Source organism: Myxocyprinus asiaticus, chromosome 30 (assembly GCF_019703515.2).
Source record: "Myxocyprinus asiaticus isolate MX2 ecotype Aquarium Trade chromosome 30, UBuf_Myxa_2, whole genome shotgun sequence".
NCBI lineage: Eukaryota > Metazoa > Chordata > Actinopteri > Cypriniformes > Catostomidae > Myxocyprinus > Myxocyprinus asiaticus.
The window spans coordinates 2,038,500-2,110,588 of record NC_059373.1 but is presented as its reverse complement, the minus strand read 5'-3'; the positions used below and the strand labels follow the sequence as shown (position 1 = coordinate 2,110,588).

Below are 72,089 nucleotides of genomic sequence, written 5' to 3'. Positions count from 1 at the left end.
TAGCTTGTTGCTTGAAAACTTAAAGTTGCTTCCTAACACTTCCCTAACATCAGTTTAGAAAAGCTGATTTTTCCTCAAGAGTCTTTTGCACAGCCAGACTTTTGAATATTGGGATAAAGTCAGGTCCACATTGTAGCTTATTATGGTCAAGAACTGTCCACTTGAGGGGCGTTCACACTAAAAGCAACCATAAGTCATTTAATTTTTGTCTGAATCTTTAGCAATGTGACAAAGTTGAGCAGAGTTTAACTTTATTTGAATGAGACATTGTATCCTGTTTCAGTTGAATACTGTGTCTAAATGTAACCGTATTTAGCACACTTTTGTGCATAAAGCTCATTTTTTAAAGGTTCTTTTGGGACAACTTAGGGGGGTTAACTCTTCATCTGCAGTAAGATAATAGACAAAACATGACTTAATTTGGAGACAAAAGTTATTACTGCTAGCGGAACCTGTAGAACATTAGAGCCGCTGTTTCAGAATGATTTTATGCCTGTTTGTTCATTAAGCTTTGATATCTATGCAACAAGAAACATCCACTACTAATTTTCATGTATTTTGCACCCTCTCCAGGGCACCTGTGGCATTTTTTGAGTACTAGATACATGCTTTGAGTACATGATCTTGGATGTAATTTTTTTTCATTAAATGTTGTGTTTATCAAATCGCATTTCAAATCGCAATCACAGTATGATTTTTTGACAAAATCATGTAGCCCTGCAAAGGCAAAATTGAGTTATGAAATGGTGTCTCAGACTATAATCTGTCCTGTGACAGACGAGTTTGACTCAACTATACTCAATAATACAACTATATGCATTTTTCCATAGTTTCAGTGTTGGCGTAAAGTTGTCACTGCGTTTTGGTTTTAAAGCTCTGTGCACCTTGAGCCAATCAGATTGGAGCTTGCCTTTTGGAGAAAGCTCTAGTTTTACACCAAAAGACAGGTCGCTGGACCCCGATCTGACACACAGAAAATAGTGTCTTCACGGCAAACTTAACTTCAGCTTGGCATCAGCCATCTTGCCATTATCGTATAACACACAAATCCATTAAAAAACAGGGAAACTGAGGGAGTCATTACTGGCATTTGTGGCATCAAGCACAAAGACTTCAACGATTCAGAAAATCTTCAAAGCTGCATAGACGCTGCAAGTATCTGTGAGGAACTCGGCTTAAACCCTACGAGAAACTCCCACCCCACCATGCGCTGGTTTGATGTTCACGTTTGTTTAATTGAACGGGCAATATGAACAAAGAGGAGATCAATTGCTGATTTTAATAAGACATTGTTCACGGCTCCCATCATATTTAATTTGATGATGGAGGGGGGGGTGGGGGGGCTGGGGGGTTGTGTAAAGAAGACAGAGTGTGTTCCATAATGAGCCATTATGCTCGGCCCTCCTGGGCAGAAACTAATTGGCACAGGATTAGCATTGAAGAAACAGGGCAACCTCGAGCTCTTCTCTCGTCTCTCTGTGTATCAATGACCAGTTAAGTGCCCAGAACACACTGGAAGCCCAATTTAGAGCTAAGCAGCCCTTATTTCTCAAAATTCATTTACACAGGAAATTGGGGTTTTCTTGGGTTTGGAATCAGTCCGAGTAATAATCTCTCATGGCCAATGGCAAGAATATAACCTGCATATTCAAGACAGAATATGACTACTGTTGCATACGACAGCAATAACACCATGGATACACTGTTCTACTTTTAAATTTACTGTAAAAATTTTTTTTAAAAAGCCAGCTGTTGTTGCCCAGATTTTTACTGTAAAAAACATGGTTACGACGTTTTAGGCATCACAGAGGCACTTCTGAGAATATATATATATATATATATATATACTGTATATATATATATTAAGTATATAGAAAAATATAGAAAATATTTTTTTTAATTATTTTAAAGATAAATGTATTGTTAAATATATTATAGAATTTTTACTGTAAAATATAATGTCATTCTTAAATTCTTAAACCAAATGAACAGGATTTAACTGTAGCATATTTGTATTTCTGTATATGTATATTTTACATTATTTTTACATTAAAATGACAATGACATTTACAGTATTTTACAGTAAAACTACATCTATTGTCTTGTTAAATGTAATGCAAATTTTCACCATATAAGATAATGTAACGCAAAGTTAAAAGAAAAAAATCCAGCTGTGGTTGCCTGATATTGACTGTAAAAATAAATAAATAAATAAATAAATAAATACATGACAACGTTTAAGAAATCATACAAGGGACTTCTGGAAATGTCCTTTTACTGTTAATCATCATAATGATTAAAGTGACTCATATTGTTTTATTTAAAAATATATAATAACAATTTTAACAACATTTAATTTCAAAAGTGCATGTATTGTCTTGTTAAATATATTACATAATTTTCACTGTAAAATATAATGTAATTCTTATTATTAACTTACAAAAAACATTTTTACTGTATTTATTTACAGATAAAATGTATCAATCAACAGGTTTTTAACTGTAGCATATTTGTATTTCTGTATATATATTTTTACATAATTTTCCATTAAAATGACAATGACATTTACAATATATTATAGTAAAATTACATAAATTGTCTTGTCTAAAAATTTGACAAACTGTCACCTAAAAATGAAAACGCTCTCATAATATACTCACCCTCATACCATTCCAGATGTGTATGACTTTCTTTCTTCTGCAGAACACAAATGAAGATTTTTAGAAGAATATTTCAGCTCTGTTGGTCCTTATAATCCAAGTGAATGGTGACCAGACTTTTGAAGGCCCAAAAGTTTAAAATTAATCCATGTTTCTCCAGTGGTTTAATCCACATCTTCTGAAGCGATATGATAGGTGTGGGTGAGAAACAGATCAATATTTACAGTTTTTCTCAGTCGCTCTGGTACATTTCTCAGATCACAATTGAAATTCTCAAAACTACTTGTTGAACTCCACATCATCTAGTCACTTGTGCACATCATAAAAGCAATTTCTCATTCTTTTGAACAAATTGTCAATGCTTTGGTACATTCATGCAATTGATTATGTACAATTGTTTGCTGTTTCCTACATTATCGATTGCTTATGTCATGTTGATCAAAATGTATTATACTGGTTCTCTGTTGAATAGTCTTACCCCCCAATACATCTAGGCATTAGTTCATTGCATAAGTCATTAAATGCAAAAAGGGCTGAACCAGTTGTCATAATCTGTCAAGCATATTTTCTATACATTATAGACTTTTTTTGTAAATGTGTCCTGAATTGATGAATTGCTCTCATGTGAATCTTGACTTTCACTAATGAAGGGGAATGTATGGAGCATTAGATCAACCAATGAACAACCAGTTATCTAAAATAGCTCAGAGGTGCATCTCATGAATGCATCGCATTTTAATTTTCTGTATCGCAATAACAGTTTGTTGACAGACCGACAGTAAAAGCTTAAATGTGAGTCCTGTCCAGTCTCTTGCAATCAATATCCCACATACAGTAATGTGTAACTTTGTACGTTGAAATTGCAATATGCCATACAGAAAAAGTGCAGCCTTGTGCATTTTCAATCATTGTCATCAAAACCGTAGCCATAGTTTACATCAGGAAATACTGACAGAGTACACTGTTATATTGACAACATGGCTAAGAATTTTGACTATTTTGTTGACACAAGGCACAAGGACTTGTCATTCTGATGGCACTGATATGTTCACTGACATAAAAATTTACTTTTGAGAGATGAACTAAGGATTTTGAGCAAGTTACAGGCAGTTTGTACGATTTGTTTTTCGAGAAATGCACTTACTGTTTTCCAAATGTAAGGATGATTCGAGAAATGTACCAAAGCGACTGATAAAAACTGTAAGTCCTTTTTTTACTTTCAGTCTCCACCTTTGACAAGCCCCAACCAGTAGGTGGCTGAATGTGAGCACCAGAATGTGGAAATGAAAGTGAAAGTGTAGATATACAGTTAAAAAAGCACTTAAATATTGATCTGTTTCTCACCCACACCTATCATATCACTTTAGAAGATATGGATTTAGCCACTGGAGTCATATGGATTACTTTTATACTGCCTTTTGGGCCTTCATCATGCTGGGAATTCTGAGAATGTCCTTTTACTGTTAATGACTAAAATTATTAAGATGACTCGTGCTTTTCATTTCCAAAAATGTTAACAATATTTTATTTTAAAAGTTAATGTATTGTCATGTTAAATATAATATAGAATTTTCATTATAAAATATAATGTAATTCTTAAATATTGTTAACTTACGAAAACATTTGTACTGCATTTTACAGTTAAAATTAACCAATCAACAGGTTTTAAAGGTGCTATATGTAATATTTTACTGTACTAAATCATAAAATGACCATAATATGTCATTAGAGAATTAGGAAACATGCTAAGTTGAAATACTGGCTTGTCCGATAAAGGGCCGGAATTTCTGTTTATGTTTTGGCCTGTGTGATCCCGCCCACTGCGCACTCACCAATAGTATTTAGACACCGCCGGGTTGCCAGATTTGAACAAGTTTTCAGGCAAACAACACTGCGTGCTGCAGCCGTGGAAGCCAGCAAACGAACCTCGCCATCCGTCTAAAAACCACCATGACCTGTGGTGTAGTATAACAAGGATAAATATTGGAGATGCCTTTGGAAGATGGAGTCAGCTTAAAGCCCAGAAATCCTTTAAAACATTCTGGCAAACCGCATGAGCTTCCAGTCTGGGGCGGGGAAGACAACTCCCCAATATTTTGAATTTGGACTGCAGTACCCATTTCCAACACTTGTTGTCAATCTTACATATAGCACCTTTAACTGTAGCAATTAATTTACAAATGTACTTTTTTTTTTTTTTTTTCAAATGACAATGACATTTACAGTATTCAAAATTAAAATTACATCTATTGCGTAGTTAATTGCAATACAAATTTTCAGATTTTTACATTATTTTTCCGTGTTGAATGATGGACTAAAAGTATGAATTAAATATTTTCCCGCCTTTTTTGCCACGTTTATTGACAGGACAGTTGAACAAATGGACCAAAAAAGGACAGGAATCTGAATATGTCAAGTCAGATTCGAAAGGATGCCTTCCACATAAGCTCCACGGCTCAATGTGTCAGCCCACTAGGCTATGGCTCCAATGGAGGTAAAAAGAAGACACTGGTATGTCATAAATCCATATTTGTTCTATTTTGTTAATTGCATTTGTTCATAGTATTAATAAGTGAGTATGCAAGCAATGAAACAGGTATCAGCCAAACTAATCACAACACCACATGCTGACCCTGAAACCACACCTTAACAAATTAATCAAAACATACACACACTCTGTTGGAGATTCAGTTTAAACACTACAGTGATTTCTACCGTCTCTGAAAAACACAGTTAATAAACGTCGAATGGCTATGATGTGTCATATTGAGTAGGCACAGCAGATCTCTCCAAACAGATGTTCGTGGAGGACCGAACTTCATTTAAGTAGGAAGAAATATGTTTTTAATTATCCAACCACCTGGGGGTTGATGGACCCTGCAAGCTTTGCATGAAACAGATGTAGCCATTCTCCTTAATTAAGTTTGATTTCCATTTGACAAATTAAAAAGAATATTCCCCGCACTGCATCAAGGTATTGCAGTAAGCATTTGCCAATGTTGTCGAGTCATTTTACGGAAGTTTGTAAACAGTTAATTTATCATTCTCCTAAAGCACACGAGATCATTAACTCGTAATGTGAGCGAGAAAACCAGCGTTAATACTAATTTCCCATATGGGGTAAAGATCTGCCCGGCGAGTATAAAATAACAAACATGTTGTGCGTTTGATATCTGAATTGTTAACTAAGAGAAGCGATTGGCCAAGGTGAGATTAATCACAAAAAGAGCTTTCTATTTCAGATCTCTGAGGATCAGGCGAATACAAAACACAAGCCAGTTAAGGGCATGAACTTACCCGAAACCCTGTTATTAAGTACATGATGTGGGTTTAATGCACTGGTGACAGTTCAGAGCAGTATATTAGCATACTGCACAGTATACACTGAACACAAGGCCATCCAGGTATTCCATCCATACATAGAATTAGACATGTCCAAAATATTTTCAAAATAGCATACTACCACAATATTGTCTCTATTTCTACAGAAGCCTATATACTGTGTATATTGTGCATAGTATGCAAATGCATAGAAAACATGAATTACCTTCCACATTGGCCAAAATGTGAAGTTTACAACCAGTGAACACTGTGTGGAATGCACTTTACCTTCCATTTCCAGTATATGAATGAACCGGAATTATCAGCCACGATTTTAACACCTCCTTTTTGACTCATTATTTCATCAGACAACCAAAAGTTCAGACATTTATAAAAGTAAACGTACAAGCTGTGCAGTCATGTGGCAACAATGTTGCATACTACAGTTTGAAATGCATACTGCATACTGTTTCACATACTGCTTTTTTAAAATCGTAGGCTCTGTGCAATATATTGGTGTTTCGGGCAATTTCAAGTCACAGGGGCTGATTTTTATTAAAACTAACAGATTTAAACTTGTTTTTCTTCTTCTTTTATATGAAGGTCTCACTAAAACTGACTTGGAAACATTTCACCAGGCATTAGGAACTTTTCAAATGTCTTTTATGTCTAGATTTGACTGTTTTAGTCTCGTCCCAGACCCAGACTTTCAATACTAAACTATGATGATCCATTATAAAAATACTAATTAATACATGTTTAAAACTATGATCATCTAAACAAAGATGGAAATAAATGTTAGCCATTTCAATTTTTATTGTGTGAAAATGATTTGTTATACATTTTTCACACATCTCAGCTGTCCCACAGTTGTAGTGTCATTTCCACCAAACACTAAACCATTTAGCCCCTAATGGAAGTTTGTCAAAAGTTAGTGTACTTGTTAACCAAGTGGACAAAGGTGTCAGTGAAGGGCATGCTTGAGACAAAATATGAGACAAAACAAAGAAAGATCAAGAGAAATATCACATATTTTTATTGGGCGTAATCTTCCAATCAAGCTGTATTTTTGCAAAATCATGCAAAAAGTGTGAAAATATGATTTAATTGTATGTATTTAGTATCTGTTTAGTATAGTCCTACTTGAGAGCTGGATTCGAACATGCGATCCCCAACATGGGAGTCGGACGCCCTAGAAAGGAGGCTAGAAAAGCCATGGCCAAGCCTTGGTCGCTAGTGCATCAATTAAAGGAAGCTAGTTTTTAAAGTTAATAACGTTTTAATTACCTATTTAATTTTTACACAAACCTATCGGTTTGCTTCAGAAGACATTAACTGACTGACTGGAGTGTGGTTTAATCTTATGCTCCCTAAATATGACTTTTGGACCATCAAACAGCCAGCCGCCTGATGGCACCTGTTTACATGCATTGTATGGACAAACTGAGCTGAAATCTGCTTATAAAAATCTTCATTTCGGTTCTGCTGAAGAAGGAAAGTCATACACATCTGGGAAGGCTGAAAGGTAAGTAAATCATGAGAGAATTTTCATTTTGGGGTAAACTAACCCTTAAAGGCCAGGCGAGTGGGGTTTTAAACACTGCACAGCTATCACGTACCAGCTAGCTACCGTTACATATGCATAACATTTCAGCTATGAAATTGGCCTTAGCAAGACAAAGGAGTTGGCCTTTTTTTTTTTTTTTTTCTCAAGCAATCAAAATGTAATTTCCATCAACATTTCCAGCACAGAATTCTATCCTGATGCATGTACATAAACTGTTTTAACAGGATTTTACTTTCTGGAAGTTCACAGGGTTGATAGTGAAGTGAAGGTGCAGAAGTTCATCTCTCATCCCCTTCAAAACTGTAATCACACCATTTTCAACCATCACTCAACTCTGAAATCTTCCTATTTCTCTGGCAGTTTAAAACAGCCGATCGTTGACCTATCAGAGGCAAACGAGACCCACGCCATCTGCACCGCACCATAACGGTACCATAATATCCATCACTGAATGCACCTTTCTCTGTAAACTGCACCTTATCATCTCTCGAAACTGCAGAAATATCCCGTCTGGAGTGTACAGGCTTCACAAAGCATGCTAAAAATATGCAAATAATGGCTCTTAAGAGCTTGCACAGTGGTTGGTTCCCGAGTCAAATGCTAGCGATTATTAATTTGGAAGGTTTTTAATCTCAATCACATGGAAAAGGCCTTTTCTGTGGTCAGGAATGTTGATTGGATTTTGGAACACACACACAAAAAAACACACATTTCACATTAGCAAAATAATAACCCAATGACATGGGTCGATTCATTTTCTTTTCACATATTAGATCAACCATGTGAGAAATTGGCAAGAAACTGTTCAAGTGTATTTCACGACTGCTCAGCGCTGATAATGAGTCCGGCCGCTAATCCGTGAGTCCGTTCGGGTGTCCGAAGTTCAAATGCACAGACGCTTGGGTCACGTACCCTGATCTGCTCCAGAACATTACACACTAGAGTTTACGCTTTGTCTTAAGATCACCTGGTCTCCCAGCCACGTCAAGCTGGTTTTTGCTGGTCTGTTTTAATGGTTTAAGGGGGGGGTTGGGGCACTAGATCAGGCTGGGAGACCAGCATAAACCATATTAAAACACCTAAGACCAGCAAACCATTGTAGGCTGGTTTAAGTTGGTCAAGCACGGTCACCTAGTCTGACCAAAATTGGTCAGGCTGGGAGAACAGCATAAACCATTTTAAACTACCTAAGACAAGTTAACAATTGTAGGCTGGTTTAAGTTGGTCTTGCATGGTCTCCCAGCCTGGCCAAGCTAGTTTGGCTGGTTTGTTTCAAAGGATTTAGAGGGATTTTGGGGACTCATCACCTGGTCAGGCTGGGAGACCAGCTTAAACCACCTAAGACCAGTTTAGGCTAGTTTAAGATGATCTAGCTGGTCTCCCATCCTGGCCATGCTTGTTTGGTTAGTCAGTTTTGATGGTCTAAGGTGGTTTTGGGGCATGTGGTCAGGCTGGGAGACCAGCTTAAACCCTGTTAAAACACATAAGACCAGCAAACCATTGTAGTCTGGTTTTAGTTGGTCTAGCATGGTCTCCCAGTCTGGCCAAGCTAGTTTGGCTGGTTTGTTTCTACGGATTTAGAGGGATTTGGGGACTCATCACCTGGTCAGGCTGGAAGACCAGCTTAAACCAATTTAGGCTAGTTTAATATGGTCTAGCATAGTCTCCCAGTCTGCCCCATCTTGTTTGGCTGGTCTGTTTTAATGGATTTAGAGTCATTTTGGGGAGTTGTGATCTGCTTAGGCTGGGAGACCAGCTAAAACCAGCTAAGACCAATTTAGTTGATCTAGCTGGTCTGCCAGTCAGGCCAAGCTGGTACAGCTGGTCTGTTTTGATGGTTTGAATGGATTTTGGGGACTTTTTATCTGGTCGGGCTGGAGACCATCTTAATCCAGCTAAAATCACCTTAGGCTAGTTCAAGCTGCTCTAGCTGGTCTTCCTGTCTGGCCAGGCTGGTTTATCTGGTCTGTTTTGATGGTTTTAAAGGGGTTTAGGGCACTTGACAGCTAGTCAGTCTGGAAGACCTGCTCTTAAACCACCTCAGACTATCAAACCACTTTAGACTGGTTTAAGACTTTTTTTATCAGGGAAAGAGGAAAACGTATTGTGGAAGTGATGCTCTGTCATGCAACGAGCAGCTGAGAAAATTTAGCAAAGCCTATAGACGTCTGTCTGCCACATGTACGTAAACGAACAATTAAAAATAGCGCAGACGTAACACAAGAACGCATCCTGTGTTAACGGCCCCAAAGTGATTTTCCATGTGTGAGTGAATTTAAATGGGAACTATATAATCTATAATGTAAGATAATCATATAGTATTCTGTTTTATGTATTTTGAAAAGTGGCAAGCATTGATGTCACAGCAAAACACACTCGGGTACGCAGCTGTTAAGCGGGAACTCTCCTGTCCAATATCCCAGCAGTCCTTAGTGGCTGAACACAAGTCCCCAGAGACAAACAGTCATTCATCATGAGCTGTCAGGACGCTCGGAGCGCCGGTGTCACGCTGCTGTTGATTTAACAGGAGATCGGCTGACATGCGGAGGCCTCCTCTGCCCGTACAGAACAACTAGCCAGATTTACAACACACAACCCGCCTCTAGATCACACATTATCTCCTGTTATTAGTATGTCGTATGTTACAGACTATCACTTTCACCCAGAACAGAGCAAGAAATATCTGATCTGTATAATAACTATCTTTTAGCGCACTAACACACCAGTGAAAACTCTGACTTTGCCAAATGCATTCTGAGGGTGTGGTCAGTTTGAAAACAGGAATATCTGAAACACAGTTAGTAATTAAGCGATAATATCATAACTGAGTCTTCTTGTGTATTCTATATATACTTTTTTCTTTTCAATATTTATCTATTTTTTTATTCCATTTTAATTATTTTTCAAAAGTCTTGTTGCTGTTTTTGTATTGTTGTACACTGGAAGCTCCTGTCACCAAGACAAATTCCTTGTATGTGTAAGCATACTTGGCAATAAAGCTCATTCTGATTCTGATTCTGATTCTTCTTTGCATAATAATAATTATTAATAACTACATACTGTAGGTAAAGTTTGTCAAGACATGTTGATGGATGAAATGTGACAACACACACACTCACACATGTAGCTCTTTCATAGCTCAGAAGACTTAACTGAGTTCTTACAGTCGTTCTGTTTCATCTAAACATCAATTTTGTCTCAAATGTTTCTTCTAAAGTTCCGTAGGAGAAATAAAAATAGATGCAAATGTGTCAATTGTTGACATACAGTTAAGTATAGAGCTGTGCCAGGGTGTGCAACTGCCACCCAAAACATAAGCTTGCACACCTACATTTTGTGATGCTTTATAGTATGTATGCTGCAACTTTAATGCATATAATCAATTAAAATGACTATAATAATATCCAATGTGTTACAGATGCTGTCTCAGATTACACACGCACTCTCGCAACAGACGCCGGGCGCGTGACTGAGGAAACAAGCACACACTTTAAATTAAGAAAGTTTATGCTACTGAGTTCGGATTTATGCCTCATTATTCATAATGGCATGTGTCCATACAAGCAAAATAAGTTAATTGTTGTTATTTTCTTCCCCAGTTACAATATATTATGCATATTATGGAATATTTGGAGAATACACTTGAAAAAGTAGGCTATACTGTACTGCGCTTTTACTGCATTTTCTTGGTTCAGTAAATGTTCCCCTGATGATATGCAAATCTATTACGCATAATCAGCGGTCTACTTACCATCTGTTTGCATCATGTCAGAAATAATATTATCCTTTTATTTATATTGGCTTAATAATGAACGTAACAACAGTATTATTTTTCTTTTCTTTTTTTATTATGAACCAAAACTCCCTGTCTCCATAAATACAAAGAATGTTTAAAAAAAATACAAATGTTTTGCATGTGCATGCTTCTATTCAACACAATGCATAACTGATTTATTTCTTATCAACAATTAAGTTTTTACACCAATTAATGTAACTTAAACCTGGTGTATTTTTATACATTTTCTGTATTGTGCAAATTGTACCACAACTTATATTTGTATGTTTAGCATATTTTGGAAAATAATGATGAATCATTTTTTTTTTTTTTGGACTACTGTGTAACACATTTTTATTTTATTTATTTATTGTTCCTGGGTAGTAAGTGTTATTCTATAAAAGTATAGAAAATGGCTGTTATTCCCCAAAAACTTTGCTTTTGTGACCAGGACAGTGATATTTTGAAATTTACCTATTTCCAATGAGAAAGCGGGCGTATTTGTGTCTTTTCGTTCACATAAAGTCAGAAAAAACAACATACAGTATGAATCCAAATGAACATGTATTTATACTAAAGTAATATTCAAAGCCGTGCTGGTCCATAATGGTAACAAGTACCCGTCTCTTCCCCTGGCTCACTCGGTGCACCTCAAAGAGGATTACAACAGCATCAAGACCTTGCTGGACGCCTTGAAGTATGATGAGTACGGCTGGGAGGTCATAGGAGACTTCAGAATGGTGGCATTACCAAGTTTCCCTGCTATCTTTGCCTTTGGGACAGCAGGGACACCAAGGTGCACTACCACAGGCGGGACTGGCCACAGCGGACCGAGTTCTCTGTGGGGAGAAACAACGTCAAGTGGGAGCCACTGGTGGACCCCTGGAAGGTGCTGATGCCACCACTGCACATCAAATTGGGCCTTACGAAACAACTTGTCAGAGCTCTAGATAAGGAGTCGGCAGCCTTCAAGTACCTTCACGTACGGTGTACGGTGAACGGTGTCTTTGATTTTTTCTGACTTTATGTGAATGAAAAGACACAAATACGCCCGTTTTCTCATTGAAAATAGGTACATTTCAAAATATCACTGTCCTGGTCACAAAAGCAAAGTCTGTGGGGAATAATAGCCATTTTCTATACTTTTGAGGCATAAGCAATTAGGAAATAACACTTACTACCCAGGAACAAAAATTGTGTTACATAGTGTTATTAAGTCTCATTTTCTGATATGCAGGGCTACTTACTCCATTGATTGATTGATTGATTGATTGATTGATTGATTATATATATATATATATATATATATATATATATATATATATATATATATATATATATATATATATAATTTAAACATCACAGAGCTTAAAAAATATGTAGCCAAAAAGAAGTTGAACCAATAGTTGTTAATGGTCTTTTTATTATATTTCACTAAATTGTGCTTTAGTTCTTGCACACCCAGTTTTCTCTTGGCACACCCAAAGTCTTGTTTCTGGCTACGCCTCTGGTTGAGATCTCTGACTTTTGATTGCAGACTTTGGTGTCTTGGCAAATCTGAGCACAGTCTGAGACACTGTTGAGACACGTGAGATTTATGCATAAGTGTACATTTATTCTCAATTTGATCTTATTTCTATACAGGAGAAACTATTGAGATGTTAAAAAGATCTCTTTTGTGGTTTTTCTCTCCTATGTGCATATACTGAAAGGCTGTTCAGCATCCACCAAATTCGTCTGAATGCTGAAAGAGCAAAATCCATGGAAAGCAAGGAAGCAATGACAAAAATCTATCACCACCAACCGCAACATGAACTTGGATTTTACACCCGAGGTGCCTTAAATCATAAAATCATTTTATCTGCTGTGGAGTTGAGACAGAAAGAGAGAGACTGAAAGTTTCCTGTGCGTTCCGGAGTGAAGACCGCACATCTCTTCCAGGAATCTCACAGATTAATTCCGTCTTTCAGTTCCCCAAACAAACGCAGCACCACCACTGAAGATTTCTAATCATACACTCTGTATATTCTCCTTCTCTCTGATTACTCAATTAAGCCCATTGTTTACCTAATCGCTCGGCTAATTATCTTCCCGTGTCAGGCAACGGGTCTAATGGGCGCGCAGGACATGTCAGATGCTGAGAGACACGGTTCACAGGGTGACAAGATGATGAGAATGCGTGGTAGCGGCCATACTGTGGAATGTTTTCTGGAGATATGCATCTTCTCCACAGCTATTCCCAAACATATTGTACAGAGGCAGAGCACGCTGTGACCCAAATAGCAAACTCAATAATCTTCCGAAACAGACCCGGCAAGTGCTGCAAAAAAAAAAAACTTCTCTCACTAAAAATACTGCAGGGAATGTTGCACTAAAGCTGCAGGCGCAAAAAACAACAACAAGACGAAAGAGAAGTGAGATAATTGAATTCGGTTCTTCAACAAATACAGTTCTTGGCGTTAAATCGTAAAACAGCTCATAATTGATACAATTTTCCTCCCAAACAAAGAGTTTATCTGCAAATACTGCATAACAGTTGAGAACTAGATTTTTAAGTGTTTTAAAGAAAATGGACCAATTTTGAGGTATCTTACATGTCTGTAGTAAAAACAGTGCAGTGCCAAACTTATATACTTAAGGTTAGGGGGTTGTTCAGATCACTAACCCTAAGTGTGTGCAATATTATAAGTGAAGCTTGTCTTGGCAGACACAGTTTATTATTTTTTAAAGGTACACTGTGTTCCAATGTTCTGGACAGCAATGCACAACAATCTGTTTGACTAGTTATGAGTTAAAGGGCCTGTAAACTTTCATCTTCATGCTGGTTGAGTTGGATAATTAGGAAGATAATGAGGTCAAATGTTAAGAGAACAGTCCGTCAGCCACTCAGGGGCTTCCTCAGCTCTCCAGTGACTTGCTGTCGGCCGATACACTTGAGAGGCTGATTTTACTATTAGAGTGTTTTCACTCTTTATTCGATTATGTTCGATTCCACCTCCCATTTCTGCTTGTACGTTAATAAGAGACCAGGAGCATGCATAAAAATTGAAATATGAATAATGACTGAATGAATAATTCAGTCGTTTCTGGAGACTCTCATCATGTGGCTTGTTGAACGTGTTACCACAGAGACATACTGTAGCACGTCCACGGCATCCACGTACAACTTACCACATGCCCCAACAAGAGCGAACCACATTATCGCGACCACAAGGAGGTTACTCCATGTGACTCTATTTAGGGTGAGTATATAATTATTTAATTACATTTTTTTGGATGAACTATTCCGCTAAATGTTGATAAAAATATCATGCACCGTTTTACAGACAATCAGAGAAATGGAAACAAGTAAACTTTTGGTATTCTTCAGCTCACAGAGCCTTAATGATAATCAAATGAGGGCCAAGAGAAGAAAAATAAATAAATAAAATGCAGATAATTAAGTAAAGTAAGACACACACAAACACACACACAGAAGTGAGTTAAAACCAGCTGCTGGGCTCAGGGATGGGCTGGAGGCAGTTCTCCTCAGGTACCCCAGGCAGACGCGCACAGCCGCGCTAATTGCAATAATGAGCGCTGCACAGACGCTAATTAAAGCCGCGTGTTGGATGGTGGTCGGCAGTGCAGGCGAGCACTGACAAACTCTGACAGCGCATGCTGGCATACACTAACAAAGACATAATATCAGGTCCCAAATAAATACAGCAGGAAAGTAAATATTTCCGTGCAATCCCCATGCTGACCATATGGCATGGCGGTAATTACAAGGCCTCATTTCTCTATTTCTCGCCATTCTTTGAGCAAAGCAGTACATGCTTATCAGGGTGGGTTTAATTGAACCGCTTATGCAATTGCTTTAATTATATACGATAGCCGTAGCATTTGCAACATGTGGAGTTCCTCATCCATTCTGTTTCGCTTGTCATGCTAGCGTTATGCTTGTGTGTAAATGCGACATAGAGTATATTACCGTATCTTGACATGTTTATATATTGTGGATAAAAATATTCCAGTAGCCAATTAACCTCTTTTCTCTCTGCCTGTTGGGGTTTCTAATTTGGCAGATGTAAACATAATTAGCTGATAGCTAGTGACAATACAATTACTAACCAATTCAGGTCAAAATGTTGTTATGCTTCGAAAATGAGAATGGTATGTTGAGGAATTACAGGATTACTGTTCCAATCAAAATGCTGAATTGATTGTACAACTTGAAGTCTTGTTTTTTCCCAGGAAATCATTGTGCTAGCAAATCATAGCTCATTTACATTTAGTAGTGTTTGCTAAGACAAGCATCTCTATAACTATATAGCACAACAGTCTGGTTCCCGGAAGTAAAAATCCCATTAAAAAATGTTCCAAAAGGGGACTGATTATTTACGATAACTTATGAACCTTTTAAAGACAGATCTACCATGAGCTCCGAGGTTAATAATCGATGATATATGCTTTTGTTGAAGCCATCAGTCTGCATTATTTCAATTCATTTTAAAGGAAGAAATACACTACCCATGATCCTGAACACTTCAAACTAGTTATATATTTGTATATATCTACATACATTTAAATGTTTGTCTCAGATATCGAAGTCAGTGTTTGGCCTTATTGTTTTCATAGAAATAACACAAAGGAATCATGTAAATTGTCCTCTATGGATGAAGCGGTATGCAATTATCATGACTTGCTCCACTGGTGACCGTCGCACAGGTCTTCCTGTCCCAGCAGGTTTCGCTTTAGATGAGGTCTACCAACAGAAACCATTTAAGGACACTGGCAATTAAAGGGTTCAAGTAGCATTTAATTCCATATAGGAAAGGGGGCGATTCCTCATTAATTAAAGCTTCATTAGGGTGCAGGGAATCAGAATTAATATCAAATGCACATTCAGCAGATAAGAACCTTACCAAATCACCCACACGGGTTATTTGTAATCTATTTTTGGGGTGTTACATTTTCACAGTAGTGAATATAATCTGTCATAACAGGATTAATTAGTTTATTTGGCCTGCTATTGATGCGTGTAAGACTGAAAACTGGAACTTTCCAATAAGTCCTGAGTTGCAAAATGTGAGTTCAGAAGTACAACCTGTGAAACAAAGTGACAATGTTGACCTTCCAAAGTTGACAATTTTAGGCTGTTTAGGAAAACGCTTCTGGGTAATTCTGTCAACTCAATCAGAGGCTTAAACTGGCTCGAAATTTTTGTTTTTGATAAATATATATATATATATATATATATATTACTGGTGAAAGAAATGCATAAATGATGGTCAAAGCCAAACTATTAAATGCCATGAATCAACTTTTTCTGAGCAATGCATTATTTCATAGGGGGGATCAAAATGACAATTTTTGCCTATGATTTTGGAACCAAAAAAATAACCATAGAAAGGTGACAGCGTCGTGATTTTATTTCTAAACAAAGATAAATAGATCTATTACTAAAATCAGTTGACTTCAGTACCACTAGTTGCATTATATGCCAATGGTGTGAGTCCAAAAATAAAAGAAAGCACTTTTTTGTGTTGTTTTTCCGAAGTTAGAGTGCTTATAACTCCAGACATATTAAAGATATCTTAATATCCTTTTAGATTCTGGTTCAAAACAAACTTTCCTTTTTGTATCTTGATTTTTAAGGCCTTATATGGTGAAATCCCGGAGATATGAGGCTCTCAATATTGCTCCATGCGTAAATTGTTCAATTTTACCCATTTTCAATGGTCGAAAACGAAATGTGGGTCACATTGTATGAAGATAAGGTTAAGGATTGTGTTTTCCAGACTCTCACACTCCATCCATCCATCCGTCCATTTGTTTTCTCCCTGTTCTGACCATCTTTGGCTTTGACACGTTAGACAGTAGCACCGTTAATTGAGTTAATCACGCTCTCCAAACTCACACGCACGAGAGACTCTACAACCAACAGCTGAGCTCTCGCTCACACAAAGAAGTGGGACACATGACGAAAGAAAGAAAATATAGTCTTTGAAGTTGGAGACATTGGTGAGAACTCTTCTGAAACATCAGCAAAGTTTCCATTTGCTCTCCATTTAATCTCTGAGAAACAACTGAGATATTGAATCTACTTTGTGATTTTTCTCTCCTTTGGGAATAGGAAAGAGGGAGAGCAAGAGCTACAGGCAGATCTTATCTGAGAAGATTCCTGTTCATTGCTGACTTCAGGGAAGAACATTTGGAAAGACTTACAGAAATTACCAGTGTTTTATTTTGTATGTTTTTCTGGAGGTAAAAGCTTCATGTGAAAGCACAGCAGGGGTTCCAGCTTCAGTCAGCTCAACTAGTGCTGGAAGACAAGCTCCATGCACTTCTACTCGGCCATGCTCTCGGAAAAACAGAAAAGAGAGAAAACACTTTGCAAAAGACTAACCGGATTAGCCGTCACGCTTTATTTTAGCGTTAAAAATACCATCTTCGCAAAAGAGACGAGCGCAAAAGCCGGACGGCACTGATGAAGATGTAAAAATACAGGCATCATGAGAATTTGTCACAAAGACGACGCATGTGACTTATTTTCCCGAACACTTCAAAAGCTTTTGCCGGGGAATCAGTGCAGCTTTGATCTGGGAGACTGAGGCCGCGTCTGATTGGCTTTGCTGGCGCTCAGTGACAGAGAGGAAGATGGAAAAAGAAAGAGGGGAAAGCAGGTCAGCGGACGGCCGCCTCAAGGGGTTCGTGTTTGTTGGTGGGGTGAGATGACGAGAGGGGATTAGAAATGCCAGACTGACCACAGCAAGTTGAGGTGAACAGATGTCAAGAGTCCCACGACTCCCAGGGGACAGAGATGGAGACTGCACAGGAATCCCCCCACCCACACACACACACACACACACACACACACACACACACACACACACAATGGATGGAGTTACCAGGGAATCATGCCCGGATGCCCTCAGCCCTCTCTGGTTAAGTTTTCAGCTAAAGGATTGATGCTCTTTTAAGTATCTAGGGTCTTTGGTGAGATACAGTCCTATTGTGCCAAACTGCCTCAAAGCATCTCATAGATTGAAATATATACTGCATTTCTCTATACAGCATCACACAAACAAACCTACAGACCTTGACAAATGTCTACAGAAAGCAGTAGATAAGGGCATCTAGAAATCGTGTCAATTATTGTATCCAGTAATCTCAAATGTGTCTCTAGAGTTTCTGAAGAGATCTCAACAATGTTTTAAACTGTGCTCAGATTTGCAAAGATTTGGGAATAGGATAGATGGAGAACAAGAGCTACAGGCAGATCTTATGTGGAGTGTGATGAGGAGGAGGGCGTGGCCGGGCTGTGAGGGTGCATGGCCAGCGCTGAGTCACCTAATCAGCGAAGGAAAGAGATAAAGGGGAGCCGGAGATGCCAGTTCAAGAGAGAGAGAGAAACGCACGGCCGCTGTGTATGCGTCTATGTGTTTTATGTTGTTTTAAGTTGCGTTTTTTTGTCATTAAAGTTTATGTTGATTGTTCAGCTGGTTCCTACCTCTTCCGTGCCCATCCTTTACCCATTACATTGGTGCTGAAACCCGGGATAAGGTGGGCAAGGAGGAGCCAGGAACTGGCTGAACAGTCAACATAAGTTTTAATAACATAAATGAACTCAAATCAACTTAAACACAAACACATAGACACACACAGCGGCCGCATGTGGCTCTCTCTCTCTTGAACTGGCGCCTCCGGCTCGTCTTCATCCCCCTCCCGGCTGATTAGCCCGATTCAGGGCTGGGCGTGTGTCCTCAAGGCCCGGCCCCGCCCTCCTCCTCCTCACATATATATATATATATATATATATATATATATATATATATATATATATATATATATATATATGATGAATATTTGACCTTTTGTCTACCAAAGTCAGGTGGTATAACCAACATACAGGTAGCCTTTTTGTTGTTATGTGTCCAAAAATTCAGTAAGTAAATAAAATGAATTATATACTATTGACCTTTTTTTTTTAAAGCCATATTTTGTTTATCAAGTGGAGTAACCCTAATAAACGTAGTGATTTCCATGACTGAAAATAATTATGTTTGTAAAAATAAAATAAAACATTTAAAAATTGCTATATTTTATTAATAATTAAGTTGTATACGCTCATGTGTTCTCAAGGAGCAAGAAAGTATTTGAATACCTTTTACTTGATGGTTACACCACTTGACATCTTTTAAACAATATTTCTCATTTTCATCATCTCGTACAACCTTATTTGACAATGAAAAATATGACACTTCAGTTGATAAAGGAGTATTCCGAGTTTAAGCTCAATCAGCAGCATTTGTGACAATGTTGATTACCACAAAAATGAATTTCGGCTCGTTCCTCCTTTTCTTTAAAAAATAAAATATAAATAAAATGAGGTTCCAGTGAGGCATTTACAATTAATGTGCAGAAATGTGAAGCTTATAACTTTATAAAAGCACTAACATTAATTCTTCTGTTAAACTCGTGTATTATTTGATTTGTAAAGTTGTTTAAATCACAGTTTTACGGTCATTTTAGGATTTAGTGTTCTCATTACATCGTCATGGCAACAAAGTTGTAAAATTGGCTATAACTACACAAAAAAGGTTAGTAATTAATTTTATCACACTAAAATCATGCTAACACACATATTGTTTATGTCTTGTGTCTATACTTTTGAAACAGTGGGTATTTTAATGTTGACTGATTGGACCCATTAACTTCCATTGTAAATGTCTCGCTGGAACCTCGATTTTTGCTTTTTTAAAGAAAAGTAGGGGCAAATCAAAATAATTCTAGTGGTTCAATGCTCTCAGGTGAGCTCAGTTTGTACTGAACCTGGAATATAATTTAAATTACGATTTACCTGAGAGCCCTATTAAGTCTCTGGTCAAGTCACTTATCCTACAAATGAGCAATAGCAATAGTAATTTTTGCCTGAGCAAACACCACTAATAATGGTACAGATTCACCAAGGAAACATCATAGTAGTATCAAACTCACAGCCTTCTGGTTATTAAACTTCGTGTCCAATAAATCCCACAAAATGCTTCAGCAAAACCCAGAGCTCATCTCCAGTTATTACTGCTCAGATATCAACAGGTAACCCAACCTGTATACAGTACCTGTACATGACAGTCATCTCAAATAGCCACTTCTCATCTCAAATCAAACACGTATTAGAGCAACAAAGCTCTTATGATGATAAATTGTCATATTTTTATTCTTACAAGCACAATCTCTCAATTCATTTACTGTATAAATAATGAGCACGTCTCATGTTTATGCAGTCATCGCTGTTGCTGTCGATGTTATTAATGCTAATTAATTCATTCGAATGCTCTGCCGCTGGTTTGACAATCACAGCGGTAAAGCCTTGTTGATTTGATCTGATTAGATTAGAAAGCCAGTGTTAGCAGGAAGGAGAGAGAGAGAGTGAGAGAGTGTGAACAAGCGAGAACGAGATGTTAATTTGGTCAAATGGTGGCCGGGGCAGAGCATTAATCATTCTGCGAGGTTCATCATTCCAGTAGCCGAGTTCTTCTTTCAGTTACGCGACCTCTTACTCCAACAACAAATCCATCATCCACATGGCTGATTGGGACAACAATACTTGCTATGCTATAAAACCTATCATCGTGAAGTTAGCCGCCATAAATCTTGGCTTGAACAGACAACAAAGCCTGTGGAAACTAAGACGACTCGGCCTTTCCTTACAGGCGACGCAAGATTGATGGCAGTGTTGAGTGTGTACATGCTCGAGTATGTGAAAGTTGTCCAATGTTTGATATGTATTCAAATAGGGGCATTTGTGCTGTTATATTGCTTTACTTGGCGCTTATGAAATATTTCCATCCAAATGCCATGCAACAGTTTGTATATCAGTCTTCAGTGTAATTCATCTGTGGGTTTTGGTATCACGCTATTGTAAACTATTAGAATAATGTAGGAAATACGGAATGCATCATCCACACATTCAGCTGGCCAATCAAAGGCCTGTTGACTGTTTATTTTGGCATCTCAAGTTGAAAGTATATGTTCAAAGGTCTGATGTTAATAGCATTAGTGGGTATTAATACGTTAATTGTGGGTCTAGTGTGACCGGTCTCCCTCCACTCTGTGTGTAGTGGATGAATGATTGATTCTAGACACAATGAATGCTGATCAAACAGGCCTTTTTCTTTATACTGCAGGAATAAAAGCATGTTTTCCTTCATCAAAAACATGAAATGCTGTGGCTTTTTCTCCAATATATTCTCCAACCTCTCTTCGGTCGTATTACCCACAAACTCAAAAACATTTTAAATTATATAGGATTACATATCAAATCAATTTTTGTGCCCCCAAAACAGCACCAACCCGCATCTCAGAATAGTATTCTGACATTATGTTCTTCTCACCACAACAGAGTGGTTATCTGAGTTACTGTAGACTTTGTCAGTTCAAACTAGTCTGGCCATTCTCTGTTGACCTCTCTCAACAAGGCATTTTCGTCCTCAGAATTACCGCTCAGTGGATGTTTCAGTTAATGTTCACATCAACCATCGGAATGGGGAAAAATGTGATCTCAGTGATTTGGACCGTGGCATGATTGTTGGTGTCAGATGGGCTGGTTTGAGTATCTAACAGTCTCTAGAATTTACTCAGAATGATGCCAAAAACCAAAAACTTCCAGCGAGCGGCAGTTCTGTGGATGGAAACACCTTGCTGATGTGAGAGGTCAACAGAGAATGGCCAGACTGGTTTGAACTGACAAAGTCTACGGTAAATCAGATTACCGCTCTGTACAATTGTGGTGAGAAGAATATCATCTCAGAATGCTATTCTGAGATGCGGGTTGGTGCTGTTTTGGCAGCATGAGGGGGACCTATAGAATATTAGGCATGTGGTTTTAATGTTGTGGCTGATCGGTGTGTGTATATATATATATATATATATATACAGTGCATCCGGAAAGTATTCACAGCGCTTCACTTTTTCCACATTTTGTTATGTTACAGCCTTATTCCAAAATTGATTAAATTCATTATTTTCCTCAATTCTACAAACAATACCCCATAATGACAACGTGAAAGAAGTTTGTTTGAAATCTTTGCAAATTTATAAAAAAAAAAAAAAAACACACAACTCACATGTACATAAGTATTCACAGCCTTTGCTCAATACTTTGTTGAAACACCTTTGGCACCAATTACAGCCTCAAGTCTTTGAGTATGATGCTACAAGCTTGGCACACCTACTTTTGGGCAGTTTCTCCCATTCTTCTTTGCAGGACCTCTCAAGCTCCATCAGGTTGGATAGGGAGCGTCGGTGCACAGCCATTTTCAGATCTCTCCAGAGATGTTCAATCGGGTTCAAGTCTGGACTCTGGCTGGGCCACTCAAGGACATTCACAGAGTTGTCCCGGAGCCACTCCTTTGTTATCTTGGCTGTGTGCTTAGGGTCGTTGTCCTGTTGGAAGATGAACCTTCGCCCCAGTCTGAGGTCCAGAGCGCTCTGGAGCAGGTTTTCATCAAGGATGTCTCTGTACATTGCTGCATTCATCTTTCCCTCGATCCTGACTAGTCTCCCAGTTCCTGCCGCTGAAAAACATCCCCACAGCATGATGCTGCCACCACCATGCTTCACTGTAGGGATGGTATTGGCCAAGTGATGAGCGGTGCCTGGTTTCCTCCAGACATGACGCTTGCCATTCAGGCCAAAGAGTTCAATCTTTGTTTCATCAGACCAGAGAATTTTGTTTCTCATGGTCTGAGAGTCCTTCAGGTGGGCTGTCATGTGCCTTTTACTGAGGAGTGGCTTCCATCTGGCCACTCTACCATACAGACCTGATTGGTGGAGTGCTGCAGAGATGGTTGTTCTTCTGGAAGGTTCTCCTCTCTCAACAGAGAAACGCTGGAGCTCTGTCAGAGTGACCATCGGGTTCTTGGTCACCTCCCTAACTAAGGCCCTTCTCCCCCGATCGCTCAGTTTGGCCGGGCGGCCAGCTCTAGGAAGAGTCCTGGTGGTTCCAAACTTCTTCCATTTACGGATGATGGAGGCCACTGTGCTCATTGGGACCTTCAATACTGCAAAACAATTTCTGTACCCTTCCCCAGATCTGTGCCTCGATACAATCCTGTCTCGGAGGTCTACAGACAATTCCTTGGACTTCATGGCTTGGTTTGTGTTCAGACATGCACTGTTAACTGTGGGACCTTATATAGACAGGTGTGTGCCTTTCCAAATCATGTCCAATCAACTGAATCTACCACAGGTGGACTCCAATCAAGTTGCAGAAACAACTCAAGGATGATCAGTGGAAACAGAATGCACCTGAGCTCAATTTTGAGTGTCATGGCAAAGGCTGTGAATACTTATGTACATGTGATTTGTTTTTCCTTTTTTATTTTTAATAAATTTGCAAAGATTTCAAACAAACTTCTTTCACGTTGTCATTATGGGGTATTGTTTGTAGAATTTTGAGGAAAATAATGAATTTAATCAATTTTGGAATAAGGCTGTAACATAACAAAATGTGGAAAAAGTGAAGCGCTGTGAATACTTTCCAGATGCACTGTATATATATATATATATATATAATTACTTTAAAAATGTCATGTGGTGTAACCATCAAGTAAAAGGTATTAAAGTACTTTACCTGTGTTTAAGTTTACACAACTTAATCATTAATTTAAAAAAAGTGCTTTTTTTTATATAATTTTTTACTGTCTCTGTCTGTTCGGTTACACCACATGACTTTTTTTGCTTTAAGCCCCAGAAAAAAATATCAAAATTACTTAGAATTTAGAAAATGTAAAATATGCTCATCATAAAAGAGGGAAGTAATAAATAAAAGTAATTGTTTTTTGTGAATTTAATTTTTTTTTTTTATGTATTTTTGAATAAATGTGATAGATTTAGAAAAAATGAAAATAAAAAATCATGTAATTGACCATTGTGCCAACCTGCCAGCAAAGGGAATTGATTATGCCACATAAACTTCAAACATGCATCACGAAACCTCTCAAAAATAACGCTTGCATTTTGTCAAACAAGTTCACACAATCTTAATTCATGCTAAATTGAAATTAAATGACATTTTTGATAAAGCACAATACATGTTTTTAACCCTTGTGCGTCAATAAAAAAAGTTACTCAGAGGTCTTTAGAGGACAAAAATGTCTGCGTCAAAAAACTGCCATAATATTATAATATATTAATATTATTTTCCACTTTCAATGAGTTTCAATGAATGTTAACTGTTTTAACTAACATCAGTCCTAATCATAACTACCAAATATTCATTCATTTTCAGGAGTTTAACCCTTTAAATGCCAGTTTGTTTACATAATGTCACTGTTGTTTTTTACACACACACACACACACATTTCTCAATACACACATACAAAACACACTCTGACATCCATACCAACACACACACAATTTTATCTGCATCATGTATTCAGTTGTCCTGCAGTGCTCTATAATACAGCAAACAGAGAATAGGGGAAAAGCATGTATTTGCTCCATAGGCTAAACATGAAGAAAATGGCGCCATCTGGTGGAAAATATTAAAAATGTAAATGTTGAAGCCAGGGCTCCAGAATGAAAGCATAATATCATAGAATTCATGAATTTATGCTTTAATGGCACTGGGATCAAATATTGCAGTTTTAATGGGTTTCAATGGGGACATTTTTGTCCTGAAGGTCCTGAAGCTCCTATTTTGTGTACACAGTGTATTATACACATACAGATGTATTATAGGAATTGAGGTTGAAATATCAAAGTTCCCCCAAAAATACACACCTTTGGCAAAATGTATGCAATGAAAAAGACAAAAATGTCCCGAAGGATGCACAAGGGTTAAAATAAAATACATCAATTTCAATCGGACCTTCAAACATTTTCAAAAAAATTTCCAAAGGTTGCTCGTCCACACTGGAACGTCTGAAAACATTCAAATCCCCTTGCTGCAACCCTGTCTCATAGAATGAACGTTACTATAATTTTATTTTTGCAAACTGACTTGTAAGTGCCGCTTTCTACGTTTCTGGTGAAATGAACACTACAGGCGCTACAACAACTGTGCGTTTATTTCACTTTCACACAAATCATGACTACAGTGGCTGATTATAGCTTCATAAACTCTTATTTTTCACACTGTTACTCACACACTGCTATATCTTGATATCAAAACACTTTTCGCGCATCATTTGAAAAACTATACGTTTCAATGCTTCTATGACAAACCCACCTATATTTTCAAACTAATTCCAACATGATTAGCTTCTGCAGTAGCTCACCTGATAGTGTCTTGGACCTTGAACATGGAAAACTGTGGTTTGAGCCCTGCCAAACATTTAAGCTGACACTTGAGAAGAGTGTGTCATAGAAGTGGTATGAAATTACGTGATTGCTTCAGAAAATGTGCTTTTCATGTCGCGTTTACTTTTAGGACACTTTTGGTTAGGTTTCGGTTAAAGTTTTAGGTTAGAGAAGTCTGTTTTACTAATTAAAATCTCCATCTAACATTCACCTTAAAAACCTTGTCTGATTACGATATTATTTCACTTGCTTTTGGCGCTCCCCACTGGACAATTCACTTGGAAACTGCAGAGAAACGTGTAATAATGCATGGAATTTGGCTTTGCAAAAATGTTGCCACGGTCACGTAATTTTCATGAGATCAAGCTGCCTTAATGTGCATGCAAAATAAATAAATTAGAAGCATGGCCCTGAAACACAATTGTCCTTGTGTTCTGCCGCTGGACAACAATTTCGAGTAAACTTCCCGTCGCATTTGAAAGAATGCAATGTGAAGGCTGTACAAAGTAACATTTACCTTTAACAACGCTATCAAAGTGGATAGCAGGCACAACAACTTTGCTACAACATGGGCCACCATCTTGATATACTGCGTCACATGACAGCATCATTTCATCATTTCATCATTTTCAAATATCTCAGTTTTCCCTGTCAACACTACAACGCAAATATGCCATTTTCAAATCTGTCCAATTGGGAGAGCGTGCCAAGTTGCAACGCCTTTTATCATAATGTGCTAAATACTGCCTGTGCATGGTTTTCGCCATGAAAATGGCCATCGAAGCTGGCATGGCAATAAGAAACAAACAAATAAACAAACCAAAACATAAAAGCAATAAGCCGTGCATTACAGTAATTAACCGCATGATTTGATGTATCATTCATATCTCAAACGGTGCATGATGATTCACACAGAAATTAAATACTTAGGGGCTTAGATGTTTGTTTAAATCACTGGTTTTACTTTCCCAAAGGCACTTTTCCTAGAGCTGTGAAAAGGACATTGTGAAACAGGCTTTGTTGCTGTTTTACAGGGGGCAGGGCTTTCTAGCTTAAAGGGGCGAGGCTTATGTTTGCCCCATCTGACAGCGCAGCAGACAAAGGATAATATTTAATTGGCTGCTGAAGTGTTGAGGCTGAGACAGAAGCTGATGATAATGCAGTCTCAGCTATGACAATCCTTTTGTGTAAGAAACTATCTCTCCCATGAGAACTGGGCTATATGTTTCTTCATTTAACGCTTCATTTGTGACTGCTGTCAGGCCAGATCTGTACGTGTGAGCATGTGCCTGGGTCAATTTGTGTGTGAAATTGAGTAGGACACTTGTGTGTTTGTAATAAAGCAAGAAAAACGGTAGATGAACGTATGTTTTTGTGTCTACATGCTCATTTTGTGCGTGTGTGTGTGTGTGTGCACATGCCTTCTTTTTAATATATTTTACTGAGAATTTTCCCCTCGGTCGAACTCTTAACAACACCTACGGGATGGTGAAATCGTAAGATATTGTATGACATGGCTTGTATGAATAGTTACTACTTTTATTTCCAGAGACCAACCAATCAACAAACAGATATATCAATACAATACAGACATCAAATTTTAGCTAGCCTCCTATCCAACACTTTTTAGGTTTAGGGTTTGGGTAAAGGGTTAGATTTCGTAATAAGATTGTTTATTGGTTTGTTTATTTTTATCTATGAGTAAAAGTCACACTTTTTTGTACAAGCCAACTCATGTGATTTATTTTGATTCTGCACATCTCGTACTAATTATTATGACTTGTGAAGAGAACAGGTTGGAAGTTCTCATATCTTGGGATTGCTTTCAGGTTCAGAAATGTGCCCGTTTAAAATGCTGAATGGAGAATGAGATTTTAAAGCTACAGATGTGGTCACTATGAACCTGTGTTGTATGGAAAAGAGCTGCGCAAATACAGTATCATTTAAAATATTCTAATTTTGTGTCCCACGCTTGAAAAACAAAACAAACAAAAAAACCAGCATGTGGGATTGGAACGACATGAGGGTGAGTAAATAATTGCATAATTTGGATTTTTGGATGAACTATTCCTTTAAGTGTGCATGCACACATGTGTTTGGTCATTCAAATCAACACATATCTGTTTGTGCACATGTGTTTGGTTTCTCTCTCACATCTGCCTGAACGTGTGTGTGTGTGTGTGTGTTCAGGGGGAGGGTTCATCACGGTGGGCTGTGTGATTTGAGAGGGTGTTAATGTCTCCCGTCTCTCTCAAATCTATCCAGTCACAAAGACGGACCCCATGTGGGATGGGCCCCTCTCCACTCCCGGCTCCTAAAATGATCTTAATATGAAGATCATTAACTAGAGAGAGGGAGGGAGGGAGAGAGAAAGAGAGAGAGAGAGAGGGATTGAGGGAGAGAGAGAGAGAGAGAGAGGGAGTGAGGGAGAGAGAGAGAGAGAGAGAGAGAGAGAAAGGGAGAGAGAGGGAGGGAGGGAGGGAGGGAGAGGGAGTGAGGGAGAGAGAGAGAGAGATGGAGGGAAAAAGAGAGAGGGAGTGAGGGAGAGAGAGAGAGAGGGAGAGAGAGAGAGAGAGAGAAAGGGAGAGAGAGAGAGAGGGAGGGAGTGAGAGAGAGAGAGAAAGGGAGAGAGAGAGAGAAAGGGAGAGAGAGAGAGAGGGAGGGAGAAAGAGAGAGGGAGGGAGTGAGGGAGAGAGAGAGAGAGGGAGAGAGAAAGAGAGAGGGAGTGAGGGAGAGAGAGAGAGAGAAAGGGAGAGAGAGAGAGAGAGAGAGAAAGGGAGAGCGAGAGAGAGGGAGCGAGCGAGGGAGGGAGGGGAGTCTGTCAGGAACAACCCACACTATCAATCTTGTCATTTACACAATGCAAAATCAAATCAGCAGCAAAGAATAAACTGCTGTAGACAGGCAAGAGCTAACCATAAATAGACCTTCTGAAACTCATTAAAAAGACATTTTACATGCAAAAAAGAAAAACTAAAACAGTTGTGTCATTGTGTTTCTTTTCAAATTTGCTTGCACACATTAATTAATTTCATGTAACTCTGCAGACTATATACAATAGTGACTATCAGTATTTATATGCATGTATAAATCAATATATTAAAGAACACAGTTTGTTTTTTTATTTACATTTTATTTATATATAGTATCTACATGCATGCATACTTTAATATATTTGCACACAATATTTTTAATTATTTATTTTTATTTTATCTTTTCATGCATGCATACATTTATTTATTTACATAACTGCACACAATATTTGTTTTTTGTACTTTCATGCATGCATACATTATTGTATTTTTAAAAACACATTATTTCTCAGATTCTTTTTTATGTTGTCATGCATGCATACATTAATATATTGATATAAATGCAATATTTCTTTTTTGTGTGTGATAATGCATGCATTTATAATGTATTTATATAACTGCATACAATAATTTTCTTATTTTGTATTTAATTTTTATTTATTATTTACATGCAAACGTTAATGTATTTATATACACAATATTTCTCATTCTTATTTTATTTTAATTTAATTTATAGTTATTTATTTTTTCTTCCCTTTTGCTTCTTCAAAACGCACCAGGGTTCTATAATTCTGCAAACTACATACAATAATTTCTGGTCTTCAATATTTCCGTGCATACATACTGTATGCAATAAGGCCTAACGCTCTTTATATGCATGTGTGCTGATATTCAAAAAGAAACGTATTCCCTCATATAAAACTCAAATTACATGCTTTCTCTGCTCATAAAAGTTCCCATCTGCACAGTTTAAGTAACCCTGTGCTCATATACCCATCCAAATTGTTCCTAAATAGACTTCGAGCTGCTAATAAAGTATACTTAACATAACAATAGAAGCCAGACCCCATCTCAGGACAGCTGAGAATAAGATAATAGATCCAGGAGCCAATCAGATTGCTCGGATGCTCTGCGTGTTGTTTGATTGTCTTTTTCTTCCACTCTGCTCAGCAGAAGCAGATCTGAGATCAGTATCATGAGCGCAGACCTTAGCAGGGACAGGGGTGGAAGGATAAAAAAGGGCACTGGTTTATGTATTTATTGAATTAGAAATTAGAAATACTTAACTCATTTATTTGCTTTTTGAGTATTTAACCATTTTCTTGTATAAACAGTATATACTGCACATATTTTTTTTTCCATTTTTCCTTTATCACAAATATTAGCCTTTTCTGTTATATTTCTCACAAAAGGCACCATTTTTTTCAGACATGGTCTGTGATAACCCCATGTTTATAACATGTGTCATAGTAAAACCATGGTATTTTTTAAAGTACCTTGGAGTACCATGACAGTATCATGAAACATGATCATTCATTCAGTATCATGGCATTACCCTGGTAACGTGATGCATGATGCAAAGGCACAATGAGAATGTGCGAGCGCGAGGCGATCGACTGTGCGCGAATGCTACAAGGTCCTTGAATAACGTACAACATGCGAGTAAGGACAGCCGGTGGAGTTTCTGGTGCCCCCCCAGGGTATGATGGTGCCCCCCTAGGGAGTTGGTGCCCTACGCAGACTGCGTAATATGCGTATAGGGAGCTGCGGTACTGTGGTAGCCTAATGGTATTTTTCTGATAGTGATTAGTCTAATGGCTTATTAGTTTCAACAAAACCAAACTGGCTTTGGATGAACCTGACAGCTCCTTCAGTTTATTTCAATATTCTATAAAAGACTCATTTAATTTATATCACTGAAAGCGATGCGACCGCTCCCATTATAATTAATAAATCTGTCTACACTAGAGGTACGCGATGTCAGAAATGCGGTAGCAATCGAGGATTATTCCTTTGATGAACTTACAGCACAATACATGGAGTGGACTTTTTATCGGACCTGTTACTCAGCACTTCGATGCTCCGGGGCGAATTCAAAACTGCATTTTTTGCTTCCTTGAAGGGCGCTCCTGCGGGAGGGGCCACTCGAAAGCTCATTCAAAACGAAAGTGAGAAAATGAATCTTTTCTTGGAGAGCCCTTCCACAAGACTGTTAGTGAAGGGTACATTCATACAATAATGCCATGTTTCCTTCAGAGTACCCACTTCAAGGGCTCTGCAGTTCAGAGTGAGTATAGGGCATAGGGAGGATCACTTGCGATTGAAATCCGCCCCTGATCTGCTATAGCACGTGCTCTTAATGGCGTATCTTTAATATGCCCATGATTTACTAAGAAATCTCATAATAACACATTATTACTGTTATTGTGAGATTATGACAAAAGGGCACCTTTAGACTTGTGAATGAAAGGGGCAGGGGCTTGTGCCCCCTCTGCCCCCGTTCTGTGCACGTCAGTGCTCCCTCTCATCCTAAATGAGCAGCTGAGTCCTCTTCTCTCACTGCTACACTTGAGATCTTGCTGCGGTAGAGAGCATGTGGCTATCTTTAGCAGTAATGGAAGCTGTTTGTAATAAAGGAGGTGCTTAATATCTGCGTGTTGGCTTTCTCTGCTTGTTTCTCTGCTCTCAGGGGCTACACTGCTTATATTATTAGCCGTGTAAAAGCGGCAGCACCAGTGCTCATTGGTGAGGGCTTATGAAGCGTCTATCTGCAGGCCTCTGTTCACCTCAATGGGTTGCTACAGTAAGCAGAATGATATATTAGAGAGTTTTATTAAATTGAAGATTTGGGAACAGCAGATATTTGAACCTAAAACTGATGAAAAATTAAACATGAAATTGAAATGAACTCAATTTACTTTAATAATACATGTTCTTGGTCTTATTCTGCACGATTCATCTGTGCCTGCTGTGCAGTGGTGGCTCAGTGGTTAAGGAGCTTGGTTATTGATCAGAAGGTTGGGGGTTCAAGCCCCAGTGCTGCCAAGATGCCACTGTTGGGCCCTTGAGCAAGGCCCTTGACCCTATCTGCTCCAGGGGTGCTATATCATGTTTGACCCTAGCTTAGCTGGGATATGTGAAAAAAAGAATTTCACTGTATATGTGCAAATGTATAACATGTGATAAATAAATACAGTTGTTATTAAAAAAAATATATAATTACTTGCTCTGCCTCTAAAACAACTTTCCTTTCAGGATGACATCACCAATCCCTCTTTTTTCCACCGCTAGATACTTTTCACCATCCGATCCATTCCTGATAGACCAAATCAAGTCCCACCCTACATTTTGGTCATGTTGCACAACCTCAAATAATCTGAAATACATCACAGTATAGAAGTAAAATAGTTTGTGAATGCTGTTTCATGTTGACTTTAATATGACCTATCATTGTTCAAAAACCATATTTTGCTATGCTTACTAAATTCTGATTACTCTGCTGCATCTTCTGCAATTTCTCTCTCTTTCCCTGGTGAATCTGCACACTAGAACAGCTAGTTTAGTTCTTGCATTATCAGGGGCAAGGACGCCCTCCTCTGGCCAAATCTCAAAAAAAGGAAACTCATCTAGAATTGTCAGATTGATAGTCAACAGCTATTGTTAAAGACAATCCTCAAGGTTTTCTCTAAACTTCATATGAAAACTAAAATGATCATATGCAATAACAGTGTATGTATTTGCATTTGAGGGTGAACAAGAACTGAGCACTGAGTGGTTTCCTCTCACAGCTCACCTGAAGATCCAGGTACATCACACAGGTGTGACTTTTCATCTTCTGCAAGGAAGTCCCGTAGGAAGGAAAAATCACAAATGATATCTCTTTATATCTAAATTGTTCCTCCTAGACAGAAAATGTAGACTTTCACTGAAGCCTCATGCTTCTCCTGAGAAAAGATTTTATATTTGATACCAAAATCTCCAGTCAGAAGTCAGATATTTTGATATAAACCCAAACATGGAAGTCAATGGGGCCAATCTGTAAACGTTAAAATACTGAGTGTTTCAAAAGTGTAGACACAAGACATAAACAATATGTAAGTTAACATGATTTTAGTGTGATAAAATCACTTACTAACCACGTTGGTGAAGAGTTCCAGTATATCAAATTCTTCAACTTCGTTGTCATGATCTGCCATAAACCCTAAAACGACCGTAAAGTGGATGAATTAAACAACTTTTCATCTCAAATAATACACCAGATTTAACATAAGAATTAATGTAAGTGCTTTAATAAAATTATAAGGCCCCATTTACTCCCATTGTAAGTGCCTCACTGTAACCTGGATTTATTTATTTTTTTTAAAGAAAAGAAGGGACGAGTCGAAGGATTTAAGGATTTATTTATTTTTGTGTAATCAACTTTATGCCTCAAATGCTGTCGATTGAGCTTAACTTGAATTTAACATGGAATATTTATTTAAACAGCCATATGATTTTTCTCCAAACAAAGGTTATTGTTGTAACTGTCTCTCTTCATGTAAATCACAGCTCAGCCAGAGATTATTTAGCAGAGACGGGACACTTCTATTAAAATGAATGGGAGAAATTGGAACACTTAACCAAGGAGCTCTGAGCGCTCAACGGTCATTGGATGTAGAAAGGAAGTCCCGCCTTAAGGTTACATTTAGAAACAGGCATTGGCTGTCAATCAACTCACTAACACGCATGCGCGTTAACTATACGAGCTGGGAAAAGTTAGTTTGTTAGCCTAATATGAGGTGAAGAAGCACAATTTATGATACCAGTATTGTCAGATTTTATTGCTGATTTGAAATATGTTCTTCGATCGTAATCTTGACCAACCGTTTTTGAGATTTTGTTCTTTCTCCATTCTAGTAGATAGTAGCTGCACTGGCATGACTGGAAATAACCTCCCGAGGGCGTCCCAAAGATATCCAACAGTGGGCTGACTTGCTAGAAAGACTTTGGCTCAGCACAATCTCGTCTTCCTTTTAATTATCACAAAGTTCTGAACTGCGTAAATGATCTCATTCTATTCACCAAAGTAGGAACAGAGCCGTGAGACTGGCTGTTGACTTTTCACTCTCTGTTGAGATGTCGGCCCCATGCAGATCTTCAAACAGGTCTGTGTTTGCTGTAGAAATAGGTCACATCCTGCCCTGTAATCCTCTGAAAGCTGTTGAATGAACAATCTTACACCTGTAAAACTAAGTAAATAGTAAGCCAGTATTAAAGCCAAACACAGCCAGCAGTAACAAGATCACACAGGAAATCGACATGCTGACACTGAATTTTCCAGTACCCTGAAATCGATCCCAATCTACTGGATTACTGACAAGCTCCATCTCCCATCAGACAGTTTTGCATCAACACCTTTTCCTGCGGCGCTCCTGATGTGACATGGTTTTGGTCCTATGGAAATCAGGAAGTATACGCGTTTACATAATCAATGACAAGCGCGATTCAAAGGTTGCATTTTTGCTCTAAGATTACATTTTTACTCCACTGACGTTTAGGTTTAGGGTTGGTGTTTGCGTTAGTGCATCTGGTTGACTGCATTACATCAACAACTAAAAGCAACTCACTTTTGCGCCACCTTGTGGACATTTCACCCAGAAACTAGAGCTCACATGCGCCAAGACCAACACACTCTCACGGCGAAATCGTCAGGAATTGTACGACTTTTCTAAATTTGGCTTATTCGTATGATATCGTGCGACTGCGCTCGTTTGTATTCCTACGACTTTCACTACAGCCAATGACATCGCTGGACATCGTTTCCATCTAATGTGCGACAATTACTGGCTTCTGTCACACACTACATCTTCCTATCATGTTTACACACTCTACTGATTGGTTAAGTTTAGATAAGGGTTTGGGTAAGGGCATAATATTAATAGGTATGTCCTTAACGCCTCGTGCGCGGAATTCGCGCTTACTTCCGCGTTAGATATCCGGGAATTTGCACGTGATGAAGTCGTACGAGTTTATGCGAACAACATCGTGCGAGACCATACGAAATAGCCAACTCGTAAATTATGCACCACTTTTCATGAGATTAGGTTGGCCAAGACTTCACACAACACTTCCAGCTTCGACCACTGGGGGGCAGTGCTTCAAATTTTGGTAAGCACAGACCGATTTCAACTGAAGAACTTTGGACGTACAGTCACCGAATTCACAGTGAGATCAGTCTGACCAACCAGCTCTGCATTAAATACACAAAATCTTCCTAAACCCCAAAATGCATTATGTTTTACAACTATTATAAATATTACAGGAATATTCCGGGTTCAATACAAGTTAAGCTCAATCGACAGCATTTGTGGCATAATACTGACTACCACACAAATTAATTTTGATTTGACCCTTCTTTTATAGGTACCAATAGTATGCAATGTTAAGTCTCAACCAGCTCTCACTGCATGCAAATTGAATTACTAATTTCAAGCATTTAAGCATTAGCCTTTTAAGATTGTAAGATCACGAAAAACACAAATTCATTCAAGTGTATCCAGCTTTTGACTGGTATAGGGTATATTACCCATGCAAGGCCCATTCTCAGAGGGATTTTTGGTGTGTGTAGCATTTAAATATGCTTTCTCCCTGCTCAGCTCTCATTTTCTTTCTTAAAATAAATTATTTGGCAGTATACCTGGAGAGCAGGTGCTGAAAAGCCCTGAAAACAGATCTCCAGGCAGGGCAGCCCCTGTCCGAACCCCTCAGTGCAGGTGAACGGAAGAGGCTTCCCTCCTTTATGAGACGTGTATGTGAGCAGGTGGAGAAGTGACCAATCAGAGGGCAAGAAGAGCTTCTACCTGAGCAGGTATCACTTATGTGAAGAACTCTAAATCTCCTGTGTGTGTGAGGGCAATCTCTCGGACCTGTCTCACCTGAAAGACCCTCTTAATAGAGAAAATAGGGGCCAAACACATCGATTATGGAGACTAGAGGAGTGATTGCGCTTTGTTTCACCTGTCTCAGCTTGTTCAGCGGAGCGCATGGCGATAAACGGGACATTTTCGCGAAAGTTGTGGATTTGGTGTCTCCAGGACAGGAGTTCCTCACAGAAGATGCGGTTCGCTCGGTTTTTGAACGGCTGGAGGAACGTGTGCAGTGCTCCGGTGTGTCGTGTGGAAAGGTGAGATCTATTTGAGGCTCTTTTGGAGAGGTCGAGGTCCAGCGCGCACATGCGGCGGCTGTAGGGTCGTGCGCTACACCTGACAGAGCAATCTCACTGAAGAATATACCACTGTAATATAGTCTAAATATTGTTCATGCCAATGCTTAAAAAATATATTTTTGCGGAACGACTTTGGGAGAAAAAAATAAAATAAAAAAAATAAAAAAAACATGTTTACAATCAGTAAGAGAAAGTCGGGTAAATCTCATAAGGGTGTAGTTGACAGGCTATAACATGTCCATTAACTTCTTAAAATCAATATCACGATTCTAGGTTCAAATTGCTTTTAAAGCTTTTCACTTTCCCAGTAATAAACTTTCCACACACGTCAAACCCTAACAGGCATGTTGTCACACTGTATGGGGTAAGTTGTCACAACAGGAATCTGCTGTTTATTAACACTGATTTGAGAAATATATATATATATATATATATATATATATATATATATATATATATATATTAATTAGGATTTGAAACACTTGTAAAGTGTCACTGGTTATCACTAGTAAAAAGACTTCATGAACATGCATTTCAAATGTATTTTAGGCTAAACAAATTATGAAACACACAAACAATAATAATAAAAAAAAGACAAATGCAAAAAAATGTCAAACTATTGTTTTGGCCAACAGATATTGTAATGAATGAGTTGTAGCCGATTAAGTGACAACATTTTGCAAAAACACTTAAAATTTTGACCAAAAAAATGTGTTTAACCTGACATTTATGTAAAATACTCTTGTCCTGAGAACACAGTGTTTCTGTTCAAATCTGCCTTATGACCCTTCTGAATGTATGCCAGTGTGAGTTTTATTGTGTTCACTTGTTTATCCAAATGTTTCAAAATGTATGATTTTGTCATTTTGAGAATCAGAATAAGAATTAGCTTTGTTGCTAAGTGTTGTCACGTACACAAGGATTTTTTTTTTTTTTTTTTTTTTTTTGGTGATAGGAGAAACATGCTGTTTCTGGCCATTTTACATGCACATGTTACCAGGCACGATCATATTTGTTTATCAAGAAAATTCACGTTGGATCATAATTTCTTTTTTTCTAGTAAGACCTTTGATATTAGGGCAAAAATCGTATTCTTGATAATAATTTTTGTATTGATTTCCTGTAAAAATATCTAAATATCCTTAAAACAAGATCAATTTGATTTATCTTGTTTTAGAAACAACACTGCATAAGATAATTTGGTTTTTCAGAGAATGTATTTTTAACATACGCATTTTGTCTTACTGTACTGACAGAGTTTTTATAGTCAAAACAAGTGAAAAAATCTACCAGTGCTGAAGAAGTAATCCAAAGTATTTAGATTACATTACTGACCTTGAGTAATCTAACGGAATACATTACAAATTACATTTTACAGCATGTATTCTGTAATCTGTACTGGAAAACATTTCAAAAGTAACCCTCCCAAACCTGCTCATACAGTAAAGGCAGAACATGATATTTTGTCAGGAACTCTGATTACCATGTTAAAGTGTTGTGAGGGTGTGTTTGTGAAGTGAACTTTGTATTTCTTTAAAGATTAATTCTTTTACTGATTGGAGATTCTTGTCAGTCCAAAAAGTTGTTTTGAAAAATGTACTTTGGAATTTATTTATTTTTATGAGTATTTTTGTTGAATGACTTTTATATTTTTAGGGCATAACAGCAATGACTTGCCACAAGAAAAGGTTAAATATTGTTAGAATATGTTTTTATTTTTATTCATTTTGTATTTTTTTACTTTGAGAAAATTCAGACATAAAAGAAACCAGAAACAATGTCAAATGAAATCTCTTTAAAGGGACAGTTCACCCAAAAATGAAAATTCTCTCATCATTTACTCCCCCTCATGCCATCCCAGATGTGTACGACTTTCTTTCTTCTGCAGAACACAAATGAAGATTTTTAGAAGAATATCTCAGCTCTGTAAGTCCATACAATGCAACTGAATGGTGACCAAAACTTTGAAGCTCCAAAAGCACATAAAGGCATCATAAAAGTACTCCATATGACTCCAGTGGTTTAATCCAAATCTTCTGAAGTGATATGATAGGTGTGGGTGAGAAACAGAACCATATTGAAGTCACTTTTTACCTAAAATCTCCATTTTCACTTTCACTTCCACATTCATCCACCTACTGATAGTAAGAAAGGACTTAAATATTGATCTTCTCATCCAGCCCTATTATATCACTTCAGAAGACATGGTTTAAACCACTGGAGTCTTATAGATTACTTCTATGCTGCTTTTATGTGCTTTTTGAACCTTCTGAGTTCTGGTCACCATTCACTTGCATTGTATGAACCTACAGAGCTGAAATATTCTTCTGAAAATCTTCATTTGTGTTCTGAAGAAGAAAGAAAGTCATACACATCTGTGATGGCATGAGGGTGAATAAATGATGAGAGAATTTTCATTTTTGGATGAACTGTCCCTTTAATACCTCAACTCTTTCTCCTAGACACCAATGAGATTTAAATGGGGAAGTCTCCTGCTTCTCAGATATTTCTCCTGAGAATAAGACCCCAGAGATTTCACATGTGTCTCCTCTACAGTTTCAGAAGAGATCTCAACAATGTCTTAAACTCTGCTCAAAATTTCAGCTCAAACATATTGAACACAAAGTGCAAATGACCTGAGCTATACCATTCACATTCATTTGATATCTCTATACTTTACTGTATGTTAACAATTGACTCAATTGCATTTATTTATTTCTCCAAAGGAATTTTAGGAGAAACATCTGAGACAAAGGCAAACTACTGCTTTTCCAATGTTTGTAATGTTGGTATATCTGTTTGTTTTTTTCTTCTTGTTTATAGTGCCTCTCTGTGGAACATTTGCCCCAGCTGTTGAGTAACTACACCAGCTCACAGGGGCTGCAGATGGAGGACTTCTTCACGATGGCCCCTGGGTGCTGCTTGTTTCTGAGCGGTCCACTTCACACCTGCGGGGTCATTCATGAGGGCCACTGGGGCGAAGAGACCGAGCATTTCATTGAAACAATCTTAGGCCACGGTCACCATGATGACCATAACAACAACACGCCCACCAGCCATCCTCCCCATGGTGATATCAGCGCCACAGAATATGAGGGTTTAGAGAGACTGTTTCATGACATGGAAAAATACTCTCAGCCCGACACACATGAGGTCAGTGCAAATAATTGAGTGTCACTTACCCTTAATTTGAGCAATAGTAATAGTGATGCTTGCCTTAGCATGTTTTATGTTTTATCTAAATGCTATCATCACAATAGTGTTTAATCAAATGAATCATAAAACTTGAATCAAATGATAGTATAAGAATTAATTTTCAACAAAACATTGCAGTTATTTTTGGTCAAATAAAGTCCCGCACAATAGAGCTTCACAGTATAAATGAAAGATTATTATTATTATTATTATTATTATTATTAAATATAAAACAATTTAATGTGAAATTGTTATCAATAGTAGTAGTATTACTACTACATTGAGTATGATCTTTTATTCAATATGGTAGTAATTGCACAAATCCAGTTGAATCAAGCTTTTATTTTGGCAGAAAACTGAGTGAAGACTCATTGATTCAGAGGCGTTTAGCACATGCAGACTATATATATTTAATTAATGAAATTACATCCTTTTTCAGTTTAATAATCACACTTGGCCATATTTCAATTTAACTATTAATTATAGGAAAAATAGTAGTGGATGTTTCCCAGCGGCGGTTCTAGCTTGTATGGCGCCCTGGGCGAACCCCCACTTCAGTGCCCTGTGTAAGCTCCCTGTGCTGACCCGCCAACAAATTATGTTGGGGTGTTAAGGGGTTAGGGGGTGCAGAAGGGGTTGCCCATGCCGCCACCAGCAAGATGCCACCCCAGGAGGCTACCCATGTCACCCATACCTAAGTCCGCCACTGATGTTTCCCAATAATGAAAACATCCAGGCACTCATGTGGAATTTCAATATTTAAAAGCCTTTATTAGAGGGACATTCTGATGAAGACCTGTTTGGGCGAATACGCGTTGGTGTTTTTTAAGATGTAGCCACTGATATATATATATGTATAGAACTGGATCGCTGACGCAACATTAAACTGCCAGCAGGAGGTGAAGCCACCGGAAGTGTTCGAGTGGCCATCTTGGTATGCCCAAACTTTCATAGAGCATCAATGACCGAAAGGCGAAAAAGCCCCCTTTTCACCATCTCTGGTCTCAGGACACAGCAGTCGCATTTTGCCCTCCAGAGACAATCATGTTTAATGTTTAATTTGCTCGTTATGGATAATATTCGTTATGAGGGAGAAGATATATATGGATTGTGATCTCAGAGCATCACCTGCCCCGGTGTTCAGTCTATCAGTGTAGCACAACGATCACCAAAGGAAGCAGGAAAACTGCCCACAAGTTGTATTGTTAGGGAAAATCTGTAATAGATGCTTGTAAGGATGACAATACATTCTTACCTCCAAACGGGACTTTAAAAATCACCTTAAATGCCCAGGATTGCCTGTTTTCATACTGAATTGCTCTCTGTTGTCATGCATGGATACATGTCATAAATACGTGTTCGTTTGCCATTTAAACCTAGCGGTATCAGTTTAATTTTAACCAGCTTTGCATCACATGTGATAGAGGGAGGGAGAGTGCACGCTCTTATTGAAGTGACTGTGAGAAAAAGGCACTTTTTGATGAAAACATTAAACAAGTAACTCTGAACAAACACTTGGATGTTCACAATACATAAGTCTGAAAATGTCTGTATCTTACCTCAGTTTCAGTGAACATTCAGCTGATCTGTTCGCTGATGAAGTTTATCAGAGGTGGATACTGTTGATATAGATACACATAACTCACTCGGGCTTTCAAGGAACAGGAAAAATTCCTGACTTAAATAAATAAATAATTGCATGTTTAGGATGTTTGCGTTGTAGGGATGTACATGCAGATTTCAGATATAAAATCGGTGATTGAATGACTAATGTTTACTCGCTGAAATGAGATGATTTCTTATGAAGTCGATAGGGACATTGGAATATTTGGGCAAAGCAATATGGCAGCGCAGTGGCTTCACTGATATGATGTCATGAGCAATCCAGTTCTGTATATATCAGTGGATGTAGCCCCTTTAATAGAGGCTTTTTAATATTGAAATGCATGAGTGCCTGGATGTGGATTAATGTTTTCATTATTGGGAAACATCAACTACTGTTTTACATGTATTTTACACCCTTCCTTGTGCACTTGTACCTTTTTTTATATACCAGATGCAATATGTATGCAAAGATGTAATTTCTTTCATTAATTATTAATTATTTGATAGTGAAATTGTCATTAATTTCATCCCAAATTTGAAAAAATACTTCAAATTAATTTTGACTCATCCCTCCTTATCTTTAAAAAAAGGCAAAAATGTGTGTTCCAGTGAGACACTTGCAATAGAAGTGAATGGGGACAAAAACGTAAACGTTAAAATACTCACAGTTTCAAAAGTATAGACATAAGACGTAAACAATATGTGTATTAACGCTTACTAAACACAAATATATATATATATATATATATAACTTTTTTTAAAGATTATTTCATTAAATTTTCTGTATTTTCTTTATGAAATTGAAAATGCATAAATCTTAAAATATTTTTTGAGTGTAACCTCTGTGTAGAGTTTTGCCCAATTAACTTTGTTGTCATGACTACGCAATGACATAAATCCTAAAATGACTGTAAAACAACATTTAAACATTTAAACAACTTTCCAGCTCAAATAATACAGTAATTTTACAGAAGAATGAATGTAAGTGCTTTTATAAAATTATAAGCTTCACATTTCTGCCTTTAAACCTTCCATAAATTGGCCCCATTGACTTCCATTGTAAGTGTCTCACTGCAACCTCAATATTTGCTTTTTTTAAAGAAAAGGAGGGATGAGTCAACATTTTATTTTTTATTTTTTTTATTTTTTTGTGGTAATCAGCATTATGCCACAAATGCTTTTGATTGAGCTTAACTTGTACTGAACCCGGAATATTCCTTTAATTGCATTTTTCTGACTCAATTCCACGGATCTGTCTGTGTTTCCACATTTTAGTAATCATAAGGTCCTTCAAACACCACAGTAAGAAATGACATGATTGACATCTCATATTGATGGCCACATCTATCATGTGTTTATCCACATATTTAGTCATGTCTCTCTCTGAACGACATCCTGGAAGAGAGCAGCGATGATCACGGAGACCACACGCATGTCGAGCTGGATGCCGTGTTCGGAAACATCGTGTTTCACGCTCTGCGTGGAGACTGCATGAGGGCGTACGTCCTGCCTGAGCAAGAGTACTTCCTTGATTACATCTTCAACCTGTTTGGCTCTGAAAATCTCACACTTCATGGTATGAATGTTTGATTATCCTGCAGTAGATTCCCACCAAAGAATTTCCATGACATTGTTGGAGGTTTTTTAAGGATCATTTTCAAGAGATTGCACTTACAAAGAGTCATTTCTAGCCAATGAATCATCGTGAATCATGGGGTCCTCAATGTTTTAAAGACTTCAGACAGTATTTGCTTTTAATCTGTATGGGGTTTCTTTAACGTTGTCATTTTTTGGCAGATTTTGAAGAGCTTCTGAAGACCTTAAACCTGGGCGGAGAGGAACACGATCATGACCACGACCATCTTGAAGCTGAATCCCACCACAGAATGACCCGCAAACAAAGTCATCCAGAGGGTCACCATAGCAACAGCAGCTGGGATGCGGTAACCATTCACATAAGTAGATTAAGAGTCCAACCTCTTCACCTGAGAAATCAGAATAATAGTATGAGATGGCAAAATCACAAGAAATCGTACGAGGTGGCTTGTACAAATACGACTTTTAATCCCATAAAGAAAAATAAACAAACCAACGAACAATGTTATTATAATTTTTCCTAAGTTTAACCCATAGCCTAAACCTAACCATAAAGTATCACTCGTTACACAAACCCAAAAATAACTAAATATTTTATTAGGAAAATTTCCGTAGTGTACTATGGATGAAAGAAAACAGTGAGTTTTGGAACAAGACAAGAGAGGTGTATTACAGGTTATTGACATACATTAGTCATTTGCATACATAAATATATATGCAAATATGGGGGGGGGGGGGGTCGTTTTCATTGTTGATGGGTTTACGAGCAGGGGGATCACCAAACTGGATCGCGCAACCTTAAAGCCCAGGGCCCCCCCGGAAAGTCAAGGGCCTCTGTGCACTGGCCCCATTGGCCCGGTCGGTAATCCATCCCTGTTGAGATCATATTTTGTTGATTGGTTGTTCTCTATGAAAATAAAAGTCATACCTTTTCGAATACAAGCCAAGTCGTACAATATCTTACGATTTCACCATCTCATACAGTATAAATAATTATGAGTTATCATGAGACTTCAGTGGATGAACCTCATAAAAACATCATACTTCAAAATGCCATATTTGACCCCAAACGAGAGAAAGATTTAAATGAATATATATATATATGAAATGAAAGAAAATTCAATCTGTTTTTTAAACCATTAAAATTATTTGCATTATGGAAGTATTTTTATATTGACTTTGACAATTAAGGACAACATGAAATGCGATTCACAACCTATTTAACTTCCATAATGTGATTTGTTTTTCAAATGATATTTATGTTATCTATCATGCATTGATTGGATAATTAAAAGTGATCACTATATGACTGCAATATATATGACTGACAAGTAAACAACCAAAAAGTATAAGAAATTCTTCTAATGTATTAAAATGTTTTTTAAATGAAATTATAGTTTTTTTTTTGTTTGTTTGTTTGCATTAGGTTTCTTTGCATCACGGTAAAGAGAATTCTCTTTATTTCTTTTAGCAAAATATAATTGAATTTTATAATGTATTTCTTTTCATTTTGGGGCAATATATGACCCGGACATCTTCGTACAAGTGTGCTTTAAACTGATCTTTAATCAGTTTTCCATACTTGACACTCTGACCTCAATAATAACAAGCCAAACTCCACAGCAGCTCTCAGATCAGTGTAATAGTGTATTTTACGACTATTAGAAGATAGTTGTGATGTAGTTATGTGAGGCACGCAACAGAAATCTAATCATTTAGCCGTGACATTTTTGGTCTGTATGAGAAATGATTTTGAGTCCTGTAACATGAAGTGTCAGTGGCGTCCGGTAATGTTTATCTCTGTTGATGGATGTTGTGACATACGCTGTGATCTGAGACCGCAAAACTTGTTTTCATCTGTCTGTAATAATAATCAGAGTGAAATTTAGCAGTGCATGTGCTGTCTGATATCCGGCTCGTTTTTAATCATGATGAATATTTCCAATTTCTTTAAGCTCACACGCCGTCTACATATGGCCTGTTTTTTGACATCCGTGCAATTAGTAATTTTAGGGAATAGTAGCCTACATTAACTAAACTCATGAGTGTTTCATGCATGAAATAAAATATTGATGCCAAATGAAATGTTTTCTGTTTTATCCTTTTTTACATTTGCATCTTTCAGTATACATTTAAGCAGTATCACAAAATGAAGAGTGCTGTTGCACTGCAAATACAGTAGACAAAAATACTGATTACAAAAAATGTTTTGCAGTGCAGAACTAAAGTATACTGTGTTTCATGTGCAGACGTGTTTCAGTGCTGAAGATCTTCTAAGAATCCACCAGATAAACTCCACAGCACTGACCCGAGATCAGTTCACACAGCTCAGTCCTGCCCTGATTCAACAGATACTCAGTGGAGGCTGTTCTCAGATCAGCCCCAGTCCAGTGATACCCAACTCGCTCAGTGCCGCTGAGAGTGAGTAAACTGTTCCTACAACATCATATGATGAGCACTTTAAAACTTTATTCATTTATTAATTACATTCAGTTACAGTACATATTGAAATTCTGAAAAAGAAACATCACAGTTTTCGGGAATGCTTTAGAGTACTGTTTCATACTTAACAGATAACATATGTGCCACATAACACCACCACTACAGTGCCTGGTAGAGTATCAAGACTAGTTCACTTACCTTAAATAAAGGGAGGTTGTACTGCATGTGCGCGAGATCTTCGTCAGGTTTTAGGTTTTAGAACTGATTTCTGGTTAAAGAACGCATATGCATCTCTGATGATGCAATTACATGTTGACAACAAAAGTGTAATTGTTCACATTTTAGACACTGGATTAATGTTTTATCGAGTAATTAATTAGTAGTTGTTATTGTTTACTCATAGTTAGTTAGTAGTTCTCAGTGAGGCAAATAAAATTCAGTAAATATGTATTAGCTAACACTACAACAGTCATCAGATCACTATTACTTAATGATTAGTTAACTGTGTTTCTATATAAGTTAATAGTAGTGACTGAAGTGTTAATGTAGTACTACTCATTTGTCCTGCATTAATTCCTGCATAGTCACCTATTAAGTATAAAACAGTATTCTAAAGCATTACCCAGATTTCTTATTTCTCAATTGTTTCTCCAAACCAGCAATGAGATTAAAAGGAGACTTTCTGAAAAACTTTATTTAGCTATTTATTAATTACATTCAAATGCATAATAAAATTCTGAAGAAAAGAAAAATCCCAAATTGTATCTTTTTGATTTGTTTCTCCTAATCTGCAATGAGATTAAACTCTACTTCAAAAAACTCCAGTAATCTCACATCTGTCTCTTTCATATGAGATCTCAACAATATCTCAAACTGTGTTTAGATTTTGCAAGAAACTGCTGCAAAGTATTTAATTAAAAATGTAATACAAACTCAAAAATGTCCAAATTAGGGGGCCTGGGTAGCTCAGTCGTAAAGACGCTGACTACTACCCTTGGAGTTCGCTAGTTCGAATCCCAGGGCATGCTAAGTGACTCTAGCCAGGTCTCCTAAGCAACCAAATTGGCCCGGTTGCTAGGAAGGGTAGAGTCACATGGGGTAACCTCCTCGTGGTCGCTATAATGTGGTTCGTTCTCGGTGGGGCGGATGGTGAGTTGAGCATGGATGCCACGGTGGATGGTGTGAAGCCTCCACACGCGCTATGTCTCCGTGGCAACGCGATCAACAAGCCACGTGATAAGATGCACGGGTTGACGGTCTCAGACACGGAGGCAACTGGGATTCGTCCTCTGCCACCCGGACTGAGGCGAATCACTACACGACCACGAGGACTTAAAAAGCACATTGGGAATTGGGCATTCCAAATTGGGAGAAAAAAGGGAAAAAAACAAATTCCAAATTATATATTATATTATATTATACAAAACTGGCACTTTCTGAAAACTGGTTTTCTGGTAACAAACCTGATTCTGCTAGAATCACCAGTTACTGTTCACAAAGCACAGAATGAATGGCATGCCTGTGAATCATGCAAACACAATGCTGTTCTTTATTCAGTTCTAAGAATGTGTTCTTTGTGTGCAGAATATGGATACGCCACCCTCGCCAACCTCATCATCTGTCTGATGGCCATGTTTGGAATCGTGGTGCTGTTGTTTTCCGCCTGTACTCAAGTGTTTGAACTCTGCATTCAGTTCTGCATCAGTCTCGCTGTGGGGTCGCTGACCGGTGACGCGCTATTGCATCTCCTGCCTGCGGTGAGCAAACTACCATCTGTATTTAGAGAAATTTATAAGAACACAAATGGCTTTTTAGTCTCATTTTAACCATGAGATGAGTGATTATATGCTACAAACCAGTTGAGATGAATGTTTAAAAAAAAAAACATGAAAATTTAAATTGCACTGTGTATTTTGCCAATTACGCCAAACGGAATTACTAAAATAATCACTGTTTTCTAAGAGATTCCCTGTCTTCCATTGGTCTTATAAAAAGATAGTCCCACCTCAAAATCACCTCATTGCTTGTGTCAAAAATATAAAACTACTGAAGTATAGAAACATTATATTTTAAATATTTTGCAAAATATGCATATACTGTATATACAAACAAATAAGTAGTTTGACAGTGTAGGGAGAGCGAATTGATTGTGTCATTCACATTGAGTCCTGGCTGTGGGCGGAGCTGCAGAGCTCTTTTGGTGCACTTTGTTGGCAGCGATTCTCTGATTGGTGAATTTTCCCTCTTAGGATCATGGGTAGTGTAGTGCTTTATCAGAAAGTCTTCTATTATGCACAATTTATTAAAATTAAGTTGAAATAACGTGGACTGATGACTTCAACAGAAGTACATATCATCGATTAACAAACTTGGAGCTCACAGTTGGTCTGTCTTTAAAGGTTTGTAAGTTATCATTAAAAAAATATGTCTATAGAGAAAATGAATGGGATTTTTACTTCTGGAACCAGACTGTTGTACTCTGTCATACCCTTCCAAAACACATGTCCACTACTAAGTAAACAAAACTCCACATCATTCTAAATAACCCTCTGATAGTTCTGGAATCCCTTTTTGGCAAGGAATCTCCCAAAAACTTTTCGAAATGTTGCCTTTTCCAGTTTAACTGGTCAGAATTGGTCACACCGCATGGCACACATTATTTTCCCTGGGCAGTCGCTCGTACAAACATCGCCCACGTTCACTCATCCATTTAGAAGCATGACAACATAACTACAGCCCTGTCACACCATGTCATCGCGCAGAGTGGAAAATAATAGGATTGCTGAGAAGAAACCAGAAATAAGGTCTTGCTTATTTAACGCAGACAGGGATTACTTCACAGTGCTGCAGGGAAATCAAAGCAGACGACAACATTTTAGATTGGGATTAATTTCATTGGCAGTGTATGGTTTCATTGCTTTGTGAGTCCTTACATCTGTGAACGATTGTTTGTGTGTCTGTTTGTGTAGTTTTTGGGCCTTCACGTTCATGATGACGGAAACAATCACGACCATTCAGAAGACAACCTCGACTTTGTGTACAAACTCTTGGTGCTCATTGGAGGCATCTATTTCTTCTACGTGATGGAAACCATCTTCTCCATCATTACTCGTGGAGAACATCACCACCATCATGATGGAGTGAGTCTTCTGTGTTATTCAGAAATGTTATTAAAGGGATAGCTGCCCTCGTGTCCTTCCGAAACTCCATTAAAGAGCCATAAAGTAGTTTGTATAGAACTCATGCACAATATTCCAAGTCTTCTGAAGTCACAAGAAAGCTTTGTGTGAGGAACAGACCGAATTTATGTTGTTAATCAATGAAAATGCTTTACTGAAGATCTTCTGAGACCTGTGAGAGAGGTCAATTATAAATCCATTCTTAAATAATTAGCTGTTGTTGCCTTGTGTTGCAGGAGGAGTCGGATCTTCATCACTGTGACCACGGGAAAGTTCTGCAGATGTTCCAGAGAGACAAACAGAACAAACACTCAAGCTCTCAGGCTGATCTGGTGAGAAAGTTGGTCCATGTAAACGTTAACGGACAACTGGAGAAAATTATTTGAGCTGTGTCATTCAGGATGTTATGGAATCGGAAAGAAAAACTATTAGACTGGAATCATGATCGATTTGGAGCATGCTCTTACAGTCTTTCCAAAGTTTCCCAAAAACTCTCTATTAATTCTATTAATTTGCCCAAACAAAGGGTTAGAAATCTGAACAAACCCCAAGAAATAAAATATTATATATATATATATATATATATATATATATATTATTTTATTTATTTTTTATTTTTGCAGAGTGCTGAAGTTAAATACTTGGGGTTTGTTATATATTATTATTATACATTTCTATATGTACATTTTCTCTCTTTCTCTCTCTCTCTCTCTCTCTCTCTCTCTCTCTCTCTATATATATATATATATACAGGGTTGGTGAGTAACGGAATACATGTAACAGGATTACGTATTTAAAATACAAAATATAAGTAACTGTATTCCACTACAGTTACAATTTAAATCATTGGTAATTAGAATACAGTTACATTCAAAAAGTATTTAGATTACTGAAGAGATTACTTTGCATTTTATTGTCATTTGTTTCATTTAATATTTAGTCCTTTCAGATGGAAAACATTTATACATATAAATAATGCGATCCAAAGTGTATTTGAACAGCGGTGAAACACTTTCTTATGATGTGTTACATTCATACGAGCAGACAGAGAAGTAAGTTTGAAGTAAGTTTGGAGCAGAAGAAATAGAAATAAACCTTGTGTAAATTTTCAGCTTTATGCTAAGCTAAAATGCTATTTCTAGCCATTTTACATGCACATTTTACCAGTCACGATCATATTTTTTATCAAGAAAATTCACGTTGGATCATAATTTCTTTTTTTCTAGTAAGACCTTTGATATTAGGGCAAAAATCATATTCTTGATAATAATTTTTTTTATTGTTTTCCTGTAAAAATATCTAAAAATCCTTAAAACAAGATCAGTTAGATTTATATTGTTTTAGAAACAACACTGCATAAGATAATTTCGGTTTTTCAGAGAATGTATTTTTAACATGTGTATTTTGTCTTACTGTACTGACAGAGTTTTTATAGTCAAAACAAGTGAAAAAATCTACCAGTGCTGAAGAAGTAATCCAAAGTATTTAGATTACATTACTGACCTTGAGTAATCTAACTGAATACATTACGAGTTACATTTTACAGCATGTAATCTGTAATCTGTAGTGGAAAACATTTCAAAAGTAACCCTCCCAACCTTGTGTATATATATATATATATATATATAGTCTTGTTTTCTAGTAAAAATGTTTTCTAGTAAAAAAAAGATGTTTTTATAGAATGTCTCTTATATTGTTTATTTTATAAAGTTAATAACTGCTTTGGCAAATATTTTCTTGTTTTAAGCATTTAAACTAAAAAAAAAACAATTGCCAGAATTAAGCTTAAAACAAGAAAATTGTGTGAAAATACAAATGTTATTTTTTTAAGGATGTTTTGATATTTTTACTAGAAAACAAAAGTACTGTTTAGGAAAATTGCATTTCCAGTGCGTGTATATTGTCCAACTTTGAGTTTATCGGTTGTAAGTGAAGCTTTCTATTGATTGTAGGTGGATACAGAAAAAAACGAGAAGTCCTTCCTGGAGCCTGCTGTCCACAGAAGAGGTGAGACGAACCACAACTGATTTTTCCAGCAGTCCATGTTGATTTCTAGACTCTGTAAATGATTATTCACCACTTAGAATTAATCACATATCTGTGTTTAGCACCTAAATTACACATGGCGTTCGATAAATGAACCGGTATAGCTCAAATGACCCAGACTGTTAATAAAATCCCATGAGGCTACTTGGTAAACATTTTTGTCTTTTTTATTCTCATTCAGAACAGCGTTTGCTTCCTTATATGATCACCATTGGCGACAGCATACATAACTTTGCGGATGGTTTGGCAGTCGGCGCTGCGTTCTCCGTGTCGTGGCGATCAGGACTGGCCACGTCACTGGCCGTACTCTGTCACGAGCTGCCACATGAGTTGGGTGAGACATCTAGTGCTTGTATGACATTAATATACGTATATAAACACACAACAGAGATACACTTATTTACAACTGCTTTATCCTACAGTAAGTGAAATCAACCTCATTACACACTACATAGGCGGCACACAAATAAAGCTCCTCACAAAAGCACAGGGGAGACTCACAACTGTTTCAAAAAGAGTTTGACATGTTACTTCAGTGTTGAACATAAAGTAAGCTTTGATGAAGTGCAGTTTGATAAGGACAGGTCAAACAGCAAAGGTTCTCTGTTGACTCGTATGAGTGTTTGTTCGGCTACTAAAGACAGTTTGAGGAAACAATTCAACTAGTTTCTCAAAAACACTTTATAGTCACACTTCCTCATCTGAGTCACAGAATATTCCAGATAAAGACACTCTGGACATTATTAACAGCCGTGTGCTGGGGGGGGGGGACATGTTTGAGACATTGTTGAGATCTCTACTGAAACTATAGAGGAGACATGTGGAGACACCAGTGGAGTCTTTTTCTCAGGAGAAACAAGAGACTTCAGCAAAAAAAGAGATCCCATTTGTGATTTCTGTGTTCTCGTCCCAGGTGATTTTGCGATCCTCTTACACTGCGGAGTGTCGGTCAAGAATGCCCTGTTGTTTAATGTGGGCAGCGCTCTCACCTCCTTCATTGGATTGTACATCGCATTGTCTGTCTCAACGGAAACTGTCGCCACGGAGTGGATTTCGGCTGTGACTGCCGGTCTCTTCCTGTATGTTGGTCTGGCAGACATGGTATGTTGCAGTTCACTTCAATCTGCAGTGTTTTTGCATGAAGTCTTTTTAGGAAAACGTTTAGTATCTTGCTGTGAACCATTTCCGTTTTTCATTTCCTACATCTCTCAGGACGTGATAATTAGTCAAAAAAACAGAAGTGTTTGAAGTCGAGTCATAGATACCACCACATGTCGAGACTCTGAATTTACTGTGTAGCTTAAATTGTCCTTACACTGGCTCTTCTTCCAAGAAGAATGTCATGTTACAGTTATGGTGTTTGTACATTGTACTTTAGTATATTACCATTTTCATACTCAATACATAGTCATGGGTGCTCTAGCCAAAACCACATATTAATTTTATATCACAGTAACTGTATACACTCTGGTGGCCAAAAGTTTGGAATAATGTACAGATTTTGCTGTTTCGGAAGGAAATTGGTACTTTAATTCACCAAAGTGGCATTCAACTGATCACAAAGTATAGTCAGGACATTACTGATGTAAAAAACAGCACCATCACTATTTGAAAAAAGTCATTTTTGATCAAATCTAGACAGCAGCCGTCACTCCAACACCTTATCCTTGAGTAATCATGCTAAATTGATCATTTGATACTAGAAAATCACTTGCCATTATATCAAACACAGCTGAAAGATATTTGGTTCATTAAATGAAGCTTAACATTGTCTTTGTGTTTGTTTTTGAGTTGCCACAGTATGCAATAGACTGGCATGTCTTAAGGTCAATATTAGGTCAAAAATGGCAAAAAACTTCAATACAAAGACTTCATTCAAAGGTGTACACTACAGTCTTCAAAGACAAAGGACAACTGGCTCTAACAAGGACAGAAAGAGATGTGGAAGGCCAGATGTACAACTAAACAAGAGGATAAGTACATCAGAGTCTCTAGTTTGAGAAATAGACACCTCACATGTCCTCAGCTGACAGCTTCATTGAATTCTACCCGCTCAACACCAGTTTCATGTACAACAGTAAAGAGAAGACTCAGGGGTGCAGGCCTTATGGGAAGAATTGCAAAGAAAAAGCCACTTTTGAAACAGAAAAACAAAAAGAAAAGGTTAGAGTGGGCAAAGAAACACAGACATTGGACAACAGATAATTGGAAAAGAGTGTTATGGATCTTAACCCCATTGAGCTTTTGTGGGATCAGCTAGACTGTAAGGTGTGTGAGAAGTGCCCGACAAGACAGCCACATCTATGGCAAGTGCTACAGGAAGTGTGGGGTGAAATGTCACCTGAGTATCTGAACAAACTGACAGCTAGAATAACAAGGATCTGCAAAGCTGTCATTGCTGCACATGGAGGATTTTATGATGAGAACTCTTTGAAGTAGTTTAAGAAGTTCTGAACATTTTTTTCAAATTGTAATAGTAATTATTCACGTTATTAATGTTCTGACTATACATTGTGATCAGCTGAATGCCACTTTAGTGAATTAAAGTACCAATTTCTTTCCATAAGAGCAAAATCTGTACATTATTCCAAACTTTTGGCAGCCAGTGTATATAACATTTTTCAAACATATATAAACATTTTGCGTAAAGAAATGAAGACTACATTATGACAGTCAAGGTTGTTTTTGCATTGTGACATTATTTTCAGGACACATTTCACCCCCCTAATTCTCATTACATGAATGTGTCCAGATGTTTTACTTTCACTATTCCCATTGTTTTCAGTGAAATATATCTCATTAATGTAGTTATCATTTTTTTTACTGTACATTAAAAATAAATTGTGCAATGATTTTTTTTTATTATTATTATTATTATTATTATTTTATTTTTTGGTGAAAATGAAAGACATAACCAAGGGAAAACTACTATGGTGTGTAAATAATATATTCTTTTTTTAACGATGACCATCTTTTTATTTGCACTGCGGTAATGAACATTGAGGTGTACAATGTGCACAACTGTCACAATGTAAAACAGCTTTCATTTTCTACGTGTAAAATATAATTTCTTATTTGTTTCTTTTTATTTTGGAGTAAAATATAACCAGGACATTCTCTTGATAGGTTTCATGAGAATCATCCAACTAATATTGTAAAACAAATAGTTTGAACTCTAAATTCGGCATTTCGAGACACATTCGAGACACATTCGAGACACATTTGAATCAAATGTAAATCCGATATAGATGAATTCAATATCAATTGCCATTTGTAAATAACTAAACTTTATTTTGTGTTGTGCATAAAAAAAAAATACCTGTTAATAACAAACGCTTCCTCGTTTTGGTATGTTTGGGACCCGCTCCATTTGTAAATAATGTAAAGCAGTCCTGCCGACTGATCACTGCATGGTTTTCATTGCTGCATTAACATGGTTTTCCCATCATTTTTAATGTAATGCTTTATGGTACTTTTAGTAAGAGTTATTGCATATTTTCAAATTAACATAATGCAAATTTTTTACTCTCTCTGTTTATCTCGACAGCTTCCGTCCATGGTTCACGTTGACAGTAAGAGACCTTGGATGATATTTCTTCTGCAGAATCTGGGACTTTTGTGCGGCTGGGGCATTCTGTTGTTGCTGTCCTTTTATGAAGACCAGATAGGGGTCTAAAAATACAATCTCATTAGTTTTTATTTGTGCCTTATTCCTATATTTCTCTTCTTAGAATATGTTTTGTATGGTAGTTATTGGAACATGAAATATGTGCAATTTTGTTCTGCCCTTTCTTATGTGTTTTCGTACAGAATATTTTTATATTTTTTAAATTGCATCTACGCTTGAATGGAACGGCCTGCGGTGTAAAAATCAACTGTGTGCTGCTTACAGCAAAGAAAACTGCTAAATCTCATCAAATACTCTCTGAAACAGCTAAAACAAGCAGCTTTTGCACATTTTCTGGAGTCATTATTTGTATTCATTAACAATGATTAATCATTCATTCATCTCAATCACATTTACTGTACTGATCATGGCCATAAGCGCTCTGGATATGATTAAACGGCTTCAATGTTGCTCCTGCGTTTGGATTTATAAGTATTTTATATTAGTCAATCATTTTCTGTAATGTGTTTTTGAATTGTAATATTTTTAAGTTCAACATCAGCCCAGAACCGAGTATTGAAAGCATACTTGTATAGTATGTTACACTTAAAGGAATATTTCACCCAAAATAAAAAAATAAAATAAAAAACTGTGATCATTTACTCACCCTGGTGTCGTTCCAAACCAACATAACTTAGCGCTGAACAACGCAAGTTTTCATGTGAGCCACTGTAAACAAGCTTCTCTTATAGCACTCATAAACGTGCAACGGACGTCATGATTTTCACCGAAAAATTGCTTTAAACCAGATTTTGTCACCAAAAATATTTTTCAATAATTTGACCTCGGAAGACTTGGAATATGATGGCAGAGTCGCATGGACTACTTTCATGATACATTTGACTTTAACCCCCTGAGACCCGAGCGTGACTGCTGTGTGCATTTTTCATTTCCCTTTTTGATTTATAACTAGTAGCACCTAATAAACAAGCCCCCCAAAAAAAGAAAACATTTCTACAGCAAATCGTTTTCTAAAAACTGATGTCCACATGTGTGGACAGCGGGACTAAGTTGTTAAATTTTAAGTAACACCAAGCTATAGAAAGTAAGATTGTTTTTCATCAAATAGTTTATTATGTGTCCAGGAGTGTTGCATATTCATGAGATGTTATAGACATTACAGCTGATTTTCTATAAAGCTGAATTAATAATTCTGATTCAAAGTAATGTTGGGCCTCATGTATTCAGATAGAAGACAAAGGCAGGCCTAACACAAGTTGTAAAACCTAACTCAGCCCCCACACATTCCATGTCGTAAATTATACTGAAAAAATCGCGCCAAAATCAAACGAAGGGAGTCCAAAACAGACTACAAATCCAGGAAGCCTTGCTCACTAAAGGATCGAGCTCTCAACTCCTATTGGATGAGGCACACAACATAACGTCCCTCAAACATGACATCATCAGGAGTTGAAATAATTCTGAAATGCTAAAAGATTTTGCTTCCAGCGACTTCGTTCACCGAATACGGACGTAGCTTTTGCTGCTCTCCGGTGCAACCTCGTGGCACAAGGAAGTAACGTCCGACTTGAAACTGTAGCCATACAATCTCCATCTCGCTGGACGAGTTGAGATTACTCTGTGTTCAACCAAACACTCTAACGGATCCGAAGGAGACCGCCGAGCAATTCGCATCTTCATCCGTTGGCCTACAGAAGTGAAGAGATTAAAGATTTCTCTTCCATCTCCAATCAAGTCGACATTTCTGAGTTCTCCGCCAGCCCGCCGAGAATCAACAGCCTTACCGCCCGCCAACAATCAACAGCCGTACCGCCCACCGACAGAGCGAGGAAACGGCCTCCCGTCATCACACGAGCCTCAAGGAACCGGGTCAGAGTTAAAGGACGGAGGAAAACACATTCTACCTGTGTCCTCATGCGATTCAAGTAAGAGGTTTACGTCTGGGCAGAGATAGAATATTATAGCGTGTTATTCTTGTGTTTCAAGGTTTTTGCTTGTACAGTTTACGGACCGCCATGTCCGCTCATTATTAATACTCAGGGTATTAATTATCACAAATTTGTTTTGCTGTATTGTGGTCCAACCAAATTGGACTGTTGTGCATTTTCGCCATCGCGGGTGAGATCATCCATTAGAGTCAAATAACGCAGGACTTTTACGAGCTCCGCTCGGAAAACCGCGTCTCTGAGTGATGAACACGGCTGCTTTATCTCCCACTATCACGAAATCAGCTTTCGGGCTGTCACTTAATAATCTCTCTCTCTCTCTCTCTTACTAATCACACACACACACACACACACACACACACTGTCATACACACACACCTTATGTGTTATAGGATTATTTTATTTCCATATCTAATCATGTCACTGTTTAGTTTGTAGTTGTAAGTCGGAAGTTTATTGACTGCATTGTATTAATTATTAATTGATATTACTGCATAAATAAACTTTGTTTATATTACAAAGAGAAGTGTTTTGGTTTGTTTTGCATACGCCTGTGTCATGCTGACGGGATGTCAGTGCTCGGATTCAAACCTTCATTCATTGTTTTTTTTCCCGAAAATCGATATTCTTCGGATGTCGATTTTCCTAAGAAAACAATCTAATATTGAGACTGTTATTCTATCTGGTTATTAGTCCCTGATTTCAGGGTGGTGCCCCGTCAATGTTAATCCTTATTAATATTCTATTGATTTTTGATAATTGATAATTATCTTTGATTGAATTTGAATGATCAATAAGCTAGTGTTAACTTTAATGTTTCATCGACGTTAACAATTAACGATTATCTTTGATAATTGTTGATTTAAAGGATTTAAAAAAGCTAACATTTATTCTCATCAATGTTCTATTGATTTTAATAATTAATAATTATCTTTGATAATTATTAATTATTGCTAATAACCAAACTTGCTCCTAAACGTAGCACACTACATTTACTGGAGCCCCATATGAGGTTTTAATGAGTTAGATCCAATTAATTAATTTAAATATTGATTAATAACTACAGAAATAATTATTAATTATTTCTGATAGTAACACTGATCTAAACAACCAGTAAAGCCCTACAGTAATGTCCAGCATCATCCAATCACTGTCAATCATGTTAAAATAAAATGATACATTATAAATTCTGAATCTATGTACTGATTATCATTGTCACATGTCTGTCAAACATGTTGAGTGATCCAAACATCATCTGCAGCCTGAAACTGAACTTTTGATCAGATTTTAGGAGTGAATGCACTTAACTGTATAGAGAGCTATAGGATGCTCCCTTGCTCCCTATTTAGTGAATGACTTAACCTTCAGTGAGCTGTCTGTCTGCACTGGTCTCAGAACAGTTTGAAATGCACCTTATTTTCATCCTTACTCCATATAAAGCCTCTGAAAGACACATTTTCCAGCTTTCGCATGAATACATTTATTCTCAATGTGATAATGCACAGTAAATATATATTAATGCATTTACTAAAGTTAATGAATAGAACCGTGTTGAACAGTGATAACACAATAAAATATAAAACATTTTATATTAAAATGAAGCAAAATGACCCACATAACCAAATAACCAAAATAATATTTTTTTTTCAACTTTTGAAGTAATGCGGTCCTAATTTCCACATATGTGGACATCATGTTTATCAGCGCACTGACACGTGAAAAATGAATGGATTTTATAAAGCAGCATATCAAATGAAACTAAAGACGCTCCTCTTTACAACCAAACAGCTTTCAATAAAAAGACTTAAAGAGATTTCTTACCAGAGGCACTTTTGTTGGTGCTGTGCCCGTAGAAGCGCTTCCTGGAAATCAATATCATGCTGTTGTCACGTGACGCGGTGCACCAGAAGTTTAACCCTTAAATGACAGTATGAACAGTATTCAGTCGGTTTTATTTCATTTAAATTATGTGTTGCGTATGGCGAAGCCAAAATACAACATTCACACATGTGGACACAGGGGTCGCACGAGGTTAAAATATGCATTAAAGGCATAAGACAATATTCACCACTGCCACTGTACTGAAAATATGGACAGAAACTTTTGTTAAAACATCTTTTTGTGTCCTGGACAAGGAGGAAAGTCCTACAGGTTTGGAGCGACATGAAGGTGAGTAAATAATGACAGAATTATCATTTTCAAATTAACTGTTCCTTCAATATCGAAATAAAACCTGTCAGTCGAAATAAATGCATTGTGTCATGTCTGTCTCTCTGAGAATATTCACTCCTAGATATCACAATCTGTCGCAGCATTCACTGCACAACAGTTATCAATCTCGACAGTTTCATAAGTGTTGTGCAAGCCTTGAGATGTCAACTCAGCATTATAAATCTCTTACGTGTGTGTGTGTGTGTGTGTGTGTGTGTGTGTGTGTGTGTGTGTCAGATTGTGCTGATTATGGATGTGAGACTGCATTAATGTGACATACTGTACCAAGTTCATGAGGTTTATCAGAACTGTGCCTCAACACTCGCTCATCACAACTGCAAGAAAATTACAGGTCTCTTGAAAAATAACCTGAACTGTGTTTTAAATACAGTGCATCATCTGCAAACCTCAAAAATAAAAACCTTTAAAACTGGATGAAAATAGAAAAGAGCTTTTTTGAACAGTTCTGTCAAACAAGAAGTTATTACTGTGGAAATGACATTTCAGACACGCTATGACCTGCTGTTTCATCTATCTTTGCCAGTTCGTGTCTATTCTTTGCAGTTTTTAAGTCACATTAGCATTTCAGGGATCGTCTTTGACCTCTTCTGTAAAAACGACCCGTTAACACAAAGTTCAAACTCATTCAACTTGTAAATCTTATTGCGCAACATAAAACTCGTGTCTTTCAGTGTTCACATGTTCATTGACTGCCACAGCGTCCCAAGAGGACCCTGATTCTGACCTACTGTAAATAACAGCCTGAATCATGTACCTCTTGGATAAAATAATATACTCTTTAAATTAAATGTAAATACTGAAAAGGACTCCAGTAAAATCATAAGTGAGTTTCAGAGATGTGAACAATGTTTCAATACCTAATACAATCGTAATACCTAAATATTTCATAACACAGTGTGCAAAGTCAGAGATCTCATTATGAGCTCAAATATTTCTCATGAAATTCTTCCAAGAGCAAATAATCTTATACTATCCATATTCATTTTATATCTCTATGCTCTTGCTGTTTATCTACAATTGACTCTTTTGTGTCTATTTTTATTGCTTTGAAGGAATTTTATGAGAACCATCTGAGATCGAGTTGATTCTTAAATGAAACATTACTGTACTATGAGCAAAGAAATCCTCCTTTGGTATAATCACTGCTTTAATCAGATATATTTAGACTAGCAGTGGGGTTTTTCTGATCATTTCTATACTTACAGTATGTTTGCTTAAGAGTTAATATATAATCAACTGTTTCAGAAGGTTTTAGTGTTTCTCCCCAGTAGATAGTGAACAGTCATTCACTGTAAATATTAGTTTAAACTGATAATCAGAGCAAACAATGTTGTTTTTCTCATTCTGTATCTTTAAAAGTGTCTTTTTACTGTAGATTTGAAATCTTTAACCTGATTCTCGTCATTCTAATAGACTGCTGAGCATTAACAGGAAACGCAGAGGGGGAAGTGAAATCCTGTTATTTCTGATTTTGTCATCTGGTCTGTTTTTTTCACTCGCTAATTTGAATGTCCACCCACCAATGTCTATCGGAAGTGATTTTCTTTATAAAAAAAAAAATAATAATAATAATATTTAGGTAATTAAAATGTCGATCAAGGGTAGAAATGTGATAAAATATTAAGTGGGGTCTAAGTCCACACAGTTGGTGAAAATGCTAATATCTAGTATTTTGTGAGATTATAAAATCAGCCACAACATTAAAACCACCTGCCTAATATTGTGTAGGACCCCCTTGTGCTGCCAGAACAGCACCAACCCGCATCTCAGAACAGCATTCTGATATTATATCTTTCTCACCACAATTGTACAGAGTGGTTATCTGAGTTACCGTAGACTTTGTCAGTTCAAACCAGTCTGGCCATTCTCTGTTGACCTCTCTCATCAACAAGACATTTCCATTCGCAGAACTGCCGCTCACTGGATGTTTTTGGTTTTTGGCACCATTCAGAGTAAATTCTAGAGACTGTTGTGTGTGAAAATCCCAGAAATACTCAAACCAGCCCGTCTGGCAAATCACTGAGCTCACATTTTTTCCCCATTCTGATGGTTGATGTGAACATTAACTGAAGCTCCTGACCTGTATCTGCATTATTTTATGCACTGCACTGCTGCCACACGATTGGCTGATTAGATAATCACATGGATGATTGTTGGTGCCAGCATTTGAGTTCTGACTGTGGGAACAAAAAACTAAGCAAAGGCCCAAATTACAGTTACATGAATTGTTTCATCACCTTTGACATGTGCCTTTTAAATGACTCTAGACACTGATGTTTATATAACTGCAGTTTACATAACAACTCCGGATAATAAAAGTGATCTTTGTGTTGATAAAAAGTGTCAGGAAGATAACACATCTCTTAAATGTCTTATTGTTTGGATTGTTTTGTACTTTATAAGAGCATATCACAATACTGCTCTCTACAGGACAGACTATGCAAGTGCAGCTCTTTCAAAACAGATAAAAATAGGATCTGATCAGTGATTGCCTCATGCAGAATATTAAGAACATGTACTTTATTTCTCAATATTATTAAATTAACTTAAACTCTAATGGAATGAAATACAAACACTTAATAATGATAAACAACAAAAATAAGATGCATTGAGCATCATCTATATTTTGTTTCCTTGTTTTTATCTCTTCAGTGGCTCAGTGACTGTGTTGAACATGCAGGATAAGAAGTCTAAAAAGATGCATTATGAATGTTTTTATCATTAATAAATATGTTTTTCTTACAGTTTATAGTTCACCCAAAAATGAAAATTCTCTCATCATTTACTCACCCTCATGCCATCCCAGATGTGTATGACTTTCTTTCTTCTGCACAACACAAATTAAGATTTTTAGAAGGATAGTTCAGCTCTGTAGGTCCATACAATGCAAGTAAACAGGGTCCAAAACTTTAAGCTCCAAAAGCACATAAAGGCAGCATAAAAGTAATCCATGGTTTAATCCATTATGCTGCCTTTATGTGCTTTTGGAGCTTAAAGTTCTGGTCACCATTCACTTGCATTGTATGGACCTACAGAGCTGAAATATTCTTCTAAAAATCTTCATTTGTGTTCTGCAGAAGAAAGAACGTCATACACATCTGGGATGGCATGAGGGTGAGTAAATGATGAGAGAAGTTTCATTTTTGGGTGAATTATTCCTTTAAGTGTTTGAAACTAACATATAAAACCACAGCATGAAAAAAAAAAACATTTGCCCTTGCCCTTGTGACAGATTCCCTGTGTGAACTAGTGTCCGTCTCCCCTATACTGTAAGTAATACTGCATTAAGCCCTATGATATAGAGTGAAATAAACATAAATTATTTCAATATTTATTGCATGAATATTTATTGTCCCTCAGTTGTAGCATCATTTCCTCCACGAACAACAGTTTTTGCACCTGACAAAATTGTATTAAAGGTTTGTAATACTTGGTTACCAGGGAGACAACTGTCAATGTATGCTTGAGATGGAATATGAAACATGTGTAAACAACAACAACAACAACAACAACAACAAAAGAAAGCTAACTTTATCATATTAAACAGAACAAATTAAATGTTGGAGCTAATAACTAGTTAATATTTCTTTCTAAAACTTGTTATAATATTAACATGATAATGATGACAAAGAAAGAAAGGTTTTTGTTTTTGGACTTTTTCGCAACACTTGATCAGAATGGAACAGTCAATGATGGGAAGTCTGATTCATTTCCGCGAACCGGTTCCTTCGGATAGTTCGTTTCCATGAACCGATTCAGTGATTCTTTAACGTATTCATGTAATGACGTCTCTAGCACGTATTTCTAACATCACGGAGTCATGGTTTTCACGCTCAAACATTTAAATAAAATCATATGTGAACGCACATAGCTAATTATGACCTTTTATTCAATTCAAGTTATAATAATAATAATAATGTCGTTTATTGTCATGTTTCATTCTGTGATCCTGCATGTCGAATATGACTGATATTGATTACAAATTTCCTTCATTAAAGTTTTGCACCTAAAGGAATCAGTATAGACACTGATGCACAAACGCGGATATTTTCCACGTGTCTTAACTTTTATTTAATAAAAGAATATTTCCAGTATGTTTTGGTTGTCATTAAGGAAACAGTCCGCTCCATGCTCGTTCGTTGTCCTCGGTACACGCATGCGCATAGTATCAGCAGCTCACTCGCCAGACTCCTCGGTAATCCTCGGCAAACTTCGACAGTCAGTGGGACCGGCTCATTCGTAGCCAGTATTTACTTCTTTTATTTTATTATATTTGTATTGCCTTAATCAATATAACATGACAGTCAAACCAACTGAAAGCATAAGAAATAAACTAAAATAAATAATTTATACTTATAATAATTATAAAATTCTTACAAAAAGGTATATCGACAATATACAGAATACAAAAGGCTATAAATTATACAGCATACAATGCATATAACATTAAGATTCAAAAGGGGATATTCAAGGCTTTATAAAAGTTAATACTCTTTAGCGCTTTACTGTTTTTTACTCCTGTTAACATATTAAAGTAATACTTTACTTCTGTTTTGAAGTGTGTGAAATTTGGTTTCTGTGACGACCATTTACATTTATGAATAAAAATGTTTCCGTAAGTCAACAATAAATGTATAATATACCATGCTTTATGTGTATTTTACTATCAAAATAAAACAAAACATTCTCTTTCCTTAAATGCATATCAATACCCTTATTCATCTTAATAAAATATTCTAAATCACACCAGAACATTTTTGTATAGATACAGTCAAAAAAGCTGTGCGTCTTGCGTCACCATCCCGGAACTTAAGTTCGATTCAGTTCAATGTTGTGAACCGACTCTACCGGTTACATGCTGAGAATCGGCTCAAAAGAACGATTGGTTCAAGAATCGGACATCACTGAAACACTTTCACTTTGTCTTTTGAGTGTTTCTCCGTTCAGTTATTTGTGCGAATACAAAAACAAGTGAAATAAAAGTTACGCAATAATGTTTTTTACACTCTCTTCAATATCAATATCAATGGGGGCACTTATTATTTTTTATTTTCTTCTTTTTCCAAGTGTTGTGCAACAAGGCAGTGGCGATTATAGGGGGTGGCCTGTGGTGGCCTGAAATCTCATTGGCCACCCTGTGGCCACCCCAGAACTGATTGGTAGTTCATCATGTTCATCAACACAAGAACGAAGAACCAATAGAAACACCTGTCAATCAAAGATGACATCTCAGGTCATTTGTTGATTTAGAGCCACACTGACCCAGGGTCAGTTTTATATTTCTGACCATTATAGTAGTGGTGGGACTGAAGCTGTGTGAGCTGATCTTTGATCAGTGGGGGGAGGTGCAGGTCGCGGGCATTGGGCACCAGGTCTGGAGTATAATGGTCGGTCAGAAGCACGAAGCTGACACGAGCTAACGTCTACCTCCAACTTCCAATGAGTTGACGATGTCGATTTGTGGTCAAAAAGAAAGCTGTTATTTGAGAGGTATGTTCATCTAACCTAACGTTTAATTTATCCCGAATTTCCATGTGAAAATATTTTTTCATTGTTACAGTTGCTAGGTTAAAGAGTAAGCTAGACCCTACACCACATTCAGCATGTTATCTTTATATTGACATGAAATATGAAATGCCATGTTTTCTGATTTAATGACGGAGGTGTGTAAAGCGTTTTACAGATGTATATGTTCAACAGCTAAAGTTATATATATGGCTAACCTGTGTGTGAAATGGAAGGGTTTGTGCTGTGACTGTACTTTAAATCTTTACATAAGTTATTTATGAGCTCTTTATGTATTATTGATCAGTCAGACCAATAAAATCTTCCAAGTTTTTATACCTTATTTGACATTTTAAATATGCAGAGGCAGGGCAAATTGCACTTGAATGCCGCAAATGATTTGACTAACTATTTTATTTGGTAATATTCAAAGTAATTGAAGCTATCAGAGCATGTGGAAAATAAACCTGAGTAGACACTGTAAATAGAGTTTTGTTTTTTACTGTATTCAGAGCTCAATCTGCAATTTTGGGGTTTCCAGACAGACACCTATAAGCCCTCAGCCAAATTCACACACTGATTTGTACCCAATTTAACAATATTTCTGCTGGACAGTGCAGTTATAGCTAATAAATGAATGAATAATTGATTGAATTGCGCCTCAATCAGTTATCACTTGTGCTTGTATCTTTTTATGATTATTCACTATACCTGATGTTATATGCAGATTAATTCTCTACAATGAGAATAGCTCTTAAAAATGTGTAACTGACTTTTCCTAAACAATTACTGATTTAAAAATGGATGTTATGTTAAAATAACCAGAGATTCCCAGAAACTGTAATAGGCTGAAATAGAACAGGAATAGAAAACTGTCGAATGTCAAAACAACAGTCTGATATTGAATACAAACAATTCAGTGAATGCTAACATGAGTTTAAGAATTCATTTATTCTACACGTGTAGATGTTGAAGCAAAGCAATGCGATATTTACACATTTTGATCATGTGCCATTCATAAAGGTTCTCCCGGTATCGCCACCCCACACTAGGTCTGTGCCCCATCTTGGCCACCCCAGTAAAAATGTCCTGGATACGCCACTGCTTGACAGTGAAATGTACAGTATAGGCGTTCGCCGTCACGCGCTTGCAATGTTAACAGCTTGATTATAAACAGGAACAATAGTTTTATCACGTCACTCGCTTACAGAGACGTGGTATAACACCATTTGCATGTTGAATTAACAGGTTTAGAAAGGTTTATACATCTGTAACATCTTAAGTTCAGTATCTATGGGACAAAGCACTTCTGACACTGCTGACAGCTGCACGAGAGTGAGAGAGGGAGAGACAGAGCAGATTTATTTGTGCAGCTTCTGGAATTACAGTTTGATACAAAAACAAGTTTATTGATTTGATTTTCTCATCTGTATCTGTTGGTTTACTAATATAGAGTCTAATTTGCAGCTGCACTGCAAAGTGAATAAAAGTGTGCATTTTTTATGTTAGGTTATAGTTCAATCTGATGAAGGGTTTGTATTAACTTTAACAGCCAGTAGATGGCCCTTGATTAGTCCAGATTTGCTTAGCGAAGAGAGGTAACGCTTCACTAGGTTTCACAGAGGTGGAGCTGGTTTCACAGCTAAGTCGAACTCCACCCAATTGTCTACACAGTGAACAGCACATCTTCTCCTAAGAAACAGGAAGTTGTTGCACAATTGAAAACCCCCTCATCGTCAACCTGTGAGCTCTTTAAGGTGATTGCATGCCTCAACATGGTGTAGGCCAGCTGGGTATTTTTCACCTACTGTTGAATACTGAGGATTCAGATACTCTACATATTTGACACACTATATAAAGGGGAAGTAGACTTAAGCACGTCTGACACTGGGTTATTCTCCTCTTCATGTCTCAGTCACTTCAATTTACCATCAAAATGATCTGTGTAAAGGTTTAATCTTTAGACTAACAGATTAGTGTTTGTTCAATAACATGAAATACTTCACATATCTGCCCTTAATAAACATTGTAAAAATGGCAAAAATTTCCATAAAAATGGAAAATGCACCACATTAATTCTATACAATAAATAATTATTCAATGAGATTAAGTTAGTGACACATTCATGCAATTAATATAACAATAAATAAATATAAGTTTATTATGATTTGTGCTGTATGATCATGTTACATGGCAAACTGCTGAAAGAGTTAGATTCTTCTTCTTCCCAATTATCTGAAATCACAGTTATTCACCTCTTCATGTCTCAGTCACTTTAACTGATCATCAGAATGATTTGTGTAAATGTTTACCGCCGGTAATCTTTAGACGAACAGATTAAAATATTTGTGTCTGTTCAATGACATGTTAAATACTTCACATCCTTGATAAACACAATTAAACTCTTTTAACAAAGTGGTCTAAACTCACCGCAGCGCACACCTGATATACATATAATAAAAGAAAATAGACATTAAGAAACATGTCAGCACTGCGTGAAAGTATGAAAGAATGAATTATCAAATTAGCTGGAAAATACACTAATTAAATTAATTCAATACAAAAAATAATAAATTAATAAACTATAGAGTTTCATTATATTTATAATTATTTATTTATTATAAATGATTAAATTATATTTAATGATTCAGTGAGATGAAGTTAATGACACACATTCTTGCACTTAATACAACAACAACAACAACAACAAAAAGATGCATCTCCAGAATGAATTGTGAAAGTATTAGCGTCTGCTAAATGATATTTTAATAACTTCACATATTTGGCCTTGATAAACACAGCTGAATGCAATTAAAGTGAATGTTTTAGATCTAAACTCATGGCAGTCAAAAGGTGCACGTCCTGAAAGAAGAAATAATAAATTAAAGAGCATTTCAGCACTGGGTGAAAGGAAGAATGAAATTCAAATGTTCAAAATGAAATTTTGTTAATGGTAAATACACCACATAAATTAAAATAATACAATAAATCAAACAAAAAATAAATACATCTAAGTATTATCATTTGTGCTTTAATGGGACACGGTTGAAAGAGTTGTATTCATCCCATTCCCAACTATTTGAAATAATATCACAGTTATTCTCATCTTCATATCCCAGTCACTTCAATGTATCATCAGAAATGATCCCTGTTTAAATATAGCGCAGATATTGATACACATTTCCCAGTTTGATTCGATTCTGATTCACAAACTCTCTCAACTAATGCTGTTAATTATAAAGGGGACCTTCTAACTTGGTACATTATGAAAATATTAATTTTACAAATTATATTTTATCATTAGTTTTTCATGTTATTGGTCATATTTTAGCTTTTTAAAAATGTATGAATTCCATGTATTCCATAAATAAAAAAGATATCTTGAAATTGAAAATATTTATAGAGTATATATACTGTATATTATTTTCAACATGCATAATTTGTTCTATTTAGAAGTATTTACATTGATTTGTAGAACACCTGCTAAAACAGTACTGTCTCTTTACGAAGAGTGGCAGTTCAGAGGGTCTCACAGAAGTGTTTTGATTGACTGCATCCATACTATGTGTGATTAGATTTTAATGTTTTTGATCAACAACTGGCTTTAAGGAACAGAAAGGATAAAAGAGACATTATTCAATGACAGATGGATTGTGTGGATCTCATCTTTGGACACACATTACACAGAACGAGTCAAACCAAACTTTTACTCTTAACACACAGTGAAAGGATCTCCCTGCTGAACTTCTTCATCACTAAACTACTCAGTCACTGCTGAGTGAAATCGTCATGGTTACTTGCGTAACCTCCGTTCCCTGATGGAGGGAACGAGACATTGTGTCAATGTAGTGACACTACGGGTCACTCTTGGGAGCCCGAAACACCTCTGGTCTTTGATAAAAGGCCAATGAAAATTGGCGAGTGGTATTTGCATGCCACTCCCCCGGACATACAGGTATAAAAGAAGCTGGTATGCAACCACTCGTTCAGGTTTTATGCTGAGGAGCCGAGACAAGGTCCGGCCATTTCAGCGGGTAGTTCAGCGTTGTGGCAGGAGGGACACAACGTCTCGTTCCCTCCATCAGGGAACGGAGGTTACGCAAGTAACCATGACGTTCCCTATCTGTCACTCACTCGACGTTGTGTTGATGTAGTGACACTAGGGGTCCCTATACAAAACACCACAACTGGCTGAACTGTGTTACATGAACTGGCGGTGTGTGACGGGCAGACCACTGTGTGCCTCGTAGCCAGCGCACCAGGCTGACACGTAACCTCTCCCAACATAGTCGTGAGTGTCGAACGGCCCTTTGGGGACAAGTCGACTACCCAAAAGATAGACACAGGCTAATCCAGTCGTGGCCTCTTTTCCCCTTCTTTATTTCCACTCCCTAAAAAACAAGGGGGATTATCCGACTGGGCCACTAGGTCTAGTCGGGGGGGTGTCCCTCCCAAGGGGAGGACACCGCGGAGACCACACCTCGCTCAAAGAGAGGGGGAGATATTTAAGTGGAAAATACGTCACATGGTCTTGCTGACCATGTGGAGAGTCTCAAGGTAGATCCTACCCAACGGGGGAGGAGTTGCTACAAACATGGAGACTGTGGCAGAGGAGGCTCTGCCCAAGGAAGATGCAGTTTGCCAACAGGGAAACGAATCAGCGGAAGATATACATCGCATGGGGTTACCTTACAGGGAACCGCCACATGCGGAGCACCTACCCCAGAACAGGGCTCTTAGTTAGCACGTCCCGGAGGAAAGGCACTGGAGTGTGGCGTGGCTGTTTTGAGCGGCGCCGCGAGCCCAGGAACCAATCATCGAGCCGCAAGGGTTCAGGGGAGAGCAGAGGGTTCCACTCTAGCCCGACGCTCGTTTTTCATTTTTAATAAATTTGCAAAGATTTCAAACAAACTTCTTTCACATTGTCGTTATGGTGTATTGTTTGTAGAATTTTGAGGAAAATAATGAATTTAATCCATTTTGGAATAAGGCTGTAACATAACAAAATGTGGAAAAATTGAAGCGCTGTGAATACTTTCCGGATGCACTGTACGTTACAAATTACATTTTACAGCATGTATTCTGTTATCTGTAGTGGAATACATTTAAAAAGTAACCCTCCCAACCCTGAGTACAAGATGACACAAATAAAAGTTACTGATTACATCTTTAATGTGTTAGCAGCACTAAATTTTATGTCTCACTCCAGCTGTAGATGAAATTGTCACTTGCCCCAATCACACCAGTTTGCATTGTCACTAATGTTAGTTAATCATGTATGTGTGTTTATGTCTTACAAACATTTGGTTTTCTGTTTTGTATATTAAAATTGTTGTTGTGAATTCAGCTAATTTAAAGATATCATCAAGGTATAGTGTTCTAGCAAAGATGAGTGTAACGAGGTAAATGGGAAAGGAGGAGGCGAGAACCGGCTTTACGATATAAATAATATTTTAATAATAAACGTAACCAAAAAGACAAACACACACAGGTGTCGGACAGCTGCCCGTAACTCTCTCTCTCTCGCACTGCCATCTCCGGTTGGCCTTATCCCTCTCGGGCTTCATCAGCCTAATTAGGGGCCGGGTGTGCGGAATCACGACCCGGCCCCGCCCTCCGCCCTGCCACATTTCTCCCTCGTTCTCTCAGGCCGGGAGCCCCGGCATGACGTAAAGAGGTCTGAAAAGTCGCTAAATCTAGCGACAAAGTTGCTAAGTTGGCAACACTGGGACCCGGCCCCGCCCTCCGCCCTGCCACAATGAGATTTTGTCAAAATTGCAAGAATGACTGGTGATTGTCTTGGTATATTTAAATATTCTTATATATTCCATTCAAAAATCTTTCTATAGTATATTTAAGTTAAAGAGGCTGTTCACACCGTATGCATTTTTGCACAAGATCGACATCTTGAGCACCACCGTCCCGCTGTGTTTTTTGGACCATGTCATGTGGCATAAATTAAATGAAACGTTTATTAAAAATCTTTTTATAGTATAATGAACAGAGGTGGTGCCAGGAGTTTTTCACAGGGGTCAGTCTGTAGTGGCACAGAAATTTTCAGGCAGCATTTCCGTATCGTCGGGGGAGGGAATATAGTGACACCTGGGACAGAGAGGTGCAGCGACCTTGGTGTGCGCACATGTTAAGACTTCTGTGTGTTGTGGTTGTACAGAGACAGTTCCACCTCTAAAAACTAAATTGTGCAGTTGTAAAGTGGCAGTTGCGAGCAGGGTGGCCAATGGGGTGGCCAGGCTTCAGTCCATGGTGGCCACAGCCACACCTGGCCAACCCCTAGCTCTGCCACTGATAATGAAGAGTTAATTTAACATTAGTGTTCCAAGCTATTCAATGATCAAGTTCTTGTGCAATTAATGTTGAATAGTAATTTTCATCCTGTGAGATTTAGAAAGACACCTCAGCCATCAAACCAAGAAAATGGATTCAAGAAGTATTTTAAACAACAGAACATTTAAAGTAATAATTTCCAAATTAAATCATTTCAACTCACCATTAGACCTTTTTCTTTTGTGGATATAAATAAAAATCATGATCATGAACACTGTAACTGCTGCAAAAACCGCTGCAACTGCTGGAACATCTGTTGCAGATGCTTCACTGTGTTTAATGAGTTTTCCATCTGCAAAATTACAAACGACAAAACTCTAAACACATTAAAGATCCCTTTAAACTGATTCATAATTCAAATCTGGTGCAAAGACAACAACTAAATAGTATTTCCAGATGTGCAATTTGATCTTGCTTTGTCTCCATAATATCTACAGGTCAACCAGATAGAAAACAAATGTACACATATTGACTCAGTACTGAAGATATGATCATATTTACCCCATTTACCCCATTCTGATATAACCGGCTCTTTTAGACTGATGTGATTGACATGACACTCAAAACCCTCTTTCTCATTTCTGTGGATCTCCGCACTGATTCTCAGCTGAAAGGTTTCATCACCATTTGGTCTGATTCCAGAAGAGTTTACATGATCCAGTTTAATGCCGTTCAACATCATATTCATCTCCAGGTGTTTGGGGTAGAAACCAGTGGCCAGACAGATCAGAATCAACTTGTTTTGATCTTGAGGAGATTCAACAGCAAACATCTCAACATCTGGAAGAGCTGGAGTCAAAATGAACATGAATGATATTTCTCTAGTTTTTTTTATTTCAGTTGTAAAACAGTGGTCTATTACTGATGCCTGAGGTTCAGACATTTCAAATGATAAATGTTTGTCCTGATTAATTAAATTGAGCTTGACAGTGAAATGTACAGTATAGGCGTTCGCCGTCACCCGCTTGCAATGTTAACAGCTTGATTATAAACAGGAACAATAGTTTTATCACGTCACTCGCTTACAGAGACGTGGTATAACACCATTTGCATGTTGAATTAACAGGTTTAGAAAGGTTTATACATCTGTAACATCTTAAGTTCAGTATCTATGGGACAAAGCACTTCTGACACTGCTGACAGCTGCACGAGAGTGAGAGAGGGAGAGACAGAGCAGATTTATTTGTGCAGCTTCTGGAATTACAGTTTGATACAAAAACAAGTTTATTGATTTGATTTTCTCATCTGTATCTGTTGGTTTACTAATATAGAGTCTAATTTGCAGCTGCACTTTAAAGTGAATAAAAGTGTGCATTTTTTATGTTAGGTTATAGTTCAATCTGATGAAGGGTTTGTATTAACTTTAACAGCCAGTAGATGGCCCTTGATTAGTCCAGATTTGCTTAGCGAAGAGAGGTAACGCTTCACTAGGTTTCACAGAGGTGGAGCTGGTTTCACAGCTAAGTCGAACTCCACCCAATTGTCTACACAGTGAAAAGCACTTGCGGACAGACTGACTTGAGGAACTTCACATTGAAAGAAGTTCATGGTAGTTCTCATCTGCCACGGCAAATGTGAACGAGATGTTGCTGTAAAAGTATCATGAATCGTCCTCAGTGGATTATTTACTAACAACTCGAAAGAGAGATGATATCCATTATTATTATACTTTTTTACTTAGTATGTGCACTCCAAATCAAGTGTGGTAAGAAACCTTTTGTGTATGTTTGTGAATAATACTGAACAGAGACAGCTCTAAAGATTTCAAGCTGCAAATTAATTTACAGAATAAATATATATACCAGCTAGTGTGATTTGTTCAGTACACAGTTCTTGGTTTGTAATTTAAACTTGAACTATAAATCTTTGTAGTACAAATGGAAATGATGGCTCATGTTCTTCAGTTGATATCATCCTCCTCTCTGTAATTAATCGTTTTAACTTTACAACTCTTTATTTTATAATGCAAATATCTACATAAACTGAACAGCTAGAGGAGCAGTGGTGTATCCAGGACATTTTTACTGGGGTGGCCAAGATGGGGCACAGACCTAGTGTGGGGTGGCGATACCAGGAGAACCTTTATGAATGGCACATGATCAAAATGTGTAAATATCGCATTGCTTTGCTTCAACATCTACACATGTAGAATAAATGAATTCTTAAACTCATGTTAGCATTCACTGAATTGTTTGTATTCAATATCAGACTGTTGTTTTGACATTTGACAGTTTTCTATTCCTGTTCTATTTCAGCCTATTACAGTTTCTGGGAATCTCTGGTTATTTTAACATAACATCCATTTTTAAATCAGTAATTGTTTAGGAAAAGTCAGTTACACATTTTTAAGAGCTATTCTCATTGTAGAGAATTAATCTGCATATAACATCAGGTATAGTGTATAATCATAAAAAGATACAAGTACAGGTGATAACTGATTGAGGCGCAATTCAATCAATCATTCATTCATTTATTAGCTATAACTGCACTGTCCAGCAGAAATATTGTTAAATTGGGTACAAATCAGTGTGTGAATTTGGCTGAGGGCTTATAGGTGTCTGTCTGGAAACCCCAAAATTGCAGATTGAGCTCTGAATACAGTAAAAAACAAAACTCTATTTACAGTGTCTACTCAGGTTTATTTTCCACATGCTCTGATAGCTTCAATTACTTTGATTATTACCAAATAAAATGGTTAGTCAAATCATTTGCGGCATTTAAGTGCAATTTGCCCTGCCTCT

General features: G+C 37.3%; 2 protein-coding genes and 1 long non-coding RNA gene across 3 annotated transcripts in view; 1 reads left to right on the top strand and 2 right to left on the bottom strand.

Annotated features, from left to right (window-relative positions):
* Positions 1–35,270: 35,270 nt before the first annotated feature.
* On the top strand, positions 35,271–53,770 carry LOC127421465 (zinc transporter ZIP4-like). The gene is made up of 12 exons (XM_051664526.1): positions 35,271–35,587; positions 38,453–38,782; positions 41,801–42,005; positions 42,227–42,372; positions 44,275–44,446; positions 46,052–46,224; positions 47,437–47,607; positions 47,883–47,978; positions 49,599–49,653; positions 49,874–50,026; positions 50,606–50,793; positions 53,240–53,770. The coding sequence occupies exons 1-12, from the start codon at positions 35,387–35,389 to the stop codon at positions 53,366–53,368; spliced, it is 2,019 nt and encodes a 672-aa protein (XP_051520486.1). The 5' UTR covers positions 35,271–35,386; the 3' UTR covers positions 53,369–53,770.
* Positions 46,105–57,577, bottom strand: LOC127421466 (uncharacterized). The gene is made up of 3 exons (XR_007893996.1): positions 57,335–57,577; positions 57,088–57,183; positions 46,105–46,240 (listed from the first exon to the last, which is right to left on the bottom strand). It is a non-coding gene; the product is annotated as an uncharacterized LOC127421466 (long non-coding RNA).
* Positions 57,578–70,170: 12,593 nt separating this feature from the next.
* LOC127421490 (zinc-alpha-2-glycoprotein-like) overlaps positions 70,171–72,089 on the bottom strand; it is a 10,030-nt gene continuing 8,111 nt past the window's right edge. Inside the window, exon 6 of the mRNA XM_051664572.1 lies at positions 70,171–72,089. This exon is cut by the window's right edge and continues 4,420 nt beyond it. The gene's annotated coding sequence lies outside the window, so the exon portion shown is untranslated.

Coding starts and splice junctions, on each gene's coding strand:
- LOC127421465 (XM_051664526.1), top strand. CDS start 35,387: ATGGAGACTAGAGGAGTGATTGCGCTTTGTTTCACCTGTCTCAGCTTG. Junction 50,027..50,605: donor CGAGCTGCCACATGAGTTGG/GTGAGACATCTA, acceptor TTCTCGTCCCAG/GTGATTTTGCGATCCTCTTA. Junction 50,794..53,239: donor ATGTTGGTCTGGCAGACATG/GTATGTTGCAGT, acceptor TTATCTCGACAG/CTTCCGTCCATGGTTCACGT.